We start from the raw sequence: 72,089 nt of genomic DNA on the forward strand, positions 1-72,089 counted from the left end.
TGTTAATCTCTGTCACTGTCACTCCCTTTTGTCTTTTCCTCACCTCACTCCTATGTTTATCTTACAGTAGCGCACTGTTGACATTTGGTGTAACATCCCTGCTCTAAATCGAGGTAGTCCTTAAGCAGCACTCAGATGCTGCTCTTTATTTAATTGCTGAGATGGATTTGAAAAAAATTGTTGCGGTTAAGGAGAAACTATAACCTTTGTTTTACTCCAAAGATTCTAAATATTTTGGATTAAAGAGAATGAAAAGGGTACTTATACAAAGTTTTTCTTCTTTCTTCAAAATAATCTGTAATTCAATGCTCTATATATTGATTGGGGTTTGGGTGTTCACAAGCATACATATTTGTCAAAATTCAGCAAATCAACACTTAAGATTTGTGTATTTCATTGCATTCAAATTTTACATACAATGGAAGCAATTGTTGAACTATAGTTAATCATATGCTTGCAGAAGGATTTAGGGAGAATTGTTCCATGTCTCAAAATCACTTTGAAATGAGCCAAAAACAGATGGATTAATTAATGGATTGAAAGATGGATAGATGAATAGATATGTTATAAAGGAAGCAGAATAAAATGGTAATCATAGAATCTAGGTGGTGGGTACATGGGATTTTACTCTATAATTCTTTCCACTTTGCTGTATTATTGAAAATTTTCATAATAAAATGTTAGTGAAAATAATCTGCAATTAAATATGACAAATTTTCACACTGTTCATGCTTTTTGGAAAGTTTTTTTCCCAATGAAATGCTGTAAAATTTTGTATAATGAATTAATGATATAGGAAATTACTATAATTTTTAGATTCTGCTTCTCTAGAATTAGTTTTTTTTTAAAAAAAGTATTTTATTTTGAAACAACCAAGGGTGATCTGGAAATGTAATTATTGGATATTTTTATTCTTCTGTAGAAAATTATTCCTTTTGTATCTCATTTTCTTTCTCTTTCCTATACAATAGTTGCTTCTTTTCTTCAGGGGATATGTTCCAGGGACCCCCCAGTGGATGCCTGAAACCATGGATAGCACCAAACCCTATATTTTGTTTTTGTTTGATATTTTTTTTCTGTATTGTTTTTCTGTATGATAACTTAAGTAACAGACTGGTAGCATATACAGGGAGGATACACTAGACAAAGTGATGATTCAAGTCCAGGGTGGGATGGAGTGGGACAGCACGAGATTTCATCACATTATTCAGCACAGCATGCAATTTAAAACTTATGAATTGTTTATTTTGGAATTTTGCATTTATTATTTTTGGAATCTGGTTGACAGTGGGTAACTGAAACCGCAGAAAGTGAAACTGCAGATAAAGGAAGACTACTGTATCTATTTTCACATGATCAACAAATCTCCAGTAATATTCTCTCGTCTCCTTAAGTTCCACATCTTCTAAGTTCTTATATGTGGGGTATGAATGAATTTTAACTAGTCATAGTTTCAATCTACACTTTGTAAGATAAAGACATTTAGGATTTGAACGTTTAATTCACACACGTTGTTGTAAATAATTGACATATTGGCATAATTAAATGGTCTGTTTTTCTCTCGTAGACTATTTCTTCCATACGTTTAGAAACGTCTATTTTACAATTATAAGTAGGAGGTTGTAGGACTATTAAAAGTAACTTCATTATAACTACAGATGCTCCTCAACTTGCAATGGGGTTACATCTCAATAAATCCATTGTAGGTGGAAACTATAGTAAGTTGAAAATGCTTTTAATACAACTAACCTACCAAACAACATAGCTAAGCCTAGCCTACCTTAAACGTGCTCAGAACACTTACATTAGCCTACAGTTGGGCAAAATCATCTAATACAAAACCTATTTTATAATAAAGTATTGAATATCTCATATAATTTATTGAATACTGTACTGAAAGTGAAAAATAGAATAGTTGTATGATATTTAAAGTACAGTTTATACTGAATGCATATTGCTTTTGCACCATCAAAAAGTTGAAATACGTCGAACCATCTTAAGTCAGGGACTGTGTGTATTTGAAATGACAAGGTGTTATAGGCAATGATTTAGCTCTCAGCCCCAAGCAATAGTCTTTACTTTTTGACTTAAAGGATGTGTGTCATTAATGGAAACGTTTGGATTGTTTGTTTTAATGGGCAGAGCTTGGCTATTAAATCTTAAGAAAAAAATCTGTTTCCTTCCTATTGGAAAAGAAACTCACTACCTGTTCTTTGATAAAGTCAGCAACATTTCCAATGGAGTATCTCCAGTGACATGAAGCAGAGCTATACTGTAATTCCTAGAATTCTAAACTACAGAATTCTCTTTCCCAATCACTTGTAATTCAATCTGTTTTCAAGACATTCAATCATTATATCAATAACACCACTTAGATTACAATATCAGATGTCTTCGAAGCCCAAGTCATTCTCTGTACAGATAATACTTAGGGAAGACCATGGACTTCACTTATCCTCATTTTGTAAGATTTCTCTTTCCTACCAAGGGATATTAATCTCCTTTGCATCCAGATTAAGTCTTACTGAGACCAATTTTCCTCCAAACATTTCTGTATCATTAAAATTTAGTAGAACTCAAGTCAGTCAATTTAACTAATAATCACTGAATGTCTATTAGGCTGGTCTGGGAACGCAGAGACAAATAAGACAAGATCCCTGCTCTTAAGGAGATCTCCTGCTCCTATGAAATGTTATTGTGGCAAAAAGGAGACATAGCCAGACTGTAAGTGGAGGAATGTTCCAAGTGGATTAAAATATGATGACTCCTTTTGAAAGTATTATTAGGTTAATAAATATATTCTTGGATATTTGTTACAAAGTAGTTGAATAAAATGATTTCCTTCTAATATTTCTTAGAAAATAGAGAAGAGCTCAACATGTGAATTTTGTTTTTAAATCATTTTTAGTTTTTAGAGGTGGCAGTATAAATAGTAGAATGAGCAAAATGAGTTTGAAATCAAACTGGTCCTGCCTTCTAATCTTCACTTATTAACTTTGGGATCTAGATCTCAGCAACTTATTTAAATCTCCCATGCCTCCCTTTTCTCAGTTGTAAGGTATGGGTAATATAGCTGTATGTGTGGGAATTAAAATTTTAATAGAATAATGAATAAAAGTTTCAAGTCCATATGGTAAGAACCCAAATACATAATGCGTGCTATCATAATTGTCATGATGATGATGATGATGATGATGATGATTATGATTTCCATTTGAGTTCCTTGAGAATCAAACCCTGAGACAAAAATTCTGCTATAAGTAAATTAAGTAAGAGGCAATCTCAAGGAATACTGGTAGAAGAGTGAAAAAGTAGGACCAAGAAGGAAGAAAGGCACTAAAGAGGGCAGCTGGAATTTAGTGATGCAGGGGAGTATTAATTCCTTAGCATTTACAGCCTGCCACGTGCATAGGCAGAGTGGCCTTTGGCAGGCAGAGAAGCCCTTAGGCAATGAGATGCAAGTACTAACAGCTGGAAGTCAGCATGGCTTGCCTGAAATGGTCAGAGCTAAGAGCATATGGACAGAGCACCAATAGTATCTGTCCATATGATAATGATGGTGATGAGACTACTTGATGAAGGTGGGGACACTGTTCTCTCTCTGAGAAATGAAATGTAAATGTAGATGATTGAATACAGGGAGAAGCCTGTCTAGGAAAAAAGGCACTGCAATCTCTGCCTACCCATACTCACAATTTACCCTACAAGCTTGGGATTATTCTGGCCTGTAGCAGTGAATCATTTTATTGGGCATAAGGTTCTTCTGTGCAGGTCTCCTGTTTGGAACCTGGATGTGTTTTGTGCATTAGTAGCTGCTCCTTGGATCTGGGAGTACAGTTTTCATTACTCTGAACTCACCTCCTAAAGCAGGTGAGTGCACTTCCCAGCCAGCAAACTTGGTCTGAGGTGATCTAGTCATTACAGCCCACAGGATTCCTTAATAGTTATGATTCAGCTATGGCCCGAAGCTAATGAGCAGAAAAAACAGCCCTCCCACTCCCTTGCATTGTTTGAGGAGATATCCCACCATCTTCCAGTTTAATTATGGGATGTGGTTTCTGGGCAAGAAAGCAAGTGAGATCGACTTTCTGCATTTTGTTTTGTTCATAACTGAATCATAGTAATTAAGCAATCATGCAGGGTGTAAGCAATAACTTTTATGAACATTTAGATAATGCATTTCATAATATCTAAATGCTTTGTTTGTTATAGTTCACTTTTGAGAAATTGTCATGGTTGTTAGGAAAACACTATTAATTTGAAGGTGTGGAAGAGAGAGATAAGGCACCTCTTCTAGAATTGTATATGTTCATGTAATTATTATCTCTGGAAAGCACTGAACGTGTCTTATTTAATAAATCTCAGAAGCTATACAAGCCACAAACCATTATTTACATACGTGGGTGTGGAGATATTTGTATACATGTGCACATATATTATTTTAGCCATGTTCCAGACAACTAACAAAGGTGGAATTGCACGGACTGGTTGCTCACAGTGTCAAAGAGAAAAGGCAAACTGTAACCAGTGTTCCATTTAAATTTATAAATGCACTCTATTTTTTATTTTGAAGAATGGGAACAAATTAGTAAGGGAATGAATATATTAACAATAACTATATTTTAAAAAGTCTAGGAAAGCAGATACCCTATTAATTTTCAAAGCAGAAAATTACATCCATCCACATTGTAGGTATTAGGAGCTTCTTTATATACACTAATAATCTGTTGCAAATGGCTTATGAAGTAATTGCTAGAATCTTTTTGTATTGATAGTATTAAGGTCAGTCATTTCAGTGGATATGACCTAGTTAGAGGCATGTTGTTGACTGGTTTGTATTTTGCCAAAATAAAAAAAAAAAAAAAAAAACATTTTGCAAAGCTACTTTTCGACAGTATTTAGAAGATCGGTGATATTTTGCTACTCTTTTGACTCATTCAAAGGGTGAAAAGGGCCACTATCCTCATATTTTTAGGGAGCAAGTTTTAGGAGTGTGGAGTGAGAAAATACTACCTCTTACTGTCCACATTTCCCACTTCCCTTACCTGCCCCTTTGGACAGATCCTTACTGTCATCCCTACTTGGCCTCCGGCCTTTTTACTCAATTCTTCCCCCTACCTGAATGGCTTTCCTTTTTTTTTTTTGATCCCAGCTCAAGTCCTTCAACCAGTCTATACTTACATCTTTTTTTCTCTCAACTTTTATTTTCCATAGGGTCACAATCATACAGCTCATAACTTAGGTATTCTCTAATCATTACAGGTAATAGCCACTGTTCACAGCAAAAAAAATGTGTGTTTATAGCAGTGATCACATTTTATATTTCTTTTGTTAGTCCCTGTACAGTGTTATCTTGTAGTAAGTGCTTACCCGATATCTATGTTTTCTCTGCCCTCTTTTGTACCTTGTACTTCACTCTAGTAGAATTATCAGGCTGCGCTGTAATTGCTTGCTGTTCCAGTTATCTTTTACTGCTTAGCAAACCACCACAAAATTGGTGGCTTAAAACAACTTATTATTTTTCATGAGTCTGTGGATTGGCTGGGCTCAGCTAAGGAGTTCTCCTCCTTGCTAGTGTACCTCAGGTCACTCATACAGTTGCATTCATCTGGGAACTTCAGACGAGCTAGAACATCTAAGATGGCTCTTCTTCCTCCAAAGTCTCCTCTGTGTGGGTCTAATCATTCTACAATCTAGCCTGGACTGAAAGCATGGTGGCTGCGATCCAAGAGGGGGAAGTAGAAGCTGCCAGCCCTCTTTAGGGATAGATTAGAAATTCCAGATATCACCTACACTGGTTGTAATTGGTCAAAGCAAACCGCAAGTCTAACCCAGATTTAAAGTGATGGGAAATAAACCCCACCTCTTGATGAGAAGAGAGGCAAAGTCACTTTGCAAAGAGGCATGTGTAAACAATAGGAGGAATTATTGGGACCATTTTGGAGACTGTTTTCATACTTATATCTGACTTTCTCATTAGATTTTGATTTCTTCAGAGCAAGGGCTGTGTCTTCTTCATATTTTTAGAAGAAGAATATAAAATATATTTTCCTCTCTGTTTCTTGAGTAAATGGTTACCCCATAATAATTCTCACTCTACTCCAACCACTGGTGATAAATTCAGATTTATATTAAGAATACTGATGTGAAGTATTTCTACATATTGATTTTTTCTCTTTTGAGTTTATATTGTAGACATAAAACTATAAAATATGCTATCTTAGTTTGGGTTTCTTTAGATGCAGCTGCTAAGTCACACATTAGAAAAATGCAGGTAGTTCACTGGGAACTGATTCCAGGAAACACACACAGGGGAGTAGGGTAAGTAAAACAGGAAATTGATGGAGCTAAAAAAAGGGTGACAAGTTAACCCGGAACTATTAGGAGTTATTTCTACTGGGGAATTCTGAGAAACAGTGTAGACATATGCCTCAGAATTATCCCACCTGAGGGACGAGAGAGCTGGAGGACATTAATTTTCTAGCAGTAATGGCATTCCATGCCCACAGACAGAGCAAACCCTAGTGGCCAGAGAAAGTCCTCAGGCAAAGAGACACAGGTACTGCAAGTTGTACCAACAGCATGGAATGATCCATGCCCTGGGGACCTGGGCACTGCACCAGCAGCGACTGCCATACACACCATTCTCATCCGAGACAATATCAAAAACAAACCATATTCGTGCTTTCTTGGTGACTTCAAGTATTCAGAAGTTATAGAATGAGCTAGAATCCATATTTTAGGGGCCAGAAAGAATTTTTTAAGAAGGCAGTTTCTTCATATGTTCTTTGGCCCCTTTTAAATGTTAATGTCCTACTGTCATGGCAAAATATTTAAAGAAAAAATTAGACTTAAAAATAAGTACCAGTTTCCTTTTTAATTAAAATCATTAATGTGTTTTGTAAACTGTTCTTATCACCTGTCTTATATGTAAATAAGTGATATTTTTGCATAAAGCATTTTAATTGTTTATTGCCTTGCTTTAAAATTGTCATGATAATTTTAGTAATTTTGTATGTGATTTCTTTTAGCTGGGGTAATTATGTATGGAAGATTATTTCTACTTATTTTTTCAGATATTGTCAAGGCAGAATATGAATTAATAAATTTTAGCTCTCTGTCCAATCCCTAATAAAAAGATAAGATGTAGAAATTCACTCACTCAACATTTATCAAGTATTTATCTTATGTCAGTGATTGTACTAGGTGCCAGACATACAAAAAGGAATAAAATGTGATCTCTGCCCTTGAAAAACTCAAATCTTATAGTCCTTAAAATACAACTGTGTTGAAATCTCTTAGTTTATAGCCATTGTTAGTAACACATAATATAGTCATCTGACACACACGCATAACCACTTTCCATATCAATTACACTTTTAACCCCATGTAGTCAATTCATTCAGCTCCACCTCTAATTTAATATCGTTTCCTTCCCTTCCCTGTGTTCCCCTTCCCTTCCTTTCCTGCTATAGACTGCATGTTTGTGTACCTCTGAAAATTTCTATGTGGAAATCCTAACCCCCAATGTGCTGATATTAGCAGGTGGGGTCTATGGGAGGTAATTAGGTCATGAGTGTGGAGCCTCATGAATGGGATTAGTGCCCTGATAAAAGAGACGGTGGAGAGGTCCCTCCCCCTTCAGCGATATGGGGACACAGTGTTCTCTTTATGAAGCAGGAACAGGTCCCCACCAAGCACCTTGTCTGCCAATGCCTTGATCTTACATTTCCCAGCCACCAAAACTGTGAGAAATAAATTTCCCCCTCCTACTAAATGGTTTTAGCTAAAAGGACTACTGAGGAAAAAACCCTCATGCTTCTATAGCCATCTCAGCTGCCTCAGGTCACACCATAAGAGATCTTTAAAGATTAAAGGGAATGGCAGTTTCAAAACATGCTGAATAACCTGATGGGCCTGTCTCATTTTCAGAAAGGAACAAAAGGGATTTGGACTCCAAATTCACAAAAGCAGGGTTTACGTCTATTGTCGCACATCACCATAACCCCAGAACCTGGAAAGTATCATCTGATCACAGTCATTACCCAGTGGCCTCATGTGGGGATTGGAAGGAAGGAGGTAGAGTACAATGAGGTTGGAGATGTTGAGTGAGACCCTCATCTTATATCACTAGTAGTCAGTAGTTTTGTTTTGAGAAATAATGATGCTACGCTTCCTCATAAATTTCACTTCCAAATGAAGACCAGTAATGAATTGCACTGATTTTTGAACTGCTTCTATTTACTGTCACCCTATCTTTTTATGCAGTAGATATTCAAGTTGGAGAGGGAAAATAAGATTTTTCTTTTCAACCACTGTAACTATTACTAGCTTTGAAGGAGTAACTTCTGTGATATAAGGTCTCCATACAAGCAGTTGAATGTTAGCTTTTCTCTCTGTGCAGTTTCATCATGTAGATTGTTTTGGGAAACATGAAAATTAAGATTTGATTGTCCTGGGACTCTGATAGGATAATGTACTGGAATGGTTCCTTAATGCAGTGCATAGATGTATAGTGTAAATTAAATCAACTTGTGATTCAATAATCTCTTTATTAGTTTTCAAATATTGATTTAAATAATGATGTTAAATTATGTATGGTTGAAAAGATAGTCTTGCTTTCACTGCAATACATGAATGTCATGAAAATATTTTTCGTCTCTTGTAATTGAATCAGATGTAGAACACAAGCTAAGAGCAGTTCTCTTTATACCTCATAATTTCTAACACAGTAAGTTTTTTTTTTAATTTCAAAATATTATGGGTATACAAATATTTATGGTTATATGTATTGATTTTGTTATGTTGGAGTCAGGGTTATAAGTGTGCCCATCACCCAGATAGTGTTCATTGTACCCAATAGGAAGGTTGTCACCCATTCCCTCCTCTTCTCTCCTCCCCGCTGCTTAAGTTCCACTGGATTTTACTTCCCTCTGTGCACATGTGTGTTCATTGGTTAGTTCCAGTTTAATAGCAAGTACATGTGGTGTTTCCCATTCTTTAGTTACTTCACCTAGGGTAATGGTCTCCAGTTCCATCCAAATTGTTGCAAAAGGCCTTAATTCATCCTTCTTTGTGTCTATTATTCCATAGAATATATGTACCACACTTTGTTAATCCTCTCATGAATTGATGGGCACTTGAATTGATTCCACATCTTTGCAATTGTGAATTGTGCTACAATAAACATTTGAGTGTGGGTGTCTTCTTGATAAAATGACTTCTTTTCGTTTGGTGAAATACCCAGTAGTGAGATTGGTGGATCAAATGGCAGGTCTACTTTCAGTTCTTTGATGACTCTCCATGCTGTTTTCCATAGAGGTTGGACTAATTTGCAGAACCATCAAGAGTGTGTAAATGTTCCTTTCACTCTGCATCCACACCAGCTGGTTTTGGGACTTTTTAATAAAAGCCATTCTAACTGGGGTAATGTGATCCCTTATTGTGGTTTTAATTTGCATTTCCCTGATAATTAGTGACATCGAGCATTTATTCATATGTGTATTGGCCATTTGTCTATCTTCTTTTGCAAAAGCTTCTGTTCATGTGTTTTGCCCACTTTTTAATGTAGTTGTTTGTTCCTTGCTGTTTTCCTTGAGTTCTTTGTATATTCTGGTTATTAGCCCTTTATGGGATGTATAGGTGTGGATATTTTCTCCCATTCTGTAGGATTTGTATTTGCTCTGTTGATTATTTCCTAAGCTGTGCAGAAGCCCTTTAATTTAATGAAGTCCCATTTATTCATTTTTGTTGTTGATGTGATTGCCATTAGGTTCTTCATAAATTCTTTGTCTAGACCGATATCTAGAAGAATTTTCCTACATTTTCTTCTAGCATTTTTATGGTTTCGTGACTTACATTTAAGTCTTTTATCTATCTTGAATTAGTTTTGTGCGTGGTAAGAAATATGGATCCTGTATCAATCTTCTGCATGTAGCTATCCAATTTTCCCAGCACCATTTATTAAATAGGGCTTCTTTTCCTCAGTATGTATTGTTATCCACCTTGTCAAAGACCAGTTGGCTATATGCAGATGGTTATATGTCTGTTCTGTTCCATTGGTCTATGTCTCTGTTTTTATGCCAATACCATGCTGTTTTGGTTCCTATAGCCTTGTAGTATCGTTTGAAGTCTGGTAATGTAATGCCTCTAGATTTGTTCTTTTTGCTTGAGATTGCTTTGACTATTTGGGCTCTTTTCTGCTTCAAAATGAAGAGCAGAATTATTTTTTCTACATCTGTGATATATGACATTGTTATTTTGATGGGGATTGCATTGAATCTGTAAAACACTTGCGGTATAGACATTTTAACAATGTTGATTCTACCAATCCATGAGCATGATATGTTTTTCCATTTGTTTGTGTCTTCTATGATTTCTTTCCTCAGTGTTTCATAGTTGTCTTTGTAGAGATCTTTACTTACATGGTTAAATATATTCCTAAGTGTTTCATTTTCTTTGTGGCCATTATTTGTATTAAGTCTTTGATTGGACTCTCAGCCAGACTATTACTAGTGTATAGAAATGCTACTGCTTTGTGTACAGTGATTTGGCAACCTGAAACTTTGCTGAATTTATCTGTCAATTCCAGGTGTCTCTGGGGTTTTCTAGATATAAGATCATATTGTTAGTGAAAAGAGATAGTTTAACCTCCTCTTTCACAATTTGGATATAGTTTATTTCCTTGTCTTGGCTGATTTCTCTGGCTAGGACTTCCAGGACTATGTTGAATAGAAATGGTGACAGTGGGCACACTAGTCTTGTTCCAGTTCTTATTTGGAATGCTTTCAACTTTTTCCCATTCAGAATGATGTTGACTGTGTGTTTGTCATATATGGCTTTTATAATCTTGAGATATGTTCCTTCCATGCCTAGTTTGAAAGGGTGCTGAATTTTGTTGAATGTTTTTTCTGCATCTATTGAGATGATCATATGGTCTTTGTTTTTGCTTCTGTTTATGTGGTGAATCCCATTTATTGATTTATGTATGATGAACCATCCTTGCATCTCTGGTTTCAAGCCCACTTGGTCATGGTGGATTATTTTTTTGATGTGTACTTGAATTTGGTTTGCTAGTCTCTCATTTAAATTTTAATTAATCTTCAATTTTGAATGACTTTTTCCTGAGCTGTTATCCAATTTCTGCAGTAAAGTTGGCAATAATTTTGCATTCTTTTGATGACTATAAATGCATGAATATGACTGGAATTATTTTAAAGGTGAAGCTCCACTTCCAGTTCCTTTTGAATCAAGTGTTATTTGTTTTCAAGATGGCACTCAGTGAATATAACATTTCATAAAAATGTTTAATTTCTATAATCCTTTTCATGAATAAAATATATGCTTTTTATCTTTTCCTTTGAAATGACAAGGGCTTCTCCTCAGGGAGGTCAGAAAGCATAATAACTGGTGCTGAACCTAGTATCAGAACATCTTTTTTTAATTCTTTATTTTATCTGACCTTGGAATGATGCAGTGGCTTCTAGATTATTTTCTCAAAAATGACTCCATTTCCCCTTCATTTACATTTCAATGACCCTTTGAGTTCTCTAACTCTTATTCTAACTAACTTGTATTTTTAAAATCTTTATAGTAAAGTAAAATTTAAACTATTCATATCCTAAACAAGGGTCATAGAGAAGACACCTCTTTCTCAATAAAATAACAAATTACAACCTTTTACCCTAAAATAGATTTAGCTGCAAGAAGAGTAAAGTACACATGGAAGACTGGACATAGTGGGGTGATTCACACCTGTAATCCTAGCACTTTAGGAGGCTCAGGTGAAAGGATTGCTCAAGGCCAGGAGTTTGAGACCAGCCTGAACAAGAGTGAGACCCAGTCTCTACAAAAAAATAGAAAAAAATTGCTGGGCATGGTCACACGTGCCTGTAATCCCAGCTACTTGGGAGTCTGAGGCAGGAGGATTACTTGAGCCCAGGAGTTTGAGTTGCAGTGAGCTATAATGATGCTACTGCAGTCTAGCCTGGGCTACAGAGTGAGACCCTGTCTCTCAAAAAAAAGTATACATGGAAAAAAATAAAAGGCTTTTGGTATATGACAGAGAATTTCCAGCTCTGTTGGGCTTCAGCATCTGTGGGGGAGACATTAAAAATACAGTCATGCTTCACTTAACAATGGGGATACATTCTAAAAAATGTATTTTTAGGTGATTTTGTCATTGTATTAATACTTAGAGTGTACTTACACAAATGTAGATGGTATAGCCTGCGACACACCTAGGCTGTATGGTATCACTTATTGCTCCTAGGCTACAAACCTGTACAGCATGTTACTGTACTGACTAGTGTAGGCAATTATAACACAACAGTAAGTATCTGTGTATCTAAACATAGAAAAGGAGCTTGCAGGGCTGGAAGTTGCTCTGGGTGGATCAGTGACTGAGTGGTGAGTGAATGTGAAGGCCTAGGTCGGACGTAACTGTACACTACCATAGACTGCATAAACAGTGTACATTTAGGCTACACTAAATTTGTTAAGAAATATTTTTCTTTCTTCAATAACAAATTAACCTTAATTTACTGTAACTTTTGTACATTATAAACTTTTATTTTTTTAACTTTTTGACTATTTGTAATAACACAGCTTAAAACAAAAACATATAGCTGAACAAAAATATTTTTTCTTTATATCCTTATTCTACAAGCTTTTGCTATTTTAAAATTTTATTTATTTATTTTTTACTTTTTAAACTTTTTATTAAAAACTAAGACAAAAACACACATTAGCCTAGGCCAACACAGGGTCAAGATCATCAGTATCACTGTTTTCCACCTCTACATCTTGTTCCACTCGAAGGTCTTCAGGAGTAATTACACATATGGAACTGTCATCTCCTGTGATAACAATGCTTTCTTCTAGAATATCTCCTGAAGGACCTGCCTAAGGCTGTTTTATAGTTAACTGTTTTTTTTACAAGTAGGAGTATACTCTAAAATAATGACAAAGAGTACACTATAATAAATCCATAAACCAGAAACATTGCTGTTTATCATCATTATCAGGTATTATGTACTGTACATAATTGTATGTGCTAAACTTTCATGTGACTGGCAGTGCAGTAGGTTTGTTTACACCAGCAGTACCACAAACACATAAATCAATGCTCTGTGATGTTATGATGGCTGCAGCATCACCGGGCAATAGGAGTTTTTCAGCTTCATTGTAATGTTAAGGGAACACCATTGTATATGCAGTCCATCATTCACCAAAACATTGTTATGCAGCATGTGACTGTACCTACTCCAAAGCCAATGAAACAGAATTTAGAGTCCTAGGTCATGGGCAGTTGGATAATGTCCATCAATGTTGGCATTACATGAGGTCAGGACCTAGTCTGATTTGAAATAAGAGATTGGGAAACTTTCCTTCTAACCTTAATTCTTCCATTATCTAAGACATTTCAAAATTTTGAAGTATGATTTTTCCATCCATCACAGAGTTTAAGTAACTATCCAATGTTGAAATCTCTGGCCCTCAATGGTACCATGAATCAAGTTTCCATTTCCCCAGGTCTTGTATAGTTATTTTGCTCATTCTTAATCCCTTCATTTGCCAGTTTAATATCTGCTATTATTTTGATATTCTAATATTTTTCCCATGTCCCTATGCTTTGCCAGCTTTTCTCTTCAACCCTCAGAGCCGGTATTTCTCCTGTCTCAGAGGTTGCCTATGAATCACTCACAATTTGTAGATCCCTCTTTGGGAAACACCAGGATTCTCCTAACTTTCATTTCTTTGTCCTTCCTTAAATGAGGTCAGTAATGGTTGCTGACATTTCCCTTGACTCTGAAGGGTGTGGTCACACTAGATGAGAAAATGCTGTGGAATGTGGGGTGCTGTGCTGCTGTCACCACTTAGCTGGGAGACAGAAGCCTAGGCAGCTAAGTGATTTGCTGTGTTTGTGTAACCCATCTGTGGTAAGCCAGAATTCCAGCCTGGAGAATCTGACTTAGTCTTTCAGAGAACAAATTGGATAAACTGGACACATCATTTCAAGTGCTCCTATGGCCTTGTGGACCAAAGAAGTAGAACTTAGGAGAGTAGTTTGATCTCTAGAAACTTCACTTAACCCCAAACTACCCTTCAGCTTACAGGGAGCACTAGCAGAAAGGGAGGAGTTAGCAGGTATTTAATTATTGGGATCCTGTTACTTATCGGTAAGGGATATGTGTGGGAGAATCTTTACTCTTTCTACACATTACTTTAAAATTCCTTTTAATCCTCAAAGAGCTCTAAGGAATAAAAAAAGTACATAATTAAAACAAAAGTTCTTAAGATTTGTCCTTGAATATATTTTTAGAAAAAGTATATTTGAAATCAGTTAACTTGTAGTGAAAGATTTAGCAGGAGTGTTAGAATTTTTATATTTATTCAAATTAAATACCTGTGTGTGTTTTGAGGCCAAGGTTTATTTTTTTGTTTGTCTTAATTATTTTGGGACAGATCCTTTATTAGAAAAATATAGGCTAGGACTCCACCCCTTGAATTAGAATTTAGGGAAATTCTAATTTAAACCAATCCCAGTACTCCTGAGGTATGTGAGCTCTTCTAATTCCACTGTTTGGTCAGCACAAAATCAGGGAATCAAATATATACTTATTTGACACTTTCTGAACCAGCAGCTCTGAGAGGTACTTTATATACTTTCATTTAATCCTTCAGGAGAGATAAAAGCTTCAGAGACCCATATTTTATGGACAGGGAAACTGAGGTTCTGAGATGTTAAGTAACTTACCCAAAGTGGAACTGAGACTCTAAATTAGGTTCCTCCCACCTGAAAAAAAACCATATGCCTCTTGTTCCCACAAAGGAGCACTTGCAGCCAACGTTCCATCACAGATGTTGACAGCACGGACAGGACTGGGAAAGGACGTGGACACTTTCTGTTATGTCCACAGGGCTCTGACTACATTGTGCTCCAGCTTGCTACATAACTGCTAAGGCCCAAATAAGAGCCCTGTGTGCTCCATATCCTCTCTATTTGTACATTTTGCTTGCTTGCTTGTCCAGCGTGAGTATGTTGTGAGTTGGGGCTGTGGGCGGAAGCTGCTGCAATTAGTTTTGCCTCAGGTAGAATGCTGACATCAGTTGTAATGAGATTAAAATCTTCTACTCAGCTGTTGCTTGAAATATTTTGTTGTGTTCTCATCCAGTTTTTTTAACTAATTGAAGTGACTTAACCATATAATTATTTTCAAATGTTTACAATTACTTGTAGATAAATGTAAATGAATGTGTGCCTGCATATAAACAACAAAAGGAATAATTTGGTACCTTTACCCAAATACTCACACCCTCCGAAGAAATTATTGGCGGAAACATCAGAGTGTATCAGTGAAGTTCAAAGGACACAAATGGGCATTTTTTAAAAAATACTAAAATGAAATTTTACTTTCAGTTCTACCAAAATGGATTAGCCCCATTACTCCCAGGTCCTCTTTCTTACACTAAAAATCCCTAGATATAACACTACAAACATAGGAAGCTTCTGAAAGATTAAAAGAAGAAGGTGAGCTGCTAGGGACCCTTGGGACTTGAAAAACTACACAGCGGTGAGTTCCTTGAATTTTCTTATTATCTCTCATATATCCTGAACTGAGTGTTACGGAAGCCTCCAACTCAGAACTGCCAAAAGGCATAGGTGAAAAAGTTCTAAGAAAATCTAAGAAAATCCTGTTTCCTTTAGCCAAAGAACCAGGAATAAGGTGGCCTAACAAAAGAAAATTTTTCAGCAGTATCTGCCAAACACCTTTGGAATAACCATACCTTAACCCCTTCATGGTTTCAGTGCTGCTGAGCAGGAAATTCATCCCCCCATTTCCATATGTTGATACTATTAGACTTGATAAGTTACACAAGTATATTGTATTATCTAGAGCAACCACTAAGAAAACTATATACAGCAGCAATATATAATACTAAAAAAACCCACCATAAATCAAGATAGAAACTTTTAAAATGATCAAATAATCAAAAGAAAAGTAGGAAAAGAGAAATGGGAAACAAACAGAAAACAAATTGTAAAATGACTTAAGACCTAATATATCACTAAGTTACTTTAAATTTAAATGGTCAATGGAAAGGGACCCAGAATAGTCAAAATAATCTTGAAAACGAAGAACAAAGTTTGAGTACTCACACTTTCCAAATTCAAAGCTTACTACAAAGTTACAATAATCAAGATGGCATGAGACTGGCGTAAGGATAAATATACAGATCAATGAAGTAGAATTGAGAATCCAGAAATAAACTGTTACATTATTGATGGCCAACTGATTTGCAGCAAGAGTGCCACTACAATTCAATGGAGAAAGAATAGTATTTATTTTCAAAAAATTATGCTAGGACAATTAATATCCACATGCAAAAGAATGAATTTAGATCCCTTTCTTAGAACATGCACAAAATTCAACTCCAAGTGGATCATAGATCTAAATGGAAGAGATAAAACTATAAAACTTGTAGAAGAAATCTTAGGTGTAAAATTCATGACCTTGTGCTAGGCAATGAATTCTTAGATATGATGCCAAAAGCACAAGCAACAAAAGAAAGATATACTGGATTTCATCAAAATTGAAAACTTTTGTGCTTCAAATCACACCATAAAGAAAATGAAATACAACTCACAGAACGAGAGAAAATATTTGCAAATCACATATCTGATAAGGAACTTACATCCAAAATATGCTAAAAACATTTTTATAGCTCAATGATCAAAAGACAAATAGAATGATTTTGAAATGGGCAAGGGGTCTGAATAGATATTTCTTCAAAGAAATTATTCAAATGGCTAATAAGCACATGAAAAGATACTGAACATCATTAGCCATCAGGGAAATCTCAACCAAAACCTCTATGAGATACCACTATGACATACCACTTTCACCCATTGGGAGAGATATTATCAAAAAGACAGATAATAAGAAGTGTTGAGTAGGAGAAGTGAAACCCTCATACATTGCTGGTGGGAATGTAAGATGTGCAGTCACTATGGAAAATGGTATTGCAGTTCATCAAATGGTTAAATATAGAATTACTATGTGATCCGGCAATCCTACTCTTAAGTATATACCCAAAAGATTAAAAAATATATGTTTACACAAAGACTTGTACATGGATGTTCGTAGCAGTTCATAACAGCCCCCAAATGGAAATGACTCAAATGTCCATTATCTTATGAATGTATAAACAAAATATATCCACAAAATGGAAAATTGTTCATGTTTAAAAAGGAGTGAAGTATTGATACATGCTATGATACAGATGAACTTTGGAAAACTTTTGCTGAGTGAAAAAAAGGCTAGTCATAAAAGACTACATATTGTACAAATTCCCTTTACATGAAATGTCCAGAGTAGGCAAATCTGTGGAGTCAATAAGCAGATTTCTGATTGTTGGGAGAAATGGGGAATGAATATTAATCTTTGTGGGATAATGAAAATGTTCCAAGATTGAATGTGGCAATGGTTGAAAGAGTCTGTGAATATACAAAAACCATTAAATTGTGTATGTTAAATGGGTCTGGTATGTGAACCAGTAAATCAGCTAAAAATGTAAATAGTCTAAATACACCAAGTAAAAGACAGATTTTGACATAGTAGATAAAAACATGATCCAACAGTATGCCGTCTATAAGAAATTCACTTCAAATACAACACAGGTAGGTTAAAAGTAAAAGGATGGAAAAAGATATACCATACAAACATTAATTTTAAAAGACAGTTGTTTTTATATTAGTATTAGATAAAGTTCAGAGCAAAGAAAAATTATTGGAGATAGAGATATTATATAATTATAAAAATATCAACCCATTAGGAAAGCATAACTATTGTAAATGTGTGCCCATCAAACAATAGAGCCTCAAAATAAATGAAGCAAAACAAAATATTATGTCTCAGTTCCTGCACGCATACTACAAGCAACAAAAGAGAGGGTAACCCCAGTTTTCTTAAATTCTTTAAATCCTACAGTATCTATAGGTTTTTAATTATGGCGTATCTATGTCTGTGCTAAGTATAATTCCTGAAAGAGCTGCCTCTGTCTTTTCACCCTCAAAACACAATGTTGTATTAATATTAAGTATTGAAGTTTGTGTGTGTGTTGACTAGGAGTGTATGGTATATATTCATACCATATAGACAAAGTCTATGATTCCACAGTCATAGAACTTAAGGTGATATGATAATTTTTCAAGCCTCCTTTTATGTCACACACAGAGACACACACACGGATTCACAAATACAGAGTCAATTTAATTCTGTGAGTATATACTTGTAACGTTCTTAATGAGCATATAGCTTTAATATTATATAGATGTTCTAAAGCAGCATTTCTTTTTTTTTTTACTTTTAAAATTATTTCTAATTGGGGGATAAAATAGATAACATAAAATTTACTTTCTTAACCATTTCTGAGTGTATAGTTCAGTAGTGTTAAGTATATTCACATAGTTGTGGCAACCAACTTTTTCATCTTGCAAAATTGAAACTCCTAAATCACCATTTCTTAGTAATTGATATGAATGAGAAGATCTCTACTCAAATAGATAGTAGGTACTTTAAAATTAAAGGCAAAGTTCAGCATTTATATTGAGGAGCAATAAACTATCTGTTAGAAATATTTATCAAGTGGCGATATAATTGCCTCCTCTGTCCCTGAACCTCCTAAGTATAAAAATTGTGTTCTTTGAATTTACTCTTCTTAAGGGATACAGATGAAATATTCTATTTAACAGTGTTTTTTTCCTTAAATGAATAAAATATGCAAATTTAATTTAGACAAATAATTACTTGTATTTTATATAAAAATACCAGGTAGCGTGTGGTAATTTTAATACATTATGCATTTTAATCCTATCTGTTAGAATAAGTAACCTCTAAAGTGGTCAGCTATGGAAGAGGATGAAGCTAGTATACCTACATAGCTCCTTCCACCACCACTACTCCTCATTTTTGTCTTCTAATCTTTGTTGTTCTTTGCCCAGAAATTGTATACATCTTGATTATATACTTAAATCCTTATTACTCGATTTATCAGCTTTAAGCATTGTCTCTTAACCTCTGTATGCAAAATTAGAATATCAGCACATTTACACTTTCCTACTTGTCCTCTCTCTACTTTCTGTTTTTTAAAATTATTATTTCTAAAATGTTCAAGGCTTATACTATTTGTATGTTCTATAACTATAATTCCAATTTTTTGTTTAGTTATATATATAAATTATTTTAGGGCTGACCTCCAAATTTTTACAGTTGATTCTCCATCTATAAGTTGACTGGAATAATTTCTAATGATATGAATCATGCGTGATTTGTAAATACCCTTTGGGAAATACCAAGATTCTAAGAGGTTTTCCTTGTGTCATTAAAAGGAGACAGTAATAGCTGCTACCATTTGGCTTTGCTATCTCTCTGGTGTCAAACAGGGCTCAGGGTTCCACCTAAAACTGTAATTTGGAGCTTTTTCTTTCCTCCGTCTATTCACATTTCTCTTTGTTTTTGACCTCCTAAAGGTGAAAGTGTTTTAATAGCATGTATATTTACATATTTAAGTATTCAAGCTCTACTGCTTAGTTCTTGATAGCATTTTACCTGTGCTTTTTCACTAGGCAAAGGTTTTTTGAGCAAGAGGGGACAAGACCTTGCTTCATGTTTTAAAGAATACTCTATAGAGACTTTTCAAAAGTAAGATTGTTAGTATTTTGTTAAAAGGACTTTAAATATGTTAAAAGTATGGTGAGTTTGGTGCAGCTGCTAGGCAGAATTGTTTGCTAATCACATTTTGTTTCTCGGGAATGGATAGCCATAGTTAAAGTACACACATACATACACACACTCCAGTATACAGGAGTTGAAAATAGAATTAAAAACCCTGACCTCTAGAGCTGCAGTCCCCAACCCCCTGGACAGGGACCGGTACTGTGACCTGTTAGGAACCTGGGCCGCACAGCAGGAGGGGAGCAGCAGGCCAGCAAGCAAAACTTCCTGTCTTTACAGCCACTCCCATGGCTGGCATCACCGCATAAGCATAAGCTCCGTCTCCTGTTGGATCAGCTGCTGCATTAGATTCTCACAGGAGTGTGAACCCTACTGAAAACTGCATGCAAGGGATCTAGGTTGCACGCTACTTGAGCATCCGAGGTGGAGGTGAGGCTGTGATGCTAGCACTGGGGAGTGGCTGCAAACACAGATTATCATTAGCAGAGAGGTTGACTGCACAGTAAATGTAATGTGCTTGAATCATCCCACGATCATCCTTTCCTCACAACCCCACTCCCATCCGTGGAAAAGTTGTCTTCCGTGAAACCAGTCACTGGTGCCAAAAGGGTTGGGGACCGCTGCTGCTGTAGAATATTCAAACGCAGACAGACACTGATCTGTGGCTGCTTGTCCAAGACCTATGGGGCCTGATACAGGAAGTGCAGCCTATTTCAGGGATTCAGAAGGATAAGAATGGGGGAAAATATGAAAATTTTACATGTCATAATTCGTTCTATTGATGATTATCACTCAGCTTTATTATTTTAGATAATAATTCATTCTATGATTGAATGTCACAAACAGAACTTTTTTTTAAGTGATTTTCTTGAGAACACTGTTACACAATGTGTTTTTTTGGTTTTTTTTTTTGAGACAAGAGTCTCGCTCTGTTGCCCGGGCTAGAGTGCCTTGGCCGCAGCCTAGCTCACAGCAACCTCAAACTCTTGGGCTTAAGCGATCCTCCTGCCTCAGCCTCCCAAGTAGCAGGGACTACAGGCATGCGCCACCATGCCCACCTAATTTTTTCTATATATTTTTAGCTGTCCAGATAATTTCTTTCTATTTGTAGTAGAGATGGGGTCTCGCTCTTGCTCAGGCTGGTCTCGAACTCCTGACCTCAAGCAATCCACCCGCCTCGGCCTCCCAGAGTGCTAGAATTACAGGCATGAGCCACCATGCCCGGCCCCACAATGTGTTTTTGCATCCTCCAGCAGTCCTGTGAGCATCAGAGTTGGTCATAGGTTACTCATCCTATGTTACTACTACTGTTGGACAATGTAAATTGATTTCTAGGAATGCCAACATTTATTTTAGTATTAATTCCACAGAGTCATTTATTTCTAAGGTTTACATAACAGTAAACAAACTAATAAAATATATTGAATTTTAATTTGCCTTTTTACTTCTAATTTCTTCTTTTATTAATAGACTTTAGAATTTGACCTTATTGACCTATAAGGAATCTCAGAAACTATTTCCATGGAATCAAGTTTGATTTCTTTTCATCCATTTGATATACCAGTAGCTTTAATAGATGGACTGTCAGATTCAAATGAAATTTTATTGCCATATGTTAATGTGCAGTGATTAAGATATTGTTCAGACAGATTAACACCTAGACCTAGACCCTGGGAGTCTTACAGTGTGGTATCCAGGTTGCTTGTCATGTTTTTGCCAGCCTTCACCCAGGGGATCAAGCTAGATTCTGCTCTGGTGCTCTTTTTCCTTGCTTTGAAAGAATCTTGGTATATGGTGAATTTGTAATACCATGTACAGACCAAGGAACATCTCTGTTTATTGTTATAATTTGTATATAAATTATATATGAGGAATTATTTATAATCTAAGGCAATATTTAGATGTATTTTATCAGATTTATTTTAATTTTTGTAATATGATTAAAAGACTGTCATTTTCTTTTTAAATGTCTTGACCTTTGAGAAATTTTAGTTCAATCATAAATTTCCTTATGACTATGGAATAGAAACTGCTGTAAGCTTGGGTAAATATTTTGAAATAATTGCTGAAGAACCCTGTAGTGTGCTGATATTTTTATTGTCATGGACTTTTGGATTTTAACAAAGTGGCTTTGAGCCCTATGTTAGATTTTGGGGCTGGGTGTAGAAATTTTGTATTTTTATTTTCAGTACAGAGCAAGATTTCTACAGGGGTTTTAATGGTTCATTTGGGAGCTTAAACGTTTTTGCTTTTCTAATAGCTGAGGGACAGCATAACTTTTGATAGTATTATTGTTAATATTATCTTTGCATAGGTTCCACCTGTAAACATTGTATTACTAAGGAAGGAACACCATAGCATGTTGAACACATAAAATATTTCATGTGGGTTACTTAAAAATGACAAGTCCAAAACTATTATGTAGTAGAAAAATATACTTTGAAGCCTAATCTCTAGTGCTGTCTCCTCTCAATTACAGTTTTAACTGCACTCTGCATGTCATGTATAAAGAATGAACTTTGCAGTCAGTTTAGAAAACTGAAACGATTGATATGAGAAACATACCAAGAAAATATTCTAATAAGAATTCCCAGTCTAAGTCACAGAAGTAAATAAACCAGAGTGTGAGGCATAATCTTTTTTATTTTTTAACTTTAACAGTCCTTAGCAATAATCAACAATTCACTGATTTAACAGGAAACATGTTACTCTACTGCCATCTGGACATCCTGAGTAGAACCTGTGCCTCTGGATGAGCAAAAGGCATAATGATTAGATAGATGTTTTGGCAGAAAGACCCATTTTTTAATGTCTTGGGATTTGGGATATAAAACCAATGGCCATAATTTTGAGACATCTGCTATTTTCGTGATCTCCTCTACATGGAAAGAGATTTGGAAATGGCACATCCTCAAGCATTATTTTTTTTCGAAGTGATAAAAGAAATTCATTTTGTTTAAATATATAAATAGAGTCAAATTCACTTCTTAGTAAAACCTATTATAATAATCATGTAGCTTGCTTTTAAAAAAATTCAACATTATCTTGTTTAACTTGGTTTATTCCAAAAAGAAGGTGAGCAACTTTACACTAAAAAGGTATAGATATGGTAAGAATATTAATGTTCATTAAGTAACACATGATAGCAAAAGGATGATTACACCAAAACACATTTATCAGGGATAGCAACTGTAGTTGTCTATAAATGGTAAAACCACTATGCAAAGGAGTTTAGCAGTTTCTCCTTTTTTAAACTGAGATAATTGTGGATTCATATGCAGTTACATAGAATAATGAGATCCCGTGTACACTTTACTCAGTTTCTCCCAGTGGTAACATCTTACAGGACTATAGTACGATATCAATTCTATCATTTCTGTTTGGTTCTTTTCTTTAATAAGTTTCATGTCTTTACAGAGAAGTTCTAAGTTTTCATTTGCAAAACTATAGTAAAATATCACTGCCAGGTTAACATTGACAGTCAAGATACAGAACACTTCCATAATCATAAGAATCCCTATTTTTCCCTTTTATTGCCACAAGTGCTTCCCACCTACCCCCTTCTTAACCTTCTTGTCATTTCAAGAATGTTATGCAAATAGAATAATATAAGATGTACCTTTGGGATTGGCTTTTTTCCCCTAAGCGTAAATCTCTGGAGATTCATCTAGGATCTAGGTTTTCGCATATATCAAGAGTCATTTCGTTTTTATTGCTGAGTAGTGTTCCGTAGTATGGAACCATCCATCCATTGAAGGACATCTGAGTTATTTTTAATTTGGGGCTATTATGAATAAAACTGCTATAAACAGGTTTTTGTGTCAACATAAGTCTTCATTTCTCTGGGTTAATTATCCAGTAGTGCAATTGTTGGTTAGTATGGTAGTTGCATGTGTATTTTTTTAAGAAACTACAGGAACGTTTTTCAATGTAGCTGTAGCATTTTACGTTCCCATCAGCAATGTATGCGTTATCCAGTTTCCCTGCATCCTCACTAGCATTAGGTGTTATCATTATTTTTTATTTTCACCATTCCGATAGGTATGCAGTACTATCTCACTGGGGGTTCAATTTGCACTTTCCTAATGGCTAATGTTCTTTTCATTTGCTTTATTTGCCGTCAGTCTATCTTTTTCAATGAAATGTCTCTTCACATCTTTTGCCCATTTTCTAATTGGATTATTTGTATATTTGTTTGATTTTTACTGTTTAGTTTTGAGAGTTGTTTATTCTAGCTCATAATGCTTTGTTGGATATATGGTTTGCAAATATTTTATCATACTCTGTAGTTTTCCTTTTCATCCTCTTAACAGGGTCTTTCACAGAGAAAAAGTTTTAAATTTTGATGAGTCAAATTTTTCTTTTATGCATCATATTTTTGGTGTCAATTATAAGAACTTTTTATTTATTCCTAGGTCCCCAAGATTTTCTCCTTTTTTTCCTAAAAGTTTTAAAGTTTTACCTTTATGTTTATGATCCAATTTGAGTTAATTTTTGAACAAGATGTGAGAGATAGGGTAAGCTTCATCTTTTTTTACTATGGATGTCAGATTGCTTAGCACCGTTTCTTAAGGTCATCTTTCCTTCCTTTAATTGTTTTTTCTCCTTTAGGGAGAATCTTTTGGCATATATATCTATTTCTAGGTTCTCTATTCTTTCTGTTCCATTGTGATCCATGTGCCGATCCCTCACCAGTACCACACAGTCTTGATTGCTCTAGCTATCTATACGTAACTTATCATAGTCTACTGGTGTCATCATTTCATCAGTTCAAGTGAAATGTAGAAGTTTTACTTCCTTTTAAATTCCTTTGCCTTCTCCCATTTATAATATCTTAAGTATTTCCACTATATGCATTTAGAAACATATTAGATACGATTGTAATTTTGGCGTTAGCCATAATATTCATGTTTTGGAAAACTCATGAGGATAAGGGAAGCCTATAATATGTGCCCATACTTTTGCATGCCCTGTTCTTTTTTCCTTCTGATGTCCCAGGTTTCCTTCTTTCATCATTTTCATTCTGTTTAAAAAATTTCATTTAGCCATCCTTATAGGGCAGGTCTACTGGCAATAAATTCTTTTAGTTTTTGTTAATCTGAGAATGTTCTGATATTCTCTTTATTCCTGAAGGGTATTTCCACTGGGTATAGGATTCTGGGTTGACAGTTCTTTTCTTTCAGCACTGAGATATATTTTGCCACTTCCTTCTAGCCTACATGGTTTAAACAAAAAATCCACTACCATTTGAGTTGTTTTCCTCTGTTGGTAAGATGCTATTTTCAACATTCTTTGGTTTTAGTTTTCCAAAGTTTAATTATGATGTGTTTTGGCATAGATTCCTTTGGGGTTTTTTGTTTAAGAATTTTTTGGCTTCTTGAATCTGTAGGAGTATGTCTCTTACCAAATTTGGGATGTTTTCAGTTTTTATTTTTTCCAGTACTCTTTCCACCCTGCCCTCTTTCTCCTCTACTTTCAGGGCTCAGATGATAGGATTGCTACTATCCTGTGGATCTGTTCATTTTCTCCCCAGTTTATTATATTTTTCTGTTGTTCAAAGTAGGTAGTTTCTATTGTTCTGTCTTCCATTTCTCTGACTCTTCTGTCACCTTTATTGTGCTGTTGAGTCCATTCACTGAATTTTTTATATCTATTATTCTGTTTTTCAGATCTAAAATTTTTACTTGGTTTTTCTTTATAATTTCTACTTCTTTGCTAAATCTGCCTATTTTTTCATGTGTTTCAAGTGTGTTTGTAATTGCTCACAGAAGCATTTTTATCAGGGCTGCTTTAAAATCTTTGTCAGATTATTATAACATCTGTGCCATCATGGTTGTTGGCATTGATTTTTTGTTATTTTTCATTCAGTTTGATATATTTCTGGTTCTTGGTATGATGAGTAACTTTTTTATTGAAACATGGACATTGTCATACTGTGTTATGAAACTCTGGATCTTGTTTACCTTCTGTTTTAACTGAATTCCTCTGACTCTGCTCTTTCAGGGAAAGGGGTGGGGCACTGCCTCATTACTGCCAGGTAGAAGTGGAAATCTAGGTACCCCACTTGGCCTTTGTTCACACCAGAGGCCTTCTAATTACTGCTGAATGAGAATGAGTGTTGTGGCTCCCCAGACAGTCTTCACTGTCACTGCGTGTGAAAGCCTCTTTATCCTTAGGTAGGAATGAAAGTCCCAGTTCCCTAGTTGGCCTTCCCTGACCCCACCTTAGTGAGGGAAGGGAGTTGAGATGCCTCACTGAAACCTTGCAAAGATGGAAGTCTAGGCTACTCATTTGTTCTTGCCGATGAAATGGGGCACAATTTTCTGTCATGTTTGGCTGGGATAAGCTAGCTATTATTTAAAAGTTTTCTGTCTCCCTTTGCTGCAGGTTTTTGCTGAGGCTTTTTTGTTTGTTTATTTGTTTGCATCCATTGACATTTCTGGGTTAACAACTTCTTCAGCTTAAGTCTAGGACATATGGGACAAAAAGTAAGCTCAGGAAACTCATTACCGTGTCATTCTTTGGGTCCTGAACTCCTTAACTGGTCTGCTTTTTTGCTTTACCTTTCAGAATCTTCCTATGTTTGTTTTATACATAATGTTCAGAGATTTTAGTTGTTTTTAGCATCATAAATAGGGAAAATTATGCCTACTTCGTCTACCCAGAAGTGCAAACTGAAGTTTCTTCTACAGCTAAACATAAATCACCATATGATCTAGCAATTACCTTCTTGGGTACTTAACCCAGAGAAATGAAGACTTATATTCACACAAAAACCTGTTATGAAAGTTCCAAACAGTTTTATTTGTAATAGCCAAAGCCTGGAAATAAGCTAAATGTCCTTCAGTCAGTGAATGGATAAACAAACTGTGGTATACCCATGTAATAGAATAATACTCAACAATAAAACGAAACAAACTTTTGATTCATGTAATTGCTGGGATTAATCTCAACAGCATTATGCTGAGTATGATAAGAAAGCTAATTTTGTAGAGCTACGTATTATATGATTCTATTTATAAAACCTTCTCAAAGAGACAAAATTATAGTGCACGAGAATTCACTAGTTGGCCAGTGGTTACTGTTGGGAGAAGGATGTGACTATTAAGGGTTAATACAATAGAGTTTCTCTGTGGCAGTTGAACAATTCTGTATCTTGATTGTTGTGATACTTACTTAAATCTATACTTGTGATAAGATTTCATAGAACTGTACATACACATACCCATACACACATACACACAAATGAATGTATGTAAAACTGGTCAAATCTAAATAAAATCTGCACTTGGGTGAATAATATACCAATATCAATTTCCTGGTTTTGACAGTGTACTGTGGTTATGTTCAATGTGGTTATCCTCCTTCAGGAAAACTGGGTAAAGGGTAAATAGGAACTGTATGTACTATTTTTGCAACTTCTTACATGTCTTAAACTATTCTAAAATCAAAAGTTATAAAAAATAGTTTACAATGATAAAAATCATCATGCTTTAAAAGTTTTAAAAAATAATGAAATATTGGTCTACATAAACAGCTAAACATTTTATATGATGGGTTAATTCTTCTACATTCTTCTCCCTCCTACTCTCAAACCACTTGCCCTTCTCTGGCCTGCTCCATGTCCCAAGAGGCTTACTTTTATGGAATGTATCATCTGGGTCCCCCCTCTTCCACATAACCAGCTATTATCAGCTTTTGTTAATTCTTTTCTCTCTTCTTACCCCTGAGACCTAGTGGTTGAGACAGCATTCTCCTATTGTTAGAACATTTGTTGGTTCCTTTAACCCTTCCTCTATCTCTGAACATAGTCCTTTATTTAATTCCTTTCACTCAAAGTTAAAATCTTTGAGTGTACCATCTTCTTCCTTCTAGAACTCTAATACGTTTAGCCAAAAATAGATAAATTGAGATAACAAATGATATATTGGGGCAAATATTTGTAACTCGTGTGATAAATAAAGGTTTACACTCTCTAATATACAAAGAGTTCCTATAATAGGAAAAGAAGAAAACAAATGACCAAAAGAAAAATGAGCAAAGGCATGAACAAGTATGTTACAGAAGAAAAATTTCAACTGGCCAATAAACATGTGAAAATATGCTCCTTCATTAAAAGAAGAAATACATTTTCACCTATGAGAAATACATTTTCACCCATAAGAAGGGTCCAAATCCCCTTTAGGACTGAAGTAGGCACCCTGCTGCCAAGAGTTTGGGCAAGAAAACTTTCCTTTACCTGATGCCTTCTCCAAGAATTTTTCTCAAAGAAATCTGATTTGCCCAAGATTATGGCCTCTCCCTGAGGATGGCCTGCAAATAATGAGTCATGATGTGAGATATAAAAGTACAACCTCTTTGTCTGAAGACTGGAAAGGTCTATTTTCCAGAAAATCCAACCCACAGCACAGGAGTAATACTCAGCATATGTGAGTCTATACGAGCATAGGAACTCTAATAGTATGAATTGTTATAATATCTTTTGAAAAGCAATCTCACATAATCAGTTTAAAAGAAAAATATGTATCTTTTGACTCAGCAATCCTATTTTTTTTGTTTTTTTAGTGGCAGGGTCCTGCAATGTTGCCCAGGCTGGAGTGTAGTGGCTATTCACCGGAGGGATCATAGCACACTGCAACCTGGAACTCCTGGGCTCAAGTGATATTCCCACCTCAGCCTCCCCAGTAGCTGGGACTAGAGGCACATGCCACCATCCCTGGCTTCAGCAATCCTAATTTTCACACAGTCTTTGAGAATTAAAAATAAGAAAACATTAGTACATAAAAATATATGTAGAAATGATGTTTGCTGGAATAACTGATAATAGCTTTAATAGCCATCAGTAGAGGAATGATCTACAATTAGAGAAATGAGACATCTGTGCCTTGAGATTTTATGATACTATTAAAAAGAATGAGCTACTGGGAGGCCGAGGCAGGAGGATTGCTCGAGGCCAGGGGTTTGAGACCACCTGGGCAACATAGTGAGACCCCCATCTCTACGAAAAAAAAAAAAAAAGAATGAGCTAGATCTGTATTTAGTGGTATGCAGAGGGTGTCCAAATGTCAATGATATAATGTATAAAAATTAAAGAAAAGCAAGTTATAGATGTATGTATGCATATGTTTGTGCATGCATCTGTCTTGCTATATAGCTTATTGAAGATCACCAAATATCAGTGACTGGTAGAAGGACATGTTTTATTGGGCTTGCTCTTTAGCCAGAACATGGTAGCATGGCCTTACTTGTTATTTATGGTGGTAGCCATTTTGAGTGGCTGGGTGTTTTTTCTGATCAGTCAGTGCATGTGCTGTCCCTGGTTGTTAATTATTTTGATTGTTGTGTTTATTGATTGAAGTTTTTGATTGAAGTTTATTGTCAGCTGACTGATAATTTTTGAAAGCCTGTTCATGTAGTTGGCTACAGAAACAGGAAATGTTCAATAAACCACATTTGTATTCAGATTATACCAAATACTTGGTTGGAAAAGGAAGTATTCAATACAAATATTGTTCCTGTATAACAAATATAAATAAGCTAGAATTATAATCAAAACTCATAGTTCTATATGATAAGCTTTCTGGAGATACATCCTTTTCATTATGAATAGCACATATTTGGAGGGAGAGATTATACATTTTATAAATGAATACTGGCTAAGCATCACTTCTCATTACTCATACTATGGTCTTCTTGGGTACTGGAGCATGTAGTTAGGAGACTCAAATTCTGAAATTTAGAAAACACTGTTGTAAAGCATAATGCATATATCAGAAATGCATTAAGAAAAGAGAGAAGTGATACTATGTAAGGGCTTTGAGCTTGTTGATGGAGTAATAAGCATATTTTTGTGTTATCTTTGTATGATTTATAATACCTTTCTTCTAGAGAAAATATAACAGTAGAATGAAAGAGTATTTTGATCAGTTCTTTAAAGAAATAGATAATTACTTAAGAAATACATACATTGAACTTAGAGTTTGCTCATTTGTATTTGATATGATCTGACACTGCAGAAGGGCGAAAGATCTCATTATTGCCCAGGTCTTTACAAGAAAGGTTCCCCAATGCATGACATGGCAATTTATTGCCTCTATTTGAATGGATTTAGACAAAGCTTGCAGCATTTAGCATTCAGTTGCTTTGACAGTACCTTTTAACATCTTTCTTATTGTTCCATTTGTGGGTCAATGCAAAGCATTCATGAAGACTTTGTGGTTTAGGGAGCAAGTGACGCTGTTTTCTAATTTGTTGTAATTGCTTAACTTACTCAAACAGTTTAATTTACTTCTGAATATGTTCAGCAGCTTAGAAGAAAGGTGTTTGTTCAAACATGAAATCTTTATAATTAGAAAAAAATATTATATGGGTTTGTGTTATATAAACTTTAGTGAACTTTCTCCCTACCTAATTTAATTAATCTTTAAATAACATTGGTTATGTTCTTTTGGAGTGGGGGCAAGAAAAGATTATGCACTGAAAATTTAGGCTTTTCTGAGAAGTAACATACATTTCTCTAAGTGAGAGACTTGAGATTTTTTTCTTTAAATCTCTCTCTAAACAGTCATTACAACTTCTGCCTGAGGGGATGGATTAGCTGTATCATTCCTCACTTTCAAATTAACCCCCTCCCAGCAAACGGCTTCAGCCCAGTCAGCATTAAGGTTACCAAACCATGTGGGTGTACACAAAATGTTCTTTCTCTTTCCAGCCCAATCTATCTTTGAAGTGCCAAGGAGAGAAATTCTGGCAGCAAGTAAATCTGAAATTCTGTTTTGCTTAAAAAAAAAAAAGAAAGAAAAAGAAAAAGAAAGAGAAATGAAAAAAGGTATTCTCACTGATATTCTTTCTCTCTTCGAACCAGAAATCTTTTTCTGTCCTTTGTCTACCTCAGTGTCTTTGAGATGTCTCATTAGTGGACTGGTATTCTTGACACAATGCTTTTTAGGAGTTAGATTTCTGTCCTAAATCTATGCTGCTTTTTCAGTGACAAAATAGCATACAGGAATAATGAAAAATAACACAAGAGTCTTGAATAATATTGTTCATTCACTTTCCATGAGTTAATTACATTTCTTCTCCCAAAAAAAAAAAAGAACTATAAAAACTTCCATTTCATATTATGTTGCTTTCACAAATACCTTGGTTAATAGTATAGATACAGAGCCATTACTGAAAATGAATTTTTGTTGGCTGGAGTTTGCAGCCAGGAAGAGTAATATCAAAAAAAATGAAGACACTGTATCCCTCCATTGCTATCCAGTCTCCTCCCCAACATAGTTTTATGATGCTTCACTCTTTCTTGAAGAAATTGTCTACTAGTCGTGGTTTAGCAATCTACCAACATTTAGGTACCCTCACCTTTTTTCATTTTTTTTAATATTTGGAGAGGCTGAAATTAGGTGTGAGGGATGAAAAGGACTGTTTTTGCCTCTGCTTACATAATCAAAGTAAAATGGAATTAGGCAAATTTATTTTAGAGGGACCTTACTATCTTTTATATGGCTAAATTGATCCAGGAACTTAAACCTTAGATGCCTCAGGTTCTGTGACTATTACAGACTGTGAAGGTTAGAGCTACAAAGCAATTTGGATCCTAAACATCATATTGAGGGAAACCAGCCACAGAAAATGCAAATGAAAACCACAGTGAATGGTTAACATGAAAAAGACAGACACTAGCAAGCACTGGAACAACTGGAGTTCTTCTCTGCTGTTGAAAGTGCCACCACTTCAGAAAACTGTTTGGCAGTAGAACTGAAGCTAAACATACACCTACCCTCTAACTAGCAATTCCATTCCTAGGTCTACAACCAACAGAACTGAGTCCATATGTTCATCAACATGCAGTAGAATATTCATAGCAGCACTTTTAGTAATAGTCCCAAGTGGAAACAACAGTAGAATAGATGAATTAATTGTGGTACATTATTACCAAAAAATAATATAGGAAAAAGGATGAGCCATCTCTAAGTATATGTAACAATGTGGATGGATGAATTTCACAAGCTCAATGTTGAGTGAAAGAAATGGAATACCAATCAGAATACCGAGTATTATTCAGTTTGTATAAACTTTGAAAACCGGTTAAACTCATCTATGGTGTTACAAGTTAGAGTGGTGGTTAGCATTATTTGGGGTGGAGGGAGAGGAGTAGTGACAAGAAGAGGTCATGAGAGGCTTCTGGAGTCTGGTATTGTTCTGTGTCTTGGTCTGGGCACTAGTTCCCTGAGTATGTTCACTTTATGATTTGTGCAATTTTCTGTATATATGCTTACCCCAACAAGAAAGATTAAAAAGAAAGAATGGACAAAAAGAAGAGGATTGGCAGCATAAAAGTCTGCTTATTTTTTTTTTCACCCATGGACAAAAAAATCAAGAAAGAGATATATCATTAAAGCCTATGAAGATTTGAGAGTCAAAGTTTTTAAACTCTCTTAGTGGCTAGGCTAATTGAACAGAATGCATGCTCCAAAGTTTCCTCATTATTAGAACACTAAGGAAGATTGTCTCAAAAATATTTGCTCCTCAGTTCTTCCTTGGGAGATTCTAGCTTAGTCTGTTTAAGAGGGGACCAGGAATCTTTATTTTTAAAGCACACCTTAGATAATTCTAATGGTTAGTCAAAAAGAGGGAAACAAAATTATATGATTTCTTTTTTTTCCCAAAGCAGCCAATAATGATGCAGCCTGGTTTATTTCTGTTTCTCCTTCATCTACCCCAATCCTCCCACATATATCCAATTCCAATTTGAGCCGTGATTCTCAAATGTTGCTTTAAGCAGTTGTGAAAAATGCAGATTTCTTGGCCTTACCCCAAAGACTTTGAATTGCTAAGTCTGAGGAGAGGCCCAAGCAAGGATATGCATTTTTCATAAGTACCCTAGAAGGTACACAAATTCAGAATCAGGTGGTCTCAGAAGTACACCTTGAGAAACTCAGGCTTGGAGAAAAAGAAATGCATTAGCCTGGCCGGGCGCGGTGGCTCACGCCTGTAATCCTAGCTCTGGGAGGCTGAGGCGGGTGGATCGCTCGAGGTCAGGAGTTCGAGACCAGCCTGAGCAAGAGTGAGACCCCGTCTCTACTAAAAATAGAAAGAAATTATCTGGCCAACTAAAAAATATATATACAAAAAAATTAGCCGGGCATGGTGGCTCATGCCTGTAGTCCCAGCTACTAGGGAGGCTGAGGCAGTAGGATCGCTTAAGCCCAGGAGTCTGAGGTTGCTGTGAGCTAGGCTGATGCCACGGCACTCACTCTAGCCCGGGCAACAAAGTGACACTCTGTCTCAAAAAAAAAAAAAAAAAAAAAAAAGAAATGCATTAGCCAAACATATATATTTGGTTTAGTTTTTCCCCTTTATGACTGGGCTAGTTACCTAGCATTGATTATTAAGTCCCTAATAAATATTAATGTCATAGGAGATAGGGAGTATGTGTCTCATTTCCTCCTAGGGGCAATTTGACAGCACCTGTGATTGTACTACTTAGCCAATAAGCATTGGGAATGTGGCAAAGTCCAGATGATTAAAATTCTTTTTAGCACTATTATATTATAATCATAGTTGAAAATTAACCTGGAGAGCCCTGAGTTTCCTTTTGTGCTTCTATCACTTTTAATAAAAAAGTAATCTATTTCTCTAGTCATTAAAGGTTTATTACCTATTATGTATTTGGCTTTTGAAATGTGATTTGGTCCCTGTGATTTCATGGGCTCTGGTTGGAGGTTTAGGAGCAAAAATATTCATGTTCCAAATGGTACAAAGTCTTACATATTTTTGATGTTCCATTTATCAGAATTAGAATAAAGATAGGTGTTTACCTGCTCATAGTTCTTTGATAGGTGTTCTATTAAAATCAAAAGGCAGAGGAATGGTCTCAAATGGATTTACTTTATAATCGGGATTCACCAGCCCTTGCAAATTATAGTCATGGGTTCTTTCTACAATTAGGAAAGAGCAGTTATCAATCTCCTAGATACTTTAGTTGTCTAAAGCCTTGTCTTTATGTATTATGTAGTTGCTGATATTTTAGGAGAAGGCACTTTATTATTTCAAGAATGCACAGATATATGAGAAGGAAAAGGAAGAAAAAGAATATTATCACTCCAGACAAATAATTAGTCATATTCAGTTTGGAAATGTTTGCTTAATACATTTTGTCGTAGATAGTATGGGATCTCAGACCTCTTGACATTTCTTTCCTACCTACATTGTCTAGTTCCAACTGGTACACAGAAGTGCCTTAAAGAAAAGACTAATGATAGGGAGCACTAAGTTGTGTTTATTTGTTACATTATTTCTGTTTTAAAAATATAGGCCAATCATACCTGTATTTCTGTGCAAAGAAATAAAACAGTATGAGACTATCTCAGACATAAATTGGTACTCATTTTTGAAGGCATCTTGGCATCTAATTTAAATATTTATAGCCTAGAGCAATTAGGACTCTCAAATACTGCTGGTGAGAAAGTAAATTAGTATAACCACTTTGGAAAACTGTTTGACAGTATCTACTAAAGCTGAACATGTATCTCCCTATGAACCAACAATACCACTCGTAGGTAGATACTCAAGAAAAACATGTAATATGTTCACCAGAAGACTGTATAAGAATCTTCATACAGCACTATCTGTAATTGTTGCCAAATGGAAACTACTCTAATGCCAATCAATAGTAGAAAAGATAAATAAATTGAATGAGAATGAATAATCTCTGACTATACATAATATAGATGAATCTCACAAATGCAATATTGAGAGAAAGAAGTCAGATGTAAGAGAGTATATATTGTATGAACCCATTATTCAAAGTACAAAAATAGGCAAAACTAATCTGTGCAGTTATAAACCAGAACAGTGGTTACCCTTGGGGATTTATAGTGAGTGGTAGTGGGCATCAGGAAGGATTTTCAGGGAGTAATGATGTTCTGTTTTTGATGCTGGTTAGAAGGGTGTGTTCCATTTATGAAAATTCACTGGGCTGCACACTTAAGATAAGTGTTCGTATTTATAATACTCCAATAAAAACTTTAAAGATATTTACATCATGAGTTTGATGTGAATTGGAATCAGTTTCCAGTTTTATCAGTTATGTTTACATGCACCTATTTCAGAATATGCCAGCCTCAGAGAAAAATAGAGAATAGTGTAAGTATAAACAGTATTTATTCATCGTGAAATGGGCTTTTTTTTTTTTTTTGCATAGTTTTTAAGGTGTTATAGCCAGGTGGAATAACATCAGGATTTGGTATTATTAGACCAGAATCAAGTTCTGGCTCTGTTCTTGATAAACTGAGTTCTTGGGCCCAGTTGCTTACTTAACCCCTCTAGGATTTACTTTGCTCGTATGTAAACTGGGTATAATAATACCTAAGACTTTATGGGACCATGATGAGTCCCTGGAATTATAAATTATTTTCTATATTGTTTGTTTACTACAATGCAAATCTCATGGGGGCTGAGATTTCTCTCTCTCATTCATTGTAGCATGCCAAGTTCCTAGAACTATATCTGGCAAGTAATTAGCACTTACTGAATATTTAAGTTAATAAATTGTGAAAACAAGAATACTGAAAGAGCCATGAAAATAGAAAATCTATGTACATTCAAGCTGCTGCTCTTTCAGACTGTTATTAAAAGTCACCAGAAACCTGAGTCTTGTGCTTTGCTGTACTACTCATTGTAGTATAGAATTAGGCTTAGTGAACTATTACCACATTCAAGGTAACATATATAATAATGTAAATAAATAACAATTATCACAGTATAACCAGGCCTAGCATACCATAGTATTACCTGTCATTGCTCTCCTTTCTGGAGCTAGTGAATCCATCCATTCATTTACTCATTCCTACATTTATTAATTAAACAAATACTTGTTGAGTGCCGGTAATATGTAAGAAACACTATCTGCCCCTATGAAGTTCCCAATCTTCTAAGGGACAGACACTAAATGGAAATTCATACAAATCTTTTTTTCTTTTCAATTCTCTGCTATGTCCTCATCTACTTCTGAGGACCTGAGTATGTATGTATATATATTTTATAATAGATAAGACCTGTTAAGAATGTTATGGATAAAGGATGGGATTAGGCCTTAGAGAAAACCGCATTTTTTTTTCAGGAATACTCGTTAAAATGAAGGTCACTTTATTCAGGTGTTCTTTCCAGGATTTAGAATCCTGGGTCCTAGAGAGAATACTTACTGCTATACTGCTGTCCTTTTGAAAGTGTTCTATATCTCACAATAGAAATAGACTGTTGAAAAAGTCTAACAAAAATCACCAAACAATTGTACTTACTGAGAAATTAGATCTTTACCCAATTTATCTAAGATGTATGGCTGGTGGTTAAACCTACCCAAAGTCCGTCTTTGCCTTGGTTCACTGATAGGAGCAAGGCTTGGATGGGTTCCAGAGAAAAATTTCCAGGAGCAGGAGAAATAGCTTATTTCAGCGATGGGAATCCCGTATCTCCGGGCTCAGCTGTTGGTACCATCTCCATCAGGGCTGACCTTTTGCGTGCATGAGGAAGTAGCCTCAACCGTGAGGGGCTGACCTTCCAATAAGAGCCTGATGCTTTCAGGATCCCATGTGGGAGAGAGATAACCAAGAAGGACTCTACTGTCTGGGAGACAGTATCATTTGGTGGCAGTGATCAGGTGCCAGGCGTGTGAGAACATGAGACATGCCTAAGGCTGTCCTCCCGGTACTAGCTTAGGCTCTATATCTCATTTCTGCTCTCATTGCTCCTTGGGCTCAAGCCTCTGCTACCTGCCTGGACTTCTACATGTCTTTTTCCATTCTTTTGGATTGACTCATTCAGAATGTTACCTTTTCTCATTCTACTGAACTCTACTCTCTCAGCTGCATCTCTAACCTATCGATAGCGTTTACCCTGCCTTTCATTCATTCATTCATTCATTCATCTAATATGTGCTAAAGTCTATAGGGATAATGGGCAAGACAAGCAGTGATCTCTTTGCCTTGGCCACAATGCCTCCTGCTTAAGCCCCGCAGAACCCAACACGGTGTAGGCTTTTCTGATTCAGGCTCTCTGTTCACTTGCCTGCTACTACTCTAGCTAAGGCAGACGAGTGATATACATAAAACTCTTTTTTCAGTGTCCTGCATTTGGAAAGTGATTGACAAATTATATATATAAATTCTAAAATAAGTATTGTACAAAAATATATAAAATACGACATATTACATTTTATAAAGAAGTATTCACATTTTTTTTGTCTCAGAACCCCTTTACACTCTTAAAAATGATAGAGTTTTACTTATTGTATTACGTATAGCAATATTTACTGAACTGGAAATTAAAACCAACAAAATTTAAAAATATTTATTAATTATCTAAAGCAATGATAAACCCATTGTATGTTAATATAAATAGCATATTTTTAATAAAAAATAACTATATTTCTGAAATTAAACAATTTAGTAAGAAAAGGGGCATCATTTTACAGTTTTGCAAAATACTTTAATGTCTGGCTTAAAATAAAAGACAGCTGAATTCCCATATCTGTTTCTGCATTCAATTTGTTATATCACACATCACGTAGACTCTGGAAAACTCCACTATACACTCTTGAGAAATGAGAGTGAAAAATCAAATAATGTCTTAGTATTATTGTGAAAATAGTTTTAACCTTGTAGACTCCCTGAAAAAGTCTCGGGAATGCCCAGACATCCCCGGACCACACTTCAGAAATGATTTGAGAAACTCACAATTCTATTTATTTCATGTTAAATCACATTTCATCAATTGAATTTCAGTTGGGTATTCATAGAATCTTAATAATCCTATTTCAAATTAGAAAATAAATTAATTTTGGCATATATATTTTATGAATATATTTTAATATTCATTAGGAACATAGGCAAAAATTATAATGCCCTATTACTTAGAGCTTTATTTGGGTAAGGAAATTATTAAATGTAATTTTAAAAAGGAAATGGTCTACACAGGTCAGTGAACTTTACAATAAAGGCAGATTATTGCTTAAATTCAGTGCAATAAGATTACCTAGACAAATATTTATCTTTCTGTTGAGTGATGCTTATAATGTTGCAATTCAGTATATAGAACTTGTTGGAAGAGAATTTTATTTCTATGAAAATCCCTGTATATATCACAGGCACCTAAATAAGCATTTGTCTTCATTTTACATCGGAGAGCCTAGGTTATACCCATTTTGTGAAACAATGAATTTTTTCAACAGGCACATGATCTTTTAGATAGCATGCATGGGGAAGAGGTACCAGTACGCTAATTTCCTAATTCAGATTCCCCACCCCCACAACGGGTATTTAGGAAACAGAAGAAAGGATGTCATTACTTGTTCCCAAGATGACACAGAGAGGCTTATGCCGCTTGAGCAGAGGCTTCAAAATGTGCAGACTCAGACCCAGGTTTTGATGTGATTTGATGGCCAATAGCAACAGAACTGCCACTCTTCATGGGCGATTAAGGACAAGGGGAGTGAGATGGCACGAACCACAAAGCCCTGCTGCCACCTGACAGATTTTTCCCCCAATTCAAGGAAGCCTTTATGAGAGGCCCTTTATGTGAGCCTGGTTCCCTTGCCAGAGTCTATTTCATATTTTTTTAATCTCTGCTACCGATTGAAAGTGTAACTGCCATTTTCAATATGCCTCAGAGCTGTTAATGGCAAAGTTGCTTTTGGAAACCAGTTGATTAATTTAGACAATGCAAAATATGGAGGTCCCAAGTTAAGAACGCGCTATAGGAATTTGCCCTATTTGGATATAATTAAAAGGCCCAGATCCAACATAAATGTGACACTTTCCAGTGACATCTGGACTTTCTGTTTGCAAACACTGTTATAAAGGGCTCTCAGAGGTCAAGAGAGCAGGAGGCCACTCCATTTTAAAAACTTTTGGCATATTATAACAATGGAGAAATGCAAAAGCAGTATTAAAAACTGGATTTTATTTTAGGGACTTATATTGGACAAATGAACAATTTTAACACAAATATAATGCAATATAATTGGAGCATTCTCAAAGTACTTGCAGAATTTATTTGAACATATCTTTAAGTAAGGATTGTTACATAACTTTATAAATATAGCTGGTAGTAGTCATGAGTTTGAATTGTGTGCTAAAAACCATGTTCTTTTGATCTAGTCAGAATGTCCAGTTGTCTGTGTGAATGACACATTTGGAGATGGAGTCTTAAATTTGAAACTTTTTCTGAGTGTGATTCTCAAATGATAGGCTCTGCTGTTCCATTTTAAAGGAGTGATATCTCTTCATCAATAATCAGTTACTGTTTAAGATAATGTTTTTAGACCTAGGGCACTGGATAGCCAAATCCTTGAGGATATAAATATTCAGAGAGAAAGAGATTTCCAAATTCTAAAATGCTATATGTAAGTATCCTATTAATGAAATCCAAAAATATGCAGTTTTTAAATAATATGTTCAACCTTGAGAAAAGCCCTATTTAATATCTGAATATAGTCATCAATAAATAATTTTATATTGAGAATTACTTTTCTGAACTTGTATATACTTCAAAACTGTAACTTTTTTAAACCTAACAGTGATTAGGTTTAATCTGAACTTTAGAATTATGGTTTTAGAACTTAGCTTTAGAACTGTATAAGGAATAGCTTGGAGTTAGAATTGGGAAGATCATCCCTTGACTTAGAATCATAAAACTGTAAATGAAAGTAGAATAAATAGATGTCAATTTCCTCTATGTAAAATGAAACACTAAAGGGCTGAATTGATTTCTCCAAGCAAGTTTGGTGAAGTACAGGATTTCTGAAGTACAACCTGATGTTCTTTTTATTCTGTGACTTGCCACCTTTTAAAAATTGTTCTTATTTAGAAAATGGTATGGAATTTTAAAGGCTCTTACAAGAGGAAAGATAATTATTTTTTTGTATTTTTCAAAAGATATATATATATGTGTGTGCGTATATATACATATAAACATATATACATATATATATATATATATATATATATGCCTGGTGCAGTTGGACGTGCCTGTAATTCTAGCACTCTGGGGCCTGAGGAGGGAGGATTGGTTGAGCTCTGGAGCAAGAGTGAGACCCTGTCTCTACTAAAAACAGAAAAATCAGCCAGGGGTCTTGGTATGCACCTGCAGTCCCAGCTACTCAGGAGGCTGAGGCAGGAGGATCCCTTGAGCCCAGGAGTTTGAGGTTGCAGTGAGCTATCATGATGCCATTGTACTCTATATAGGGCAACAGAGCGAGTCTCTGTCTCAAAAAAGAAAAAAAATATATATATATATATATATGTATCACACATCAATAGCAGCTTTTCAAAACTTAAGGAAAAAACTAGTGCAAATTTCAATATAATATTATAGAAATATTAAATGTGTTATTTTAAATGCCTTTATTTTTATCTAATTTTTGAAATTATCTCCATAATTTTCCTTTATATATAACATGATTTTTAAACAATCTGATGGTGGATTTTTTTCCAAAAATTTAGCTTTTATGCTTCTTACACTTTGGAATATCCTGTTACTATTTTACTTAACTGATAAAATGTTTATGATGAATTTTTACATTTATTTGGAAGACATTAAAAGTATTCAGAGACAAGGTAGTTTGTTATGAAGGCTATGTACTTTCATAAAAAAGAAAATTGTTTTATTCTATAAATTGGAGATAGAGATTTTTAGTGTTTTATTTAATGCAGGGATTGATAATCCAGTGATTTTTATTCAGATGGCTGCCTCTCAGAAATGCTTTGCTAAAATGTCATTATTTTTCCTTAAAGAATCCTGTTGAGTCAAATATTTACTTGCTTTTTAACAAAAAGTAACTCAGGGAACTTCATTCCTCCTTTTAAATTGTTATAAGAGTATAATTTTGACAATAATGTATCTAATTCTATATGCCTGTTACTTTATTCAGTCAAAATTCTAAAAATATTACAGCCAAATTTCAGGTGGATTTAGTTACAAGCAATTCAATTTATTTTTATAGGTGTGCAAGTATTGCTTTGGAATAAAAAAAAAAGCTTATATCAGACAAAGGTAAATTCACTGAAACCTAAGCTAGATATTGACTGTATGTGGATAATAATTTACTTTTCTACAGCTTTGAAATTTTACAGAGAGGAGTACATGTCTCTAGTTTATAAGACTTTTCAGCTGTTTTTTTCTAAGAACTCCTTTCTTCTCTAAATCTTCTTGAATTTAATTGTTTTTCTTCTCATGTTTCTTGGAAGTTCTTGTAAATTTTATGGGTTGCATTTCTTTAAGCTAGGGCTATAAGCCCTATTCCCTATTTTTTACCATTTCATCATCTTTTCATTTGGGTATCTGCCTAAATTTTAAAAAACATAACACATTCCTTTCTTTTTAATTCTGGGAAGTAGCTATATTCAATTTTTGATATCCACTCTTTCTTTGACAGGTGCAAATGACATTTTATAATCAGATTGAAAATACATGTTTAATACCTGCTTTTTGTGCTTTTCAGGGAAAAACCATTTCAATATTTGATTAATACATTTTTGTTAATTATCACTTTTTATTTTTAATAGAAATTTGATTTTTCTTATAAAGAAGTCATTTGATTGTATTAACTTTTTCTTTTAATATAAGGTATGGTTAAAAACTTGGAGGAAAAGCTCACTTTAGTGCAATCATCTTGTATTTCAAAATCCACTTTGCATATCTTTGAATACTTGAATTAATATAAAAGCCTGATAAAGAGATGAGGATTAATGTACTCAACCTGTTAGGAGTAAGTAGTTGTATTGTTGATTTAAGCTTGTTGAATGAGATATCACAGGATGCTAAAGAGGCAGACCAGCAGGTTTCAGGTGATTAAAGAAAATCCCTCATCTTGGAAGAACTTGAAGGAACATGATGCTATTTAAGTAGAATCTAATCAGTAAGAAGAAAAGCTTGCAAGTAAAAAGATGGAATGTTTCATGTCATTATTTACAAAGCAACTGAACAAAAGGTTAGCAAGATAATTAAGTGCCTTGCTGCTAAGTGGAATTTTTCAAAGCATGTTGATTAGAGGTCTTCTTTAAAAAAAATAATTAAACATCTGAGTCCAGATAGTCTGGTTGAAGAGGCTAACTCAGTTACATAGATAGAGACCAGTTGGGAAGAAAATTCACGGTCTTGTATGTGGTAGCAGATGTTCACAATGATGAATTTAATTGCTCAGCAAAATCTTGATCATCCCTGGGTAGTTATAGCACTAAGAGTATTTACTGTGTTCTAAGTTTCTGAAAACTGGAAAGCCATGCAGACTTAATATGCAATGGCACTAAATGGATATTTCCATTATTATGGTTACTCCATTTTTCAATTGATCTGGATAATTAGAATTTGATTTTTTTCCCTTTGCCTGAAAAAATATCAGAAGCAAGTATTATGATTTTCATTATAAAATGCAATTTGCAACTATCAAGTAAAAATTGAATGTCATCTTTCAGATCTGCATTTTGTATTTTAAGACACTCCTGGTGATAACATGAGGAGACTGACATGGCTCAGATTGTGCTTTGTAAACACATGCTAGCAAAGCCCTGGCTTCTCTTAAGAGGGTGGTCAGGTAAAAGTTATAATGGCTGTAGTATAGGTGAAAATGAAAACTAGGAAGTCACGACCTTAGGACGTACTTTTTCTACCAAAGAAAGGAAGCTTGAAGCTAACAAGTTGTGCCAAACACTCAGTAGACATGTGTTCTTTTGTCAATGTTCTTTTACCATTTTAACATTTTAATGACCTCAAACTTACTTAGTAATGCGTACTTTGGGGGCAAACATCCAGTAGCATATTGCTTCATTTATTATCATTGAATTTATTTATTCAGTCAGTCATTGCAGAGCTTTCTCTCTGAAGAACACATTGAAAAAGTTAAACTGATCCTCTGCTCACCTGGCAGTCCCTTATGGGTAAAAAATTAATAATTACCAGTCTACCTGTGAGCAGTTTGCAAAAGCTGATGTTGTGAGTGTCATATTAGAGGCTCCTTTGGAAATCTAAAACAGTAACACAGCCCAGACATTCTCAGCTGAAGCATATGATCTAAATACTTGAATTAGAGGAAAAACATTCTGGTTTCTAGGCCCTACTAGTACTTAAAACACTTTTGGTTTTTAACTTGTGCTTTGTTTAAGCCAACGTGTCTCAACCTTAGCTGCACATTAGAATTACATGGGGAACGTCTAATAATTATCATGTCCTAGCTATACCCCAGACCAATCAAGTCAGAACCTCTGACTGTGGGACTTGAGCATCTGTATTTTTCAAAGCTTTCTACACGATTCCAATGTGCAGCTAAGGTTGTGAACCATTGATTTAAACATTTACTATTTCTTCATTCATTTTATTATTTATTATTCTTGACCTTATTAAAAACCCTGTAGCATGACTTCCTTAATTTAGAATGCTGGGCTAGATTTTCTATTTAAAAATATCCTTTTTATGGAGTTAGACTTATTTTTACATTATTCAGGTATATAAAACTTGGTCACCATGGCTTGGCTCCTTTCTGTGGACACTTCGCTGGACAAAGTATGTTTTAATATGAGTGTTAGACATCTCTTATGCCCTATCTCACATCTTTCCTGCCTACTTCTTTTCTTCATCCATTGTTGCTGCATCAGCTGAACAGAGATATAGCCTGATAAGTTCTCATCTCAGCTGTACCTCAAACTATGTTTTCTGCTCTGGGGATTCTCAGCTACTTCTCTTAGGACTCAGCTAGTGCAGTGCATTATATAACGGTTTCAATTCTTGACCAGTGTAATAAGAGCAAGTGGTAAAACGCTCCTCTTTTCTGTGCCTCAGGCAGACAGTTCTGAAGTGTATTCTACACGTTTCCAGAGAAAGACTGAACCCCAGTTGCCCACATCAATCACCAGTGCAACCATACACCCTTGGAATTGCTTTTCTCCTTCCTGTTTCACACTTCCCACTCCTCGCAACTTCCATTCCAGATTTTGGGGAACCACTTCCCCAAATAAACTACCTGCATACAAGACCTCATCTCAAGCTCTGCTGTTTAACTGCATCCAAGCTAAGACAGTATGGAAGAGAAAAACCATGGTAGGCATATTTTAGTGTGCGCCCCCTTTTCTGTTGTGGTTTTTCTTTTTATCCCATTACTTTTCTACTTAATGCATTAATTTTATTAAATGATTGTATGTTATGGAACACTTTACTCCCAAATCTTGAAATCCAGAAGAGAACGTTATCCCCATGTTATCTGTTGGGGCAGGGGTCCCCAACCTATGGTGAGTTGTATAATTATTTCATTATATATTACAATGTAATAATAATAGAAATAAAGTGCACAATAAATGCAATGCGCTTGAATCATCCTGAAACCATCCCCTCCTCCCTGGTTTGTGGAAAAAATTGTCTACCATGAAAACAGTCCCTGGTGCCAGAAGGTTGGGGACTGGTTAGGGGGCTTACTCTTGTGTCTCCTGCCCCTACCATCCTCCGCAAGTTTTTCACCTTGAGTCCTCCTTCTGGTGTCCTCCTAACAGCTTGCCCTACTTTCTTGATCAGTACCCACACCACACGTTCACTCTAGACTGTGCAGCAAACATTTTATAGATTCAGACAATATGATAGCTCAGTACCATCAGCACAGTATTAAATGAAATAGGAGAGATTTTGCAGAGAGAGAAATGATGCTGATGCAGTGTGATGCGATTTGTGCAGTGGAAAGGCAAGCACTTTCCAGTTAGGGTCCCAGTGCAGGGTAATTGCATCATCCATTGCCCAGAAAATAAATAGGGCTAAACATATTGATAAAGACCATACAGCCATTTTTTTCCTCCAGCATTAAAACTGATTTCAATTTCTTCAGTTGAACACCAGATGTTTGAAAATATGTGTATTTGAACATTATAATGACATTCTTTGCCATGAGATACTCATATAATAAGAAAAACACAGGAGGGGGTCATAGCTCCAGAATCACACTCACTCTGGGGCATATGCATCAAGTGAAATGGTGTCAGGATCCTCCGAGCTCCTGATCTTTTCTCTCTGTCTCTTTTTGGCCAAGTGTGTGCAGTTGAGTACATGGCGATTATGTGCATGGATGATGCAATTCCACTGTCTGGGATTATTTCCAGGCTCAGGAACTGAGGACCTGTGTGACTATAGCACATAACTCTGATGCTTTGTGACATTTACTTGCCTTCTCTCTGACTTGAGAAACAGCTGCAGTGGATAGTTCTGTGCAAGCTCAGATTCACTACAAGCTAACAGTATTCCAACTCAAGCATGAATATGTGTTTTAGCCTTCTGCCCATGACCTTCCTCTATGTTGCTGGAGTTCCACAGACCAGTAGGGGCCAGAAGAATGGGGGTGTTAATGCCCCAAGGACAAGCATTAACCAAAGGGGTCAGGCATATCTGTACTTTCCTCAGGATGTCTGAATGGATTCAAGGCCTGGTTGCCCATAACATTAGCCTTAGTAATGGACTCTTATATTGGTCTCACTTTCTTCCCTCTCTCATTCTTCTCACAACTTCAGTCTGATTCCTGAAATCACCTCCCAAATACACTATCTGTATCCAATTCCTTGTCTCAGGCTCTGATTTCAGGAGAAGAGAAACTAACACAGTGATGTTAGATCAGTAATATCATCTCCCCAAGTCCATACTTGCTCATCTATGAAATGAGATTATTAAGATCTACTTTACAAGGTTGTTGAGAGGACCGGATATAATTTATATAAAATATTTATTCCTATCCATGGCACATGACTCACTTCAAAAACTGACAGGTAGATAGCAAGAGACAGACAAATACAAATAGAAACCTCATTCTAACATGATTTCTATAGAGAACGCAAGAAAAAGACAGAGTGAGCAGAACTGAGAGGTGCCACATGCATGAATACTTCCACTATTGTCCTTCTGTCATCTGAGGCAATTACCATAGGCACAATCAGTCCTCCTTAGAACAAGCCTTTGCTCTTGTGTTACCTGGCATTGGGTTGCCCTGCTGTTCTGTTCCTTTTCCCCTTCTCTAACAAATGCTTCCAGGAATTAGGGATTCAATTTCATCTTCTTAGTCCACTCACTTTTTAACTATTCCAATTATATCTTATCTCAACCAATGAAGTATTCTAATTCCATTAAGGGCTTTCCTATCCAGCAAGCTCAAGTGGGTCCAGATTTCCCACAAGAACCTCATTTACCCAGTAGTGTGTTGCTTAGACATTAGCTCTTCCACGTATAGAGCATGCTGAGATAACTGAAGCTCATTTCTTTAAGTTATGCTTACTTTAGGAATACAGATGTTAAAATCAAGCCATTTTGTTTCAAGTTTAATATAGTAAATGTTGGCCATGTCTTAATTAGGGTTGCTATAACAAATACCATAGACTGGTTAGCTTAAACAACGAACATTTATTTCTCACAGTTCTGGACCCTGGGAAGTCCAAGGTCAAGGTGCAGGCTGATTCAGTTTTTGGTAAGGGCCCTCTTCTTGGTTTGCTGATGGCCACCGTCTTGCTGTATCCTTGCATGGCAGAGAGAAAAAGGGAGAGTTTTCTTTGTCTTCTTATAAAGACACTAATTCCATCATGGGGACTCCACTCTTATGGCCAAATAACCTCCCAAAGGCCCCACTTCCAATACCATCACATTAGAGCTTCACCATATGAATTTTAGGGGTATACAAACATTCAGTCTATAGCAAAGAATGACAAATCTTTCAAAATTATTGCATATTTTTTACCTTTTCAAATAGAATACAATTGAGCTTAATTAAAAGTTTTTGATACCTTAGTTAACAAGAAGCTGAACTAGAAGTTATTGTCAATTCTGTACTAGGTACTTAATAAATACTTGTTGAATAAATTATTGAATAATCAAATGAATGATGCCTGACTCTTTTCTGAGGTTTCTTCCAACTCTAAAATTCTGTGGTTAGCAAATCTTCTAGGAACAAATCTTTCAATAAACTTGTCTTAAGCTCTTCAAAGAAACTGGAGGTACTGGTCTCCTCAGTTATAGACTGATGTCACTATAGCTAAGGACCATGATTGAATTTCTTATGCTGACCTCTTTAGAGCAACCTAGTTCTGGCTGGAGTAAAGGAACAGCTTGATCCTGAAGTTGACATGCTTCAGCCAGAATTTTTACATAGAAAGGACAATCTAGTTGGAAGGGTATCTGGGTGTACATAAAAGCATATTGCTTTTTACTTAGCATGTGTGATTTTTTTGGGAGGTGTTAGAATCTATGAAAATTATGGAGTGCTAACATCTCCCAAATCACACACTGTGGTACTGACATAACTCCATTTCTGCGTAGTTGAAATTAAAACCTTTAGAGTCATGTGTAAAGTATGAGTGTAGGTTCTGACTAAGAATTTCAGAGGATATCATAACAGGAATATGCAAATGCTTGAGTGCAGAGACTTGTTTTGGGTATAGATAATTACATAGCTAGTTTTTTAGGTATGTTATTATATATAATGGTATTATATATATTTCTCTTTAGTTTTTAATTCAAAAAATATTTATTGTATACATTTGCTCTGCTAACTACTGCTCTGTAATCAATAAACAGGACAGATATGGTTCCTGACTCATGAAGTTTACAGAAAAGATTACCTAAGTAAGGTGTTCCTACAAACTGATGAGAGAACAATCTTCAGGAGACTGCCTGTCGTTCCACAGAAAAATAGATTTTGGACAAAGATCTTCTTCAAATACAAGATCTTGGTAGATTAAAATATTTTTGTTCGTGTTAAAATATTTTTAAAGAAAATGCTGACATTTAGGTTTCCTATGTAATGTGTGTAGCTTTCTATGTAGTTTCCTTAGCTAGAATTGACTGTTATTAAGTCCTGGTAAGACCAACCATTTAAACACCATTAGGGAGCACAGAGGAAAATGATAGCGATGTTTTTGTATGAATAAAAATGTGTATGTTATAATGACAACCAGTGCACTAAATAGGATAGACTTATGATGCCCTTACATGTATTTATTTGTTTGCTTGTTTTGTTTTAATTCCTTACCTTTTGGAGAACAGAGAGGGAGATTCATGGTTGCCAAAAGGGAAATGTGAATTTGTGAAGCAGGAACAATCAGACAGTATATATATTTCCATCTTGCTAAGTAAAGGTGGTCTAAGGACTTGTGATGAAGGGTGATGAAATGCAGTTCGGTGATTGTGTGTGGATATGCATCCTAACTGTTAACTCTGACAGTGAGTGTTTGCATGTTCTTTGACTAAATAGATTCTTTATATTCTGCCTTAGAATGTTCTTGATAAAGTGATTTAATCAATAATATCTTTCTTTAAGTTTCCTAATTCTAGGGTGCCATGTGAAAATATGCAAAAGAAAAGTTGTGCTTTCACAGATGATATTAAGGAATAAATACTTTCTGCTGTAACAATGGAAAATTCAAGTACTAGTTTAAATATCAAAAGACTAAGATAAATCATTACTTAGAACTGTACATGAAATGCGAATTTGGCTTTCTCTGTTGTTAACCGGTTGGAAATGCAGATGGTGATTTGATCAAATTTCAAACATTTTAAGTTCCTCAAAATGCTCTTAATTGACATAATTTTGTTCTGTACACTTACTTTTCTTTACCACCCTCCATAAAAGTTAGTGAATGAATGAATAATCCATCTTTATCCCAATGTTTTGATATGCTACATTTGTCGTATACAAAATTTCATACATATTGAAATTTATTTTAAAAGTTTTTTTTCTGTGTCACTGATCTATGTCCCTATATCAACTCAGGTTTCAAACTATTTTTAATTATTATAACATCATAATATTTGGACAAGCTGATACCTCTTCATTAGTCTTTTTCAGAAATTTGCCGTATTTCTACACTGTTAATGTTTTTCCCATCAAATAAACCTAAAAATTATTTCCAGTTCTGAAAAGTATTCTTATGTTTTTAAAGTTCATTTTAGATTTAATTTAGAGAAATGAATTTTTTAATAATACTGAATTTTATTAATATTATCCACTACCAACATAGGTTTTCTCATTTATATCTTTTTTATAGCTTTCATAGAATTTTATACATTGACTGCCCATCCTTATGTTTGTTTTTAAGTGTTTACTGTTTTCTGTTGCTATTGTGATTAAAATGTTTATTTCATTAAATTTTTAACTTGATATATGGGGACATTATTAAATATTGCATATTAATGTTCTCCTATCTAGCTACTTTGGATTCCCTTTTGTTACAAAATTTTTTCAGTTAGTATCTTTTATTTTTCTTGGAAATTATTTTATAGTCTGCACTTTATTACAGCTTTGTCTCCTTTTTGAAATATTTTAATAAATCAATTATTTTCCTATTAGGACTGAGTTCAGTTTTGTATAGTATATCACTAATAGGTATTCTTATCTAAGTTCTGACATAAATGAAAATGCTCCTTATATTTCATCATTAAAAGGTTTTATTTTTTTAAGTTTCAGGAGGAAATCCTTTTAAGATTAAGGTTTCTTTTTATTTCTAGGTTATATAGAATAGAAATGGGCATTTTATTAAAAACATATAAATCATAGAATTGAATTTATATATGTATATTCATATACACACATTCTTTCAAATGAGTTAATTTAAGGAATTTCATTAGCAAATTTTATAGTATTGAACCATCCTTGCATTTTTAAGATGAACTTTACTTGAGCATAATACATTGATCTTTTGATGTATTTTTGTGTGCTATTTTTAAATTGAGGTACAATTTACATACAGTAAAATTCACCATTTTAGTATATATTTCCATGAGTTTTCACAAATGAATACAATGGTGTTATCACCACCCCATTCAGAGGTATTGCTTTGATTTGCAATGATTATGATTTTAGCTTCTAATTCTATAAGGGAAATAGGACCATACTTTTCTATTTTTTATCTTATCTGTCTTTGTCTGAATTGGGTGTCAGGTTTATTTTAGCTTTATGGAAGGAATTAAGAATTTTCCTATCTATTTAGATGGCCAGGAACAGTAAATAACACAATGATCATTGATTTCTTAAAGATTTCATAGAATCTGCTCCTTCCTACAAGTAGATCTTTGACCATCCACCCTTTTATTTTCTCCTCATGATTGTTCCATTTGGGTTTTGAATTTTCTTGAGGTAATTTTTATTACTTATATTTTCCAAGAATATTATCCATGTTATTTAAATTTTCAGAATTACTGGAAAATTGCTAATATATGTATTTATTTATATTTCTCTTGTAGTTATGACCTCGTGTTATTTAATCATATTCTATTCTTTACCTTGATGGGTCTTAAACTTTTTTTTCACCTAACTTTTTTAAAGAACAGCTTTACTTTTATACTTAGCTACTATTTGCTTTTCTATTTCATTCATTTCTGGTTTTGTATTTTTCCTTTTTTTCTCTGTCTGATAATTTCTCCCAGTCTTACAGTATCTGTGAGGTGATTTTTCTAAAACTTTGAATTAATGTTTATTTTCAGAATTTTTTTATTTTCTAATATATTTATGTAATTTTATGTTTTATACATCACATAGTAAATGTTATGAGTCTGTAGCATTTTATAAAAATATTCTTTGATGTCATCTTATGGATTTTGATATGTATATTTTTTGTCATTAATTTCTAAGTAATGTGTAATACTTAAGTGCACACATAGTAATAGCATTCATTGGTGTCAGGCAGATTGGGGGTGGGTAGGTATATTCACCCCTAATAGATACGGTACGCACCATCTGGGGGATGGACACGCTTGTAGCTCTGACTCAGGCAGGGCAAAGGCAATATGTATAACCTAAACATTTGTATGTGCCCTAGTAATATGCTGAAATAAAAAAAAAATTAAGCAAAACAAAACCAAACCATAATGGCCTCCAGTTCCATACATGTTGCTGCAAATGACAGGACTTCATTCTTTTTGATGACTAAATAATATTCCATTATATCACAGATTTTAAACTAGTATTATTTTTGTTTGAAAAGAATATATTTCTTGACTTGTGTTTTTTTTTCCCTTGGGTGCATTGTCTTATGTATATATAATGATTAGAACAATTTATAAGGAAATATTCTAATCACTCTATTTTTACATACTTTAATGTCTCATTTCTGAGAGAGTTGTGCTAAAATCCCCAGTTATTCTTATAAAATAGTTAATTTCTCCTAGTTTCCATCTGTTATTATTTTATCAATTTTGAGGTAATGTTAGCATAACATTTCAGTAAGTGAGATATTGACTATATAGTTGTTTGGCTATATGTTTTGTCAAAATAAAGCATCTTTCTTGGTTCCATTTTATGCTTTTCACATTGAATTCTATTATCTCTGATAGTCATGTTGCCATTTATGCTTGATTTTTGTTATTACTTGTCTGTTATACTATTATATCTTCTAGTTTTAACCTTTTCATACCATTTAATTATATATGTAGCTCTAACCATTCTGAGAATCACAATGTTTTAATAATAGAATTTAAACCATTCACATTTATTATAATGATTGAAATGTTTATGTTTCTTCATAACATTACATTTTTGGTTTTCTCTATACTATTTTCAGTATAGAAAATTACTATATTAGATGTGGCTAGCCAGATGCCAGGTTAAGCTGAAAATGCAGGTAAAATCTATTTTAAATTCATAGAGAAAAGTTCTAACAACAACCAGCTGGAAAATGGTACATCTGTATGCAATTCACTAAATGCTACATACTGCTGTATGGCATGAATTCTGCAGCACTTTATAAAAATATGGTGTCCTGATATACAAAGGTGACCTTACTGACCCTTCCATCTGTGAGACATGTGCTTTGAGCTGCTTTTGATGTGTTGGTGAAGGGTTATATCGAGCCATGGCATACATTTGTATGACAGCTTCTTGGGGTTAGAATTGAAAACTGTGGATATTGGACATTTTCTTCTCTGTGCAGCTCTACAAAGAATTATATTTTTAATATTTAATAACCTATATCCCTTGATCACTTTTAAGCTATTTTGACTACATTTAGGTGATCATAAATATGTTATGCACGCTGGGATGCTTTTGATCATGAAAGGTAACACTATTAATAACTAACGCTGAGTAAACAGGTATGAACTGGGATCATCTGGGGCAAAATGGAATGCAGAGTCATTCTAACCCTATTCATCAGAGGAAAGAGAATGTAGGTATAATGTGAATGAAAATTTGTCCTGTCACCCCTTTACTCATAAAAATACTTACTAGGCAAGGTGTAGCAGGCAGGATTTTCAGGCTGGGTTTAGAGGTTTGTAGGGCAGTAAGATTTGAGTGAGATTATGATGGTGTGGCATGGCTTAGATGGGTACACATTCTAACTCCTAGCCTACCCCGTACACTTGAGTGGCTATCAGGGTAGGGCTGTAAACAGATCCTTTTCAAAAAAAAAAATATGAATTTGAATTCATCCATTTTGCACAGTGTACTAGTGATCTGATTCACTCTTCCATTTTTACAGCTTTGCCTCTTATATAGCTATTGTGGTCATATTACTATTTCTTTTATCTATATATGTTGATATAGTTATTTTATCTTGAATGACTCTGCTTGCCCAGTTGTGCGTTGGCTGCACTTAATTTCTAATAGTTTGATGCCATCGAACTTCTTTCTGTGTGTATTACAAATTTATTGCATTTAATCTATTTTCTCCCTCATTGCCTTCTTCCCCCAAAGAACACAAGGCTGTTAACAAAATTCTTTGGGGATGTAAGAGGCTTCAGTCAAATTATTAAATATCAGTTTTCTTTGCTCTCTTCTTTTCTCTGTAGTTTCCTTTTTGTAAATTACGTGATAGATTGGCTCCCTACAAGTATATCTCATAGCACAAGACTTAGAATATCTCTAGAGATCTCTGTTTTAAAAGCCATTTTAGCCACAACTGTGCTTAAATCTGGCCACCTCTAATTCTAGAGCAATATTCAAAACACCAAAAGCCAACAATGAACTGGATATCACTACCCTATGTCTGCAAAGAAAGAACATTAACTTAGCATAGTGTGGTGTCTAGAAGAAAATGTATAGCCTCATAAAGTTTGAGGAGATCTTTTTTATGTACTTTAAGCGTTAGTGTAATGCCTTTATAAGACAAGTTCTGGAGACAGGAGCAATATTATCTTCACAGGCTAGCTAGTGTTACAACACACTTTTGCTATAACAGTCAAACAAATCTTTATTGAAAGCTAACCATATACCAAGCAGTGTGCTGGGAATTTTGGAAAAATATAAAAACACGAAAATTTTGAGATCATGTAATTGCCTAATGAATGAATATACATTTAAGTGCTATAGTATTTCTAAAAAGGGAGAGCTCGGTACTTGAGGAGGAATTTAAACTTAATGTGAATGTGGAGGAAATGACTGGGCAGATGGGAGAAAGGAAGATATATGCTGGATGGAGAAAACTGCATGTGGAAAGGCATGGAAAATAGCAGTGAAGATGGGCATGATTAGACATGCATATGTGTTGCTGGGAATTGCACTAAATAGATTTGAATAGGGAGGATCTATTTGCTTTGGAGTTCTTAAAGAATGAGACCAAAAAAAACAAAAAACAAAAAAAAAAAAATCAAAAAAAGCACCCATGAAGGATTTTTTAATGAGATGGTGACATGAAGCCCTCTGTATTTAAAGTTAAATATGACTATGCCATGGCTAGGCTAGATGGGAAGAAGCAGCTCAAAAAGTCAAGGACAGTAGGTAATGATGTATATTCTAGGAACTTTGGGAAATTTGATTTGGCCTACTAAAAGAAAGGAAAATTAAAATACAGAGGAAATGTATGTTCCTACATGTCTCTAGATATTTTAATTCCCCACCTTTGAAACTGATTGGTTTTATTGGCCTGCAGAAGTATCATTTACTAGCAGTAGCTACCGAAGATCTATCTCAATAGGTTACATTTTTTCTCCTGTAAGCAATATAAGCAAACATTTCTTTTTATTCATATTTTCTGCCTTTGTAATATTTTTTCATATTTAGATATGAGAAAATATAGTCATTCTTTCAATTATGGCCTTTTGTGATCAGCATTACTGAGATGGTTTAAGTTTTAGGTTAATGGTAGATCTGTGGTCCCCAACCCCTAGGCCATGTACCTGACCATTCTGTGGCCTATTAGGAACCGGGCCACAGAGCAGGAGGTGAGTGGTACACAAGCAAGAGAAGCTTCATTTGTATTTATAGCATCTCCCCAAAACTTGCATCACTGCATAAGCTCCTCCTCCCATCAGATCAGCTGCTGCATTAGATTCTCATAGGAGCGCAAACGCCTTTATAAACTGTGAATGTGAGGGATCTAGGTTGTGTGCTCCTTATGAGCATCTAATTAATGCCTGATGGTCTGACGGGGAGCTGAGGCAGTGATGCTAGCACTGAGGAGCGGCTGCAAATACAGATTATCATTAGAAGAGAGGTTTGACTGTACGATAAATAAAAGTAATGCATTTGAGTCATTCCAAAACCATCCTTCACCACCATCCCCTTCCCAGTCTATGGAAAAATTGTCTTCCATGAAACTGGTCCCTGCTGCCAAAAAGGTTGGGGATTGCTGTGGTAGATGATTGTAATAATCAATATTACTCAGTACATAGGTCTACATTAGGTCTCAAAATCTTAGGTCTATGTTTTATTTTAGAAACATACATCACAGTATGTGGTTTCTTTAATAAATCAGGTAAAAAGTAGGTACATTTTGAATTTATATGAAATTGTATTTTTCTACCATTCCAGCTACTAAATATAAGGGTGACATAAATTCTTTCAAGAATAAAATGATAAAACACTTTTAAAGTGTTTTATGAAGTATATTTTTATTACAATCTATATATACTCTTGTTAGTTTTCCTACTTGAGTAGAGGAAAATATTGGCTAAGTCTCCCATAAAAGGCAGATGTGTTTAAGAGTACAGACTGTGTATAATAATGAAGTGTATATGTGCAAGTAACATTCTAATTTGTACTTTAATTGCTGTTTATATGCAGTGTGAATTAAGAATAAAACAAAGTGAGGTGAGGGAGGGAAGGAATAAGGAATATAATTAACAGACTCAGTAGTTTTGGACTGTAGCTGTTTTAATTAACAGCTTTGTGGTGGCAAAACAAATGTGCTTTGGCAAAGCTAAGAATAACTAGGATTGTGGCATCCTCTTTGGAAAAAGTTGTTTACATTCTTAATGTTTTATTGACTTTTTGACAGACAAAAGAAAAACAAAGTATATGAAATATTTGTGTCAGAAGACATGTATATGATCAATTTCACCAATTTTGTGTATTATTAATAAATATATTCATTTATTAATTCATATAAGTACGAAGCATGCTGCTTCTACTGATAGTAACATTTTTCTTTGTATTCTTCCAGAATTTCATGTATATGGAATATTTATAAGAGTATATATAGAATATTTATATTTTTTTAAAAGTGATCATATTGAAATCATGTTGTTTTGAAAATTGCTTGTTTTTACTGAACTAGACATTATGAATATAGAATTGTTGACTTCCAAAAATGGGGTCTGATTGTCAGGTGATTTTAATTCAATATTCATCCTTCCCTCCCTCTAAAATAGTCTTGATATATATTTCTTAGCTCCAGACAACACCAGTAGGTTGGCTAGAAAATAGGCTCTCAAATAGGTAAAGAGGTATATTAAATGAGACATGGTCAGTGCTATTAAAGACAGCCCAATGAAGATAGTAGGAGTACAAAGAAGGAGAAAATAACTCTGGGAATGGTAAAGAACTGAGAGGACTTCTGCTGACTTTCACTCTACCCTCTTCACCCTGGTTCTTCATTTCTGCAGTTTGTTTTCTCCATTTTCTTCTGTCTAATGTTCATTCATCTGTGGTCTTTTCTATTCAGTTTCTCTCTAACTTGATTGGCATTGGTCTACTTCTTTTAAATGAAGGAAAAGAGATAATTAGAACTTACAACGTAATTTTGGGTTTATTACAATATGGAAAAGGCTGTTTTAGGATAAAACTAATATAAAACTTCCCAGTCCTTTGTTACAATCAAATATATTAAATATTAAAACTATATTTTTTTAAATGTTACATACCTGCCAAATATCTGAAGTGTCCATCACAAGCTAAGTAAGACAATCTAAATTAAACAAACCTTAAAATAATGTAGTTTATCCTCTTTTCTTTAAAATAAATATATATGCAATATATATTTGTTGTAGAAAAGTTAAAAAAATACAACTAAATAAGAAAAGATAGCACCCCAGATTTCACTACCATTATTTCACTATACACCTATCCTAGCTTTTTTTTTCCTGTATGTATATATACATATAAATACTAACAACAAATGCATATTCATAAAAATGGGTCAAACCATATGCATTGTTTTGTATTCAGCTTTGTTCACTCAACAACCTATTATAAATATCTCGTTAGCAAATACACAGCTCCATCTTTATTTTTAGTGATACCATAGTTTTCTACTCTATGAATATATCAAAATTTGCTTAACCAGTCTATATTTAGTTATGTTGCTAATCATTGATATTATAAATAACTGCATTAGTAGCATCCTTGTCAGCACATCTTTGTATATGTCTAATTTTTCCTTCAGGATGAATTGCCAGAAGTAGAATTTCTATGCTAAATGTTTTGCACTTTTTAAGGTTTTTAGTATGCATTGTTGAATTGCCCTCCTTCTATGTTTTGCCTATGTATACACTGACTAGCACTGAAAATAATGTTCTGTAGAAAGATATACCTTGTACTGTATGTGCATTTGTAACCATTATATTATATACCAGAAACCAATTAAATAATTGAATTCTATACCAAACATATGTATTATTTTGATTTTTCCCCACTGTTAAATGGTCCCAATAACAATGAACATTTCTATACTTCAGGGAGGACTTTCTGTCTTTATTGTGTAAACTAAGATTTCCCATCAAAATGCAAATCTTTTTTTGAATGGTTTCAATATTGGCGGAAATTTGGGCTTTCGTGTGTGTGTGTGTGTGTGTGTGTGTGTGTGTGTGTGTGTGTGTGTGTGTGTGTTTCAAACATATATTTATGTTTGAAAAGTTTGTTTGAAATTTCTAACAAAAATTTCAGGATTTCCAGTAACTTTGAGAAGTTTAATGAAAAAGAAGCTTTATCTTACATGAAATTTATAGGAGCTGGTTTGTCCTAGCCATGTTTCAAATGACAGGTGATAAATTAAACAGAGTATTGTTTTCATCTTGCCTTCCATCTTAGAAGTTAGAAAAGATTGGATTGGAAGGGAATTTCCTTTCTTTAATGGCACAATTCATTAATCTGTCTCACTCTTCTGTGGCTTGTATGCATTTCTGATCACAAGTAAAGGATTGAAATTTGAATCATGATCCCTAGTTGCTTTCTTGACTGTAAAATAGGTCGTCTTTCCTCTCTCCTGACTTAATATCAATCTCCTGATCATTCCACCTTCTTCAGTGAAGAATCAAGCTCTTAAATCACTTTCTTTCTCTTCTCCCACTCCTAACATCATCCTAAGTAACCGTAGCATCCGTGCAAATGGCACTTCCAATTTAAATTGAGAAGCCCCGGCATCTTAATTCCTTGTCCTCCTCAGCAGGGTTTGCTATTTTCTCCATCCTACTGTAGTTATCTCTATGGTCACACTCTGGGCCTTGTGTCACTAGAAACTGCATCACCCCTGAAATCCCATTTCCTAACAGACCATTGTTTAACCATTAGTTTATTTGCCCTGGTAGCCCCATTACAACTATTTGACCTTAGTAAGATGACTAATCCATTGACCCTATCACCTTCTCACCATCCCTCAGCTCCCTCCTGTATTCATTTCCCTACTGGTATAACTAGGATTCCCCGGGTTATCATTACAATTGTTGTGCAAATTCCCTCAACTCCTTGCTTCTCTCTTAGATTCTCTTACCAAAGCCCTTTTAGTTGAATCCAGTTTTTCTCCTTATTCATATTTAACTCTTAAACAACTAAATGTGAATGGAGAAAAAAATCTTATAATAAAGCCATTTATGTCCTTCCTCAAAAAGTTTCTAAAGAGAAATTCTACTATAAACCACATGTGAATTTCCACAGATTGAGATGATTATTTATACGTTTTATTCTCTCACATTGTTATCTGTTCAGATGATGGTAGTAATAACTCTGCTTACAAACAAAGAGATAAATAATCAAAGAGAAATCTAAGAGAAATTCTACCCTTTAACTACATCCACCCACTTTTTAACTTTTTATTCTTTATGTGCATATCTTTTTTTACTATCTCTCAAAAAGTTGTCATTATTTTTGATAGGTTTTGTCTTAGTCTTCCTACTCAAGATATAAGTGGTCTATACATCATAATTCTAGCAATAGAGTATTATTTGTGTACTTACTGTTACCAGTGAGTTGTATTCCTTCAGATGATTTCTTGTCATTCATTAATGTGCTTTTCTTTCAGATTGAAGAACTTCTTTTAGCATTTCTTGTGGGACAAGTCTGGTGTTGCTGAAATCCCTCAGCTTTTGTTTCTCTGGGAAAGTCTTTATTTCTCCCTCATGTTTGAAGGATATTTTTGCATAATATAATATTCTAGGGTTAAGGTTCTTTTCCTTCAGCACTCTGAATATATCATGCCACTCTCCCATGGCCTATAAGGTTTCCATTGAGAAGTCTGCTGCCAGACACATTGGAGCTCCTTTAGATACTATTTTTTTTTCTTGGCTTCCCTTATGACCTTTTCTTTATCCATAACTTTGGGGAGATTGATTATTAAATGCCTTGAGGTAGTCTTGTTTGGGTAAAATGGGCTTGATATTCTATTACCTTCTTGTATGTGAATATTGATATCTTTCTCTAGGTTTAGGAAGTTTTCTGTTATTATTCCTTTTGAATACATTTTCTACCCCAATTGCTTTCTCTACCTTCTCTTTAAGACCAATAACTTAGATTTGCCCTTGTTAAGCTATTTTCTTGATCTTGGAGGTGTACTTCATTGTTTTTCATTCTTTTTTCTCTTCTGACTGTGTATTTTCAAATAGACTGTGATCAAGCACACCAATTCTTTCTTCTGCTTGATAATTCTTTTTTTTTTTTTTGAGGCTGATTTTCACTCTGTTGCCCAGGCTAGAGTACAGTGATGTCAGCCTAGCTCACGGCAACCTCAAACTGCTGGGCTCAGCAATCCTTCTGCCTCAGCCTCCTGAGTATCTGGGGCCATAGGTGTGTGCCACCTCACACAGCTAATGTTTTCTATTTTTAGTAGAAATGGACTCTTGCTTTTGCTCAGGCTGGTCTTGAACTCCTGAGCTCAAGGGATCCTCCTGCCTTGGCCTCCCACCTGCTTGGTCAGTTCTGCTGTTAGATTTTGATGTATTTCTCAGTTTTTCAATTGAATTCTTAAACTCCAGAATTTCTGCTTGATTTATTATTATTATTATTTCAGCCTCCTTGCTAAATTTCTGATAGGCCTCTGAATTCCTTCTCTGTGTTGTCTTGAAGTTTAATGAGCTTCTTCAGGACAGCTATTTTGAATTCTTTGTCTGAAAGGTCACATATCTCCATCATTCCAGAATTGGTCACTGGTACCTTATTTAGTTTGTTTGGTGAGGTCATGTTTTCCTGAATGTTCTTGATGCTTTTGGATATTTGTCAATGTCTGGGCATTGAAGAGTTAGGTTTTTATGTTTACCTTTGCAGCCTGGACTTGTTTGAACCTTCTTGGGAAGATTTTCCAGGTATTCAAAGGGAATTGAGTGTTGTGATCTAAGTCTTTGTCGACTGCAGCTGTGTCAGCACTGGGGATGCCTTAAGTCCAGTAATGGTGTGACTCTTGCAGACTCCTAGTGGTACTGCCTTTGACTTGGGTAAGATAGGAGAGAATTCCCTGGAATACCAGGCAAAGTCTCTCACTCTCTTCCCTCACTCTCTGTGCTAGGCTGCTGGAGTTGAGAGAGTAGTGATGTGGGCACTCCCTCATAGCCACCAGCACCAGGTCATACCTGACGCCAGCCCAGTCTCACCCAAAGTCTGTCGTAACTGTTGCCTAGCTACCTGTGATGTTTATTCAAAGCCCAAGGACTCTTTAGTCAGCAGATGGTGAATCCTGCCAGGACTGGGTTTTTCTCTTCAGAGTAGCATGTTTCCTTCTGGCCCAAGTTAGGTCCAGAAATGCCATCCAAGAACTAAGGCCTGGACTAAGGGGGCTTCAGGAGTCTGCTTGGTACTTTATTTTATTGTGCCTGACCTGGTACCCAAGTTGCAAAATATAGTCCTCTGAACTTTTCTCTTGATTTTCCCCAAGTGGAAAAAGACTCTCTGAGCCACATTGCCTGTAGTTGGGGGAGGGGTTAACATAGGCATTGGCTTGGCTACCACCACCAGTGTCTCACCGGGTCATGTGCACTCCAAGTCCACTGGCTCTAAGCCAGCACAGCCATACGAATTGCCCAAGGACTGCAGCCTTTGTGGCCTGACTGCCTTAAGAATTTACTCCAGGCCCCAGACTGCTTTTTGTCAGCTGATGGTGAGACTAGCTGGAACTTGGGTTTTGGGGTAGAGGATTTCCCTCTGGCTGGCGGGTCAAAATACTCCCTCTGTGGGCACCAACAGAATTCTGCCCTTTACTGTGTTCCCCTGTGCCAGGGTGGCCCTGAGTTTCAATGCAAAGTCCCATAATCACTTCTCTCTCCCTCCCCTAGCAAAGAAATCCTCTCTCCACTGGGCATGCAGCACTGCCAAGGGGCAGGGGATTGGTGGCACAGGCAATGCAAGACTGTCTTTCTGCCCTTTTCAGTGCCTCGTTCCTTGATATAATGTTAAAACCGGGTAGTATAATCATTCGCTTGATATTTTGGTTCTTCTAAAGGTACTTGCTTGCATGGATAGCTGTTGAATTAGGTGTTCGTGGGCAGAGACGATGGCTGGAGGTTTCTATTTGGCCATCTTGCTCTGCCCCCTCCCTGAGAACTTATTTTCTTGAATAAATTTTTTTCCCATCATTAACTTATCATATAAAATATGCTTTTACCTTTCTGTACTATTGCACCAATAAAATTACCAAAGTATTATGACTCAATGTCTATTTTGGTTGCTATACTTATATTTTTACAGGTAGCAGAGTATAAAGAAATTGGAATCTGAAGACCCAGTTTTGATTCCTTGACCTTATACCTGCTAGCTTGTGACTTTAGACAAGTAGCTCAGCTTCTCTAAGATTCACTTTGCCCATCTGTACCATGGAGGTAATAATACCTATCTCTTTGGATTGTTTTGAGAATCAAATAAAGTATGTTTGTAAATGTGAATTGTAGTCTACAAAGCCCTGCATAAGGTGCAGCCTGTTATCATTTGAGCATTTCATATTCAGAATTACTTACATCATCTAAATTATGATTTGAAATTTCATGTTCGGTATCATGGTTGTAAACATCACTCTATTGAAATTTTATAATAAAGTGCCATCTTTTCAAAATGCCTATTTTGTCTCAAAAATATGATTTGCATACAATCTCTCCCTTATTGATCTGTAGATATATTTTATTGATGAATATAAAAAAGCATAAAGTCATGTTTAAAGAACAATTTTTATAGTCTTATTACCTTTCAGGGGATGTAAGTGATGAATTCTTGATGAAATAGCATCATTATTGCTTACATACAGTGGATATATTTTCATTACTGTGTAAATAAATTACTACATAAACATTTGATTGAAACCAAGTAAGTCTTATGTGGGAATGAAGGCAGTTTGTTGTTCTTGGCTTGCCATCCCTTCCCAAAACCATTTCTTAATCTTTTAATTTCTAAATACAATAGTGTTTTTGAAGAAATATACAGGGAAGAGAGTCGAAGAGTAAGTTGACTTGGAAGTGTTTATTTAGTTCTTAAAAACATGTGCAAAATATCAAGGAACTTTGTCATCTTCAAATCTGGAATCATTTTGGAAGATCTGCTTTGAAAATTAAGCTCCTAACACTGAGGAACTGGATTACCCAACTATCTTGTTTCAAGGAAAACAGAGAAGGTTAGTTGGCTGAAATGAAATCTGGTTCATTATTCACTAGCCTTAGGGATAATCACATTTAGGGGAAAGGCTATAATTAGCTCAATTGTTGCCTTTTACCCCATGTGTGGCAAAATCCAATTATTTCTTCTTTCCTTTTTATTTTTTTAAAAAAGCCTCATAATATTGTTCCCAACTTATAAATTTCAGATTTTGAAATTTTAATAAGAAATAGAATTATTATAGTACTCAATTATGTAATATTCACTGACATTAATATAAATCCGAAAGTTTGTATCTTTAAAATTTATACTAGAGCTATCTATAGAACTTTTAGTTACACTCAATTACTGTATGGCTTTGTGTCCAAATATGAGTGATTAAAAAAATGTTCTTCTTCCCAAAGGCCTCCAACATAAAAAAAGTCTGTGATTCTCTGTCTTTGTTTGCTTGCTTACATCCTCCAATAAGGACTGGGGTTGGAAGTTTATTTTAATTAGAGTTTAAAAGTAATGAACATTACAATCAAACATATGGCCATACCCAGAAGCATTTCTGTAAGTATTGTGTTCATTTGCAGACTCACTCAAATCTCATGATCTTATTAAAAATTCTTTCTGCTTAGGACCATTTTGCTTAAGCTATATTCAAGTTTTCCTTATATTTTTTCCTGATATTTCTATTTTAAGATGTTAGAGTCTAGTCTTATTTCCTTTTATATATTTTTATATTGACTGTAACCATTTTTCCAGAAGTATTTATCTTTTAGGTTTTCAAATTGACCTTCGCTATGAATATTATAATCTTTCGGCTGTCATTTAAGTAGACTTGAACTCCTAGGATTTTTCATTCCCATAGCTTATGATTTTTAAAAATAGTGGTGGTAATATAGAATATAATTTTATTGTGCTAATATGATTTTTATATGCAGTGCTTAAGTATATCCTGTTTGTATTTTGAAGTCTTAATTCTTCATGCTGGTTTAACCAACATTTCTCTGTGGAAACTAAATATATTAATATTTATTGATTTACATGTTAATTAAGTAATTTTCACTAGGGGTACTGTGAAAATGGTAAAATATGGTTGCTATGAAGCTCTCCTGATAGCCTAGGTACATAAAAGGAAATGTAGTAGGGAAAGCAGTTTGGACATTAGGAAAGCCTTTAATGAAGGATTTCAGTCTTCCTATTGCCCTGCAATTTCACAGTATATGTATTTTCCATGGTACTAGGACATATGCCACAAATCTTGGGCTAGATTCAAAGATGAAGAATTATATAACTCATCAGTTTGATAGAAAAGTTACACTCTAAGCACATCTTGATTATATTTGTATTAGAATTATATAAATAGGATAAGTTTTGTCTTTGGCTATTTAGCTTTGGAAAAGATTAACATAAACTACAGATATAAATGGAGATAACTACATTGATTTATATATATTGACAAAAGAGAGTATGTATTTGTGTTGAAGTTCACAAAAGGTGTTTGGGTATGTCAGTGTGAGGAGTTCACCATCTAGCAGGGTACAGGCATACCCACATAGTTATAAAATTGTGTATTAAGTACAGTAATGAAGCTATTGAAAAAAAAAAAAAGCAAACTCTAGAAAGCAGAGGAAAGAGTAGGAGGGATGGCAAAAGCAAAAGCTTCCAGAATGGATGGTACTTATGTCGTGCCCTATTAAAATCTATGGTAAGTACCATTAAATCATTGAAGACAGGAGGTGGGTAGTGAACTGCTGGAAGATAGGAGAAGGATTATTGGAAGATGATGCATGTTTGGAACTTTGGAGGGTGGGTGGAATTCTTACAGACATAAATGGAGTAAATTATATCCAGGCAGTCCAAGAGCAGGAGCAAAGTCATAGAAGTGGGAACATGCTGGGCATATTCGGCAATGCTCCTGTTTGGCTGCATGTGGGGTATATAAGAAGGAGATAATACTGGAAAAACAGGTTGGGAACAGATAGAAGGAAGCCTAAAAAGTTAAACCGAGCTGCTTGGACTTCCAGCTGCAGGAAGTTTTTCAGCAGCAGCATATAAGATGACTTAGAAGGTAGAGAGATTGGAAGGAGAGCTACGTGCTATGTGTCAGGAGGCAGTAATTGAATTCTAACAGTGAGGGGCAGATTTAATAGGGCCCTGAATGGGGCAGACAGTGACAGTAGTAATGGGAAGGTGGGAGCAGATGCAAGAGGCATTGTGGATGAGGAATTGACAAGACTTGGCAATGTCTCACCTGCAGAGGAGGACAGGGAAGGATTTCAGGATGAGCGGAGGCTTTGAGCCCATGTGATGAGGAGGAGGGTGGCACCAGTGACTGAGATAGCTATCACTATCACTGCGGTAGGAATAGGGCTGTGAATTGATTAAGGTGTTGAAAGGACTTAGAGGCTGACATTTTCGGCAGTCACTAAGAATTAAGAGACTGAAAAAGAGTAGGAGAACTCAGCTATTGAGTCTACCACACTGCTGGGTAGTGCTGACATGATAGGAAATTAATATTTTCAGAAACAAATGATGAAAATTTGGAAAATGCAGCAAGGCCATCATCATCCATGTAGTACACACCAACAACCTCAGTGTGACTCCCAGATCTCAGTAAAATCACTTAATCTTTGTATAGCTTAATTTTCTCAGCTATAAAATGGGAAAAACAGCACTAGTTTTGCGTCTACCTCCTAACTTCTGGGGTTGTATTAAAGACATTGGTTTGGTCAAAAATGTATAAATAGGAGGCTGTGTACATATATACATGTATATATATGTGTATTTATATATATATATTTGTTACTATTATATTGCAAGAAGTTTATAAGGAAAAAATACAGCTAGTATTTTAATTTTTTAATTGTACCTGATAAGATGTTGCAAACACAAAAACTTATAAAAATAATTAGCTTTTATTGGGCTCTTACTCTGTGCCAGGCACAATTCTAAGTACTGTTCAAATGTTAAATAATTTAACCTTTTAATTAATATCGTAAGATTGTATTATTTCCATTTTAAAGATGGGGAAACCAAGGCTCAGAGAAATTAAACAACATTTATAAAGCTGGGATTGAACCCAGGCACTCAGACTCCTAACCACTAGTCCCTTTTGCCCCATAATCCATAAACATCTGCTTCTGACCAGGCTTTATTTTGTGATTGCATTTGTGTTAATGTGGCCATCTCTGTTAACCTCCTCTCTATTTCTAAAGCTCATGTGGCCCAGATGCACTGTCATTGCTTTCACACATACCCCATTTCCTTGCTCTGAATATAAATTAATTGAGGGCTGGTGCCATGTTTTATACAGGGAATTGTGTGGCATGAAGAGAGAGCACAGGCTTTGGATTTAGTCCAAATGATTGGTTTAAATCGCAGCCTTCTGTCTTGTTAACAGTGAGACCTCGAGAAAGTTGCTTATACCCTGAACCCCAGTTCCTCATCTGTAAACATTGAGTTATAGAGACTTAAATGACATGGTATCTATGAAATATCTCCAGTGTCTGGCTCTTAAAAGTCAATCACCAGGGCTGACTTACCCATTCAGCACAGTAGCTATAGTGTAGAGAACCCATACTTTTAGGGGCCTGCAAAAATATTTTAATCCAAAAGAGCATTTCTTTTAATAACAAGGAAAAAAATGAACTTTTAGGTTGAATAACATGCTTACTATATGATGTTAATATATTCATCTTTAGGCCAATACAGTTGTAAAATATAATTTTCAACATTTTTTTTTTAAGGAGGAAGGGACCCACAGAGGAAAAAGTGCCTCAAGCCCATGAAGGTTATAATGTAGCTCTGGAAATCACTTCTCACCCTTATTTAGATTCCCTTAAACCTCTTCTAGTGTCTGAGGCATGATGCTTTCCTCATCCATTTTGTTGATTGATTCATTACCTAGCTAATTTCTAGCTTACGTCAATTAAAATAAAATTCAAGCTGACCTTATGTTTCCTCATTCAAGAAAGATTTTTCTAACACCCCCTTCCCACATAGTTAATTATTTCCTTTTCTGTGTTACCTCTGTATTGTGTGATTAAGCATGTCACATCATGTTTAAACTATTTGTTTACACATCTGTCCCTCCTACTTGACTGCGAAAGCTTCTTGAGAACTTGGATTGTGTCTTGGCCGCTGCTGTGTCCCCAATAACTAGCAGAATACATGGCATACAGAAAGTCATTCATACAAGTCTGATGAATTGATTCTGTTTGCAACGCTGATCTTGTATTGCCAGCCACAATGGCAATGGGCTGGTTTGTCAATGGGCTTTGTAACTAAGATTTCACCTAAAACTTTGTAAATCTGAAATGAAAAATTGTCACCTATCCTACAAAGTTATCTCCTCCTTATGAGTTTCCTATGTGTTTCAGCACTACTCTCTACCAGCCTAATTACTTCTTAAAAATTGAAAAGTTAAATAAATGGGTTTATCAAGCCTTCTTACCTCCCTTGCTGGATTAATTTAATTAACAAAGGGCCTGTGAAAATAACCAAGGCCTTTGGAATCTTCATGTATGCATGCCAATATTATAAATGATTCTCTGTCCCACTGACCTAATGGGAATACAGTATGAGGGTGAGAAATGAGCCTTAGTTCCTCAGTACCAAAGAGAGACAAGCATTACCTAATTGCATATAGGAGACAATATATATCACTACTAGGGTTTAAGTATCTGTCTTTATGGATGGAGCAGAACACATAATAAATTATTAGGAAATTGTTTGCTGATTACTTTGTACCAGATAGTTGTTTTATTTTTTTAAGGGACTGTGAAGTGCCACTTTGTTTTTCATTTCTTTTTATCTCTCTCATTCTCTGATTTATAACTTTCTCACCCTTGAAGAGCTTTTACATCCTCATAGCTTGTGGTGTATAGAAGAGTGAAGCACTGAGTGGGGATAAACTGTTTGCAGTTTGGACAATTGTGATGATGGTACCTATTACATCACAGAAGTGGGAGGAAAGGGTATTTTTTGTTGTTTCTCAAAAGTGGTAGCACACGGTAACCTGTAACAGGGTTGACTACTTGTAGAGATTACTTTACTCTTAATATCTTTTTGAAAGAAAAGTGGTTGGTTTTAGCTGAGGAAAACCAGTGTGTAGGCTCATGTATGGAGAATGAAAGTTCAGAATTTTGATATGGTCTAATAGTTGGAATCTCATATTTATTAAATAGGTTCTTCTAAAGTTTTTAAATTTTTAATTATAAAGGAAAGATGGTAAGAAAAATGGATGATTACCTTGATGTGAGGTTTTACTGGATGGTTTTCTCATTTTAGTAATAATGATGGTATCTTCTATAGGTACAGCATTTTTTGGTGCTTTTAAGGCATTATTTCTTTTGATGCTCTCCACAATGAAAATATTATTGTCATCAATATTTTTCAGATGAGGAAATTGAGCTATAGGGGCTTTAAGTTACTTAGACAAGATCTCATGTTAATAAATGGCAGTATTAGGACCTAATTCTGTGTTTTCTCCTTATTTAAAAATCTCTTATTATTTATGATTTTCTTGCTTCTGAATTCTTTAGTAAGATCAAACCACAGGGCCAGCCTCCTGCCACAATTGGAAGGTGATCAAAAACAACTTTTCTCTGACCCTTTCCAGGCTCACTTCCCTCAGATACCTTATCCACCTTCACTGGCCCCTTCGAGCTTAATCCATGCTTCCACACCCTCTGACTTGGCTTTCATATGTGATCTCGCCTATATTTTTAGTTTGGCCTGGAAATAGTTACATTTCTTTTTTTTATCAAATTAACAACTCAAATAATTACATACCAGTATAGCAAGAAGTTTAGTTTCTCTTTCCTAAGATTTTTCTCCTTCTCCTTAATAATTCAAAAATCCCAAAGCTTGCTAAATCAAGAGGGGGCATTTTACCTTCCAACTGCCAAACGGAGAACAACTTTGAGTTGGGCCGTTGGTTCTGACTATCACACACTGCTGCTATAGTAAATTTATCTTGTACAATTCTGTAGCTAATATTTATTCACTGCTGCTTGGTTGCCCTTGTGGGTACAGGTCCCATGTCAGTTTATAGGCATACCCCACGTTGGGTGCCATGATTATAGATCTTTTAGTTCACATTTTCAGTTCCAATCATTATTCCTGAAGGCAGGATAGCATTGCAGCAGGTGGCTGAATTTATAGGAGCTTCCTGCATAAGCCTCAAGCTAGAATCATCCCTCATCCTCAAAAACATCCCTATGTCCAAACCTAAGCCTCAAGCTGGTGTGCTCACTTTCCATAATGCAATTTTATTTCAGTGTTTTATTGCTCTTTCCTGCCACAGGGCTTTGGTGGAGGTCCTCCTTATCCATCTTAACAACTCTCCCAAACTTTGAATTTTAGGGAGCAGGGTCTTATCAAATGACATCTTTGGTCATGTTCCAAATGCTCTCTCTCCCCTCTTCAAGGATGAAGTTGCCCTCATGTATCATATTCATATGACTATGAAGATACTTTCAAAGAGCCCAGGAAAATCCATGTCTCTACTTTCATGGAAAGGCTGGTATCATTTTAAAATAAATCCCCATTGGTCATTCCACTTAATCTCTCTGAGCATGCCTTTATCACACTTATATTTGCATAATGCTATACAGTTTGCACTTGTACCTTGGCTTCTTACAAGAGGTAGCTATGATATATATTGATCTCTCCAAATTATGGCATTAATAGAAAGATTGAAGCCTATTAAGTTGGACGTGTCCCAGATAGCTAGTAAAGGGGTATATTAGTTTCCTGGGGCTACTTTAACAAAGTACCACAAAGTAGGTGGCTTAAACAACAGAAATGTACTGTCTCCTAGTTTTGGAGAAATCTGAAGTCAAGGTGGTGGCAGGGTTCCTTCTGAGAGCTGTGAGGGAGGATCTGTTCCATGCCAGTCTCCTAGCTTCTCGTAGCCTGAGCAGTTACTTTGGCTTGTAGATGGTGTTCTCCCTGTATCAGAATATTTTCTGTGTCCAAATGTACTCTTTTTGGAAAAATACCACTCACGTTGGATTACGATCCACTCTAATGATCCACTCAACTTGGTCATCTGCAAAGACCCTATTATTTCCAGATAAGGTCCCATTCATAGGTGCTGATGATTAGGACTTCCTTTGTGGGCAACAAAATTCAACAGGTTCAAAGCCCACACTACAAGTTAGGTTTTCTGATACTAATTACCACAAGGTTCGCGCTATATTCTGAAGCCTCTTGCAATTTAATTTTTGTGTAATCACTATTAAAGCATTTGTTTAGGAATATACTTAATTGTTATTGATTTGATGGCTTCTGATTCTTTTATAGGGTTTGTTTATTGTTTTAAAAATTTCTTTTCTTTTAAAGCCTATCTCTGAAAAACATTTCTTTCAAGAGGATTCTCAACTAAATCTTGACTCATTGCCTTAATATAATATAATCCATTTTTCTAAGAATTACTTCTAAAAATCATTGAGATACATTTCTTTAAATAAAAAATGTGGTTAGGCTTTTAAAGAAAAACAAATAGGGAACTAATACCTGTTAGAGAATGTAGATTACTATTTGTGATTTATATATATATATGTGTGTGTGTATATATATAAAAAATTTGTTTTGTCTAGTTATATTACCCAGGTATAATAGAATGAAAAATTTATTCACTGTTGCTTGATTGCTCTTGTGAATATAAGCTCACAGGGATATACCACGTGTAAGTAATTTTAAAGTTGTAAAATAGAATGGGCACTTGTTACTGTTTGTAAGCATGCTTCAGAATAATATTGAAATGCTTCTTAAGTATAAACAAATGAGTTTTACTGTCATTATCTTTTCTATATCCATTTAAGTAAAAATACACCAGAGTAGTTATAAAAATGGACTTTGGAGTAAGAAAAGCAAATATGTTTGTGTCTCAACTGTGCCATTATTACATGAGTAAGCTTGGGCAAGTAATCTAACTTTTAAGCCTCGGTGTTCTCATGTCTAAAATTAAGATAATAAGACCACATTGCTCATAGGACTTTTGGGAATGTTGTGTAAGAAAATATGTGTAGCATGCTTACAACAGTTCCGGGCACTTTGTGAGCAGACAATAAACATCAACTATATTGTCACTACCAATTAAATTAATTAGTTCCATTGAAATTGTAATTATAATTTTACTCTATTAAATTAAAACTCTGAGCCTATAGAGCAGGAGTTGCAGTGATTCTGTACTTAACAGCAATATTAGAGGCAGAGTTGGCAATAAATTATTACTATTTTTTGTCAGAGATGACAACTATAGGTCTAATGGGTCTATTGTTTTGAATAGGTTTTTCGGTACCAATAATAATTTTAATTGAGTTAGAACCTGTGAAGAAACTTTTAAGATTAAAAACAATAATATTTTTTCTTATCATTTGGCTACTGATTTTGCTTTTTTAAAAGCATCAGACATCCTATCCTGCGTTTTTATTCCCAAGACTGCAGTTTTATTTGTTAAAGTAGCTTCATTCCATGATGAAGCACTTTGTTTTCAAGTGCTAGTTTATTAACTTAAAAATACTCATAAAAAAAAAATCTCTGGTATACAAGTTAACACATTGAAGAAATAGATGAGCACACATACAAAAAAAAATTCAAGGCACCCACAGTCTTACACTTCACATAAAATCAGTGTTTGCATTTTGAGATATTAATAGCATCTCTTAATGTCATCTTCTGACCCTTAAACTATTTTTTAGTAAAATGAATTTCATCAGGATTGGCACTCTCTTATACCTGGCTAACCCCTTTGGTTTCAACAGTGAAAAGGGAAGAGAACTCAGGCAGCAAGCAGAGTCAGTCGGGGCTCTACATCTCTTCCCTAGTTCCGGGCTCCTTTCATGTAGGGGATGAAACCCAGTAAGATTGCTGCAGTAGCCTGAATTCACAAAATTAAATTCATTTGCATTGTCTACTGTTGCCAACTGGAGAGAAACAAGCTATGAGGCACCTAAGAAGTTTTTCAGCTTAGAGGGATGGTAACCTAAGTTTGTCCCTCATGATTTTACCCTTTGTTTCCAGCCTGTCACTCTCTCCAACTGTATTCCCATCTCTCTTCCAAAGTGGAGTTAATGACAATTTATTTCTTTGGCATATGTCTCTCCTCTTGTACTATTAAAAGTTCAAAATACTTCAAATATAATTCTAAAGTTTGGTTTTCAGAATCTAAAAAGTTCTAAGAATCAAAATATTTCCATAAGTTAGCTGACATGAAGCTATTTATAGTTAATTATTTATCATTTTATGTGAATATCAGTATGTTTGGATACCAAAATATATATGTGCTTGACTATAGGACATTGCCTCAGATTCCACAGGGGGTGTCATGTAGCAGGTGGTGGATGCACTAGATTACCTTGTAAAAGTCAAAAATGTCTGAATTCTGAAACACAACTGGCCCTGAAGATCTTGAATAGGTGTTGGGGGGTCTGTAGTAGTTTAAGGAGTTAGCCAGGGATGAGTATAATAAGGAGGAGAGCCCCAGAAAGGCAGTTCTGTCTCAGTTGCACCCCCATTTTCTGAACTCTCATTCTGTTCTGGACTCACACTGCTCTTGTGGTAATGAGGGTATAAACGACTGCAGCCTCTTCGTTATTTCATCCATTTCTCACTGTGTCTTGCAGACCAAGTCATGTTCCCTGAATTCCTTGACTTAATGCCTTTTAATTCCATTAATGACACTTAATACATTTCCTTCCTTAAGTAAATAGATTTCCTCTGTGATAACACTACATTACAAGTAGGCTAGAATGATGCTTTGCTACAGCTACTTTATGAATGGTGCCTATTTGTGGGGAAAGTAATCCAATAAATTCATGCCATAGTTTTGTCCCTAAGTTGAGAGAAATCCCCAGGAGGGATAAAAAAATATTCACACTTAAAGGATATGGAAAGAGAAGAGAAAAGGGCAGAAGCAGAAGACAAAAGAAAGAACAAGATTTCTTTCTCCGTAGTAGACAGCCGATTGAATTATTCTTGTTATTGTTTAAGTTACCTGGAAAATATTTATCAGTGATGTGTCATATTTTCCCCCTATAACCACTGTAAGGACTCTGTACTTTTATTTCCCCTTGGCACATCAATTTCACATTAATACTCTTTTGCTATTTACTGAATAAAGGGAATTGGGGAAAAAAAGGCATTTCTCATTCCAAGCTAGCTCTACAATGCTAAGTGTAAAAAGTCAGGCCTGAGTGAAGACTGAGGTCAGCATAATTCAGGTCAGTATAACTTTCTGGATTTTACTTTGCACCTCATTCATTCATTCATTCATTCATTTCACTGATATTTATTGAACACTGAGGATGTGCCAGGAGTGTACTAGGTTCTGGGATCGTAAAGAATAAATCAGC

This window comes from Lemur catta, chromosome 17 (assembly GCF_020740605.2).
Source record: "Lemur catta isolate mLemCat1 chromosome 17, mLemCat1.pri, whole genome shotgun sequence".
Classification (NCBI taxonomy): Eukaryota; Metazoa; Chordata; class Mammalia; order Primates; family Lemuridae; genus Lemur; species Lemur catta.